We start from the raw sequence: 64,762 nt of genomic DNA on the forward strand, positions 1-64,762 counted from the left end.
CATAAATTGTTTGCTCACAAAATACCTATGCATAGGAAATGGGTTAGAATTAAATGTGTTATAAATATGCTTCATGATGCTCTCTTTATGTTTCAATTCTTATCTTTTATGTGAGCATCATTGAAATCATCATGCCTAGCTAGGGGCGTTAAACGGTAGCGCTTGTTGGGAGGCAACCCAACTTTATTTTTGTTCCTTGCTTTTTGTTCCTGTTTAGTAATAAATTAATCATCTAGACTCTGTTTAGATGTGGTTCTATGTGTTTAATTAGTGTCTGTGCCAAGTAGAACCTTTGGGAAGACTTGGGGAAAGTCTTTGCGATCATGCTGTAAAAAACAGAAACTTTAGTGCTCACGAGAATTGCTGCCATTTTTTATTGGAGAGTGCTATTTAGTTAATTATTTTTGCATATGATTAATAGATAAATTACTCACGTCCAGCAATTTATTTTAGAATTTTTGGGGTTCAAGAAGTTTGAGTTAGCTACAGATTACTTCAGACTATTCTGTTTTTGACAGATTCTGCTTTTCGTGTGTTGTTTGCTTATTTTAATGAATCTATGGCTAGTAAAATAGTTTATAAACCATATAGAGGTTGGAATAAAGTAGGTTTAACACCAATATAAATAAATAATGAGTTCATTACAGTACCTTGAAGTGGTGTTTTGTTTTCTTTTGCTAACAGCACTCACGAGATTTTCTATTTTGAGTTTTGTGTTGTGAAGTTTTCAAGTTTTGGGTTAAGTTTTGATGGATTATGGAACAAGGAGTGGCAAGAGCCTAAGCTTGGGGATGCCCAAGGCACCTCAAGGTAATATTCAAGTACAACCAAGAGCCTAAGCTTGGGGATTCCCCGGAAGGCATCCCCTCTTTCGTCTTCGTTCATCGGTAACTTTACTTGGAGCTATATTTTTATTTGCCACATGATATGTGTTTTGATTGGAGCATCATATTATTTTATTTTGTTTTGCTTGCTGTTTGAATAAAATACCAAGATCTTAAATTATTAATGTTAGAGAGTCTTCACATAGTTGCATAATTATTCGACTACTCATTGATCTTCACTTATATCTTTTGGAGTAGTTTGGTGTTTGCTCTGGTGCTTCACTTATATTATTTTGAGAGTCTTTAGAACAGCATGGTAGTTTGCTTTGGTTATGAACTTAGTCCTAATATGATGGATATCCAAGAGGGATATAATAAAAACTTTCATATAAGTGCATTGAATACTAAGAGAAGTTTGATACTTGATGATTGTTTTGAGATATGGAGATAGTGATATTAAAGTTGTGTTAGTTGAGTAGTTGTGAATTTGAGAAATACTTGTGTTGAAGTTTGCAAGTCCCGTAGCATGCACGTATGGTAAACGTAGTGTAACAAATTTGAAACATGAGGTGTTATTTGATTGTCTTCCTTATGAGTGGTGGTCGAGGACGAGCGATGGTCTTTTCCTACCAATCTATCCCCCTAGGAGCATGCGCGTAATGCTTGGTTTTTGATGACTTGTAGATTTTTGCAATAAGTATGTGAGTTCTTTATGACTAATGTTGAATCCATGGATTATACGCACTCTCACCCTTCCATCATTGCTAGCCTCTTCGGTACCGTGCATTGCCCTTTCTCACATTGAGAGTTGGTGCAAACTTCGCCGGTGCATCCAAACCCCGTGATATGATACGCTCTTTCACACATAAACCTCCTTATATCTTCCTCAAAACAGCCACCATACCTACCTATTATGGCATTTCCATAGCCATTCCGAGACATATTGCCATGCAACTTTCCACCGTTCTGTTTATTATGACACGCTTCATCATTGTCTTATTGCTTTGCATGATCATGTAGTTGACATTGTATTTGTGGCAAAGCCACTGTTCATAATTCTTTCATACATGTCACTCATACATCATTGCTATCTCGGTACACCGCCGGAGGCATTCATATAAAGTCATATTTTTTTCTAAGTATCGAGTTGTAATTCTTGAGTTGTAAATAAATAGAAGTGTGATGATCATCATTAATAGAGCATTGTCCCAAAAAAAGAAGGAAAGGCCAAATAAAAAAAGGGACGATGCTACTATCCTTTTTCCACACTTGTGCTTCAAAGTAGCACCATGATCTTCATGATAGAGAGTCTCTTGTTTTGTCACTCTCATATACTAGTGGGAAATTTTCATTATAGAACTTGGCTTGTATATTCCAACAATGGGCCTCCTCAAGTGCCCTAGGTCTTCGTGAGCAAGCAAGTTGGATGCACACCCACTTAGTTTCTTTTGTTGAGCTTTCATACATTTATAGCTCTAGTGCATCCATTGCATGCCAATCCCTACTCCTTGCATTGACATCAATTGATGGGCATCTCCATAGCCCATTGATTAGCCACGTCGATGTGAGACTTTCTCCTTTTTGTCTTCTCCACATAACCCCCTCATTATGTTCTATTCCACCCATAGTGCTATATCCATGGCTCACGCTCATGTATTGTGTGAAAGTTGAAAAAAGTTTGAGATTACTAAAGTATGAAACAATTGCTTGGCTTGTCATCGGGGTTGTGCATGATGAGAGCATTCTTGTGTGACGAAAATGGAGCATGACTAAACTATATGATTTTGTAGGGATGAACTTTCTTTGGCCATGTTATTTTGAGAAGACATGATTGCTTAGTTAGTATGCTTGAAGTATTATTATTTTTATGTCAATATTAAACTTTTGTCTTGAATCTTATGGATCTGAATATTCTTGCTACAATAAAGAGAAATACATGATGAATATGTTAGGTAGCATTCCACATCAAAAATTCTGTTTTTATCATTTACCTACTCGAGGACGAGCAGGAATTAAGCTTGGGGATGTTGATACGTCTCCAACGTATCTATAATTTTTTATTGTTCCATGCTATTATATTATCAACCTTGGATGTTTTATATGCATTTATATGCTATTTTATATGATTTTTGGGACTAACCTATTAACATAGAGCCTAGTGCCATTTTCTGTTTTTTCCTTGTTTTAGGGTTTCGAAGAAAAGGAATGTCAAACGGAGTCCAAACGGAATGAAACCTTCGGAAAAGTTATTTTTTGGAAGGAAAGCAACCCGGGAGACTTGGAGTCCACGTCAAGGAAGCAACGAGGAGAGCACAAGGCAGGCTGGTGCGCCCACCCCCCTGGGCGCGTCCTCCACCCTCGTGGGCCCCTCGTGGCTCCCCTGATGCACTTCTTCCTCCTATATATACCCATATACCCTAAAACGATCGGGGAGCACGATAGATCGGGAGTTTCGCCGCCAGAAGCCTCCGTAGCAACCGAAAGTCAATCTAGACCCGTTTCGGCACCCTGCCGGAGGGGGAATCCCTCTCCGGTGGCCATCTTCGTCATCCTGGTGCTCTCCATGAAGAGGAGGGAGTAGTTCTCCCTCGAGGCTGAGGGTATGTACCAGTAGCTATGTGTTTGATCTCTCTCTCTCTCTCGTGTTCTTGAGGTGATACGATCTTGATGTATCGCAAGCTTTGCTATTATAGTTGGATCTTATGATGTTTTCTCCCCCCTCTACTCTCTTTTAATGGATTGAGTTTTCCCTTTGAAGTTATCTTATCAGATTGAATCTTTAAAGATTTGAGAATACTTGATGTATGTCTTGCCGTGCGTATATGTGGTGACAATGGGATACCACGTGATTCACTTGATGTATGTTTTGGTGATCAACTTGCGGGTTCCGCCCATGAACCTATGCATAGGGGTTGGCACACGTTTTCGTCATGGTTCTCTGGTAGAAACTTTGAGGCACTCTTTGAGGTTCTATGTGTTGGTTGAATAGATGAATCTGAGATTGTGTGATGCACATCGTATAATCATACCCACGGATACTTGAGGTGACATTGGAGTATCTAGGTGACATTAGGGTGATTTGTGTCTTAAGGTGTTATTCTAGTACGAACTCTAGGGCTGTTTGTGACACTTATAGGAATAGCCCAATAGATTGATTGGAAAGAATAACTTTGAGGTGGTTTCATACCCTACCATAATCTCTTCGTTTGTTCTCCGCTATTAGTGACTTTGGAGTGACTCTTTGTTGCATGTTGAGGGATAGTTATGTGATCCAGTTATGTTATTATTGTTGAGGGAACTTGCACTAGTGAAAGTATGAACCCTAGGCCTTGTTTCAACGCATTGCAATATCGTTTACGCTCACTTTTATCATTAGTTACCTTGCTGTTTTTATATTTTCAGATTACAAAAACTATTATCTACTATCCATATTGCACTTGTATCACCATCTCTTCGCCGAACTAGTGCACCTATACAATTTACCATTGTATTGGGTGTGTTGGGGACACAAGAGACTCTTTGTTATTTGGTTGCAGGGTTGCTTGAGAGAGACCATCTTCATCCTACGCCTCCTACGGATTGATAAACCTTAGGTCATCCACTTGAGGGAAATTTGCTACTGTCCTACAAACCTCTGCACTTGTAACGCCCTCGATGCGGCTATATCTCCTACGTGTCGAAGCACGACTTAGAGGCATAACCGCATTGAAAGCAATGTCGCAAGTTAGGCAATCTTCACAACATCCCATGTAGTATAAATAATAAAAGAGGAAGGTACATAGTTGGCTTACACTCGCCACGTCAAACAAAGTACATAAATAGCATTACATCATCCAATCACTCATAGCCCGACTACGGTGCCAAAATAAAAGACCAACCCAACATGCGACACGGTCCCGATCGCCCCAACTGGGCACCACTACCGATCATCAGGGAAAGACACATAGTAACGGCGTGAGTCCTCGTCGAACTCCCACTTGAGCTCAAGCGCGTCATCTGGAACGGAGTCATCAGGCCCTGCATCTGGTTTGGAAGTAATCTGTGAGCCACAGGGACTCAGCAATCTCGCACCCTCGCGATCAAGACTATTTAAGCTTATAGGTAAGGCAAGGTAAAATATGTGGAGCTGCAGCAAGCGACTAGCAAGATATGGTGGCTAACCTATTCGCAAATGTGAGCAAGAAGAGAAGGCAAAGCGCGAACGCATAACTAGAGAACAACCTGCGGAAAGCATTACTCCAACACCGTGTTCACTTCCCGGACTCCGCCGAGAAGAGACCATCACGGTAACTCACACAGTTGATTCATTTTAAATAAGTTAAGGTTCAAGTTATCTACAACCGGACATTAACAAATTCCCATCTGCCCATAACTGCGGGCATGGCTTTCGAAAGTCCAAATCCCTGCAGGGGAGTCCCAACTTAGCCCATGACAAGCTCTCACGGTCAATGAAGGATATACCTTCTCCCGAGACATTCCGATCAGACTCGGTATCCCGGTTCTACAAGACACTTCGACAAGTTAAAACAAATCCAGCAACACCGCCCGAATGTGCCGACAAATCCCGATAGGAGCTGCACATATCTCGTTCTCAGGGCACAATCGAATAAGCAATCCGTACACCTAAAACCAGCCCTCGAGTTTCCCCGAGGTGGCGCTGCAAGGGGCTCTAGGTTGGACCAACACTCAGAGGAGCACTGTCCCGGGGGGGTTTAAATAAGATGACCCTCGGGCTCCGGAAACCCAAGGGAAAAAGAGGCTAGGTGGCAAATGGTAAAACCAAGGTTGGGCATTGCTAGAAGAGCTTTATTCAAGGCGAACTGTCAAGGGGTTCCCATTATCACCCAACCGCGTAAGGAACGCAAAATCCGGGAACATAACACCGATATGACGGAAACTAGGGCGGCAAGAGTGGAACAAAACACTAGGCGAGAGGCCGAGCCTTCCACCCTTTACCAAGTATATAGATGCATTAAGATAACAGGATAATATAATGATATCCCAACAAGAAAATAATGTTCCAACAAGGAACGGTCTCCGATCTTCACCTGCAACTAGCAACGCTATAAGAGGGGCTGAGCAAAGCGGTAACATAGCCAATCAACGGTTTGCTAGGACATGGTGGGTTAGAGGTTTGACATGGCAATTTGGTAGGCATGATAAGCAAGTGGTAGGCATCATAGCATAGGCATAGCAAAAGAGCGAGCATCTAGCAAAGCAAAGATAGAAGTGATTTCGAGGGTATGATCATCTTGCCTACAAAGTTGTCAGAGTTGACTGGATCCTCGAAAGCAAACTCAACGGGCTCCTCGTTAGCGAACTCGTCTCCCGGCTCTACCCAAACAAGACAAACAAGCAAAAAGGACACAATCAACCATGTGCAAAGCTCAAACAACATGATGCAAACATGGTATGCTATGTGGGATGCGATATGTGATGCATACGCAAGATTTGACAAGGAATGAAAGAACCTGGCCTCAACTTGGAAATCCAAGTGTGCCACTGGGAAGGTGAGGTGATCTCGCTTGAAAACGATATAAAGAACACCGGAGTCGGAGACACGGTTTGGAAATGGCAAGCATTTCAAATATGGCACCGGTCTGCGATATACAGCAAGTAGCCATCTAAATGCAACAAGATGATATACAGCAAGTAGCCATCTAAATGCAACAAGATAAACATGCTACTACACCCAAACATGGCAACAAAATACATGGCAGGGATCCATTCATGAAGCTTAACAAAAGATGAACACTGAGCTACGGCCAATTATTGGAACATGGAGATGTTGTTCCTTGTTGGAACATGTTTACTTGTTGGGATATCACCATATATCTTATTTAATTAATGCATCTATATACTTGGTAAAGGGTGGAAGGCTCGGCCTTATGCCTGGTGTTTTGTTCCAGTCTTGCCGCCCTAGTTTCCGTCATATCGGTGTTAAGTTCCCGGATTTTGCGTTCCTTACGCGGTTGGGTAATAATGGGAACCCCTTGACAGTTCGCCTTGAATAGAACTCCTCCAGCAATGCCCAACATTGGTTTTACCATTCGCCTCCTAGCCTTTTCTTTTCCCTTGGGGGTCGCGCGCCCAAGGGTCATCATTATTTTACCCCCCCCCCCGGGCCAGTGCTCCTCTAAGTGTTGGTCCAAACTAGAGCCCCTTGCAGCGCCACCTCAGGGAAACTCGAGGGCTGGTTTTAGTTGTACGGACTGCTCATCTGAGTGTGCCCTGAGAACGAGATATGTTCAGCTCCTATCGGGATTTGTCGGCACATTCGGGCAGTGTTGCTGGATTTGCTTTATCATTGTCGAAATGTCTTGTAACCGGGATTCCGAGTCTGATCGGGTCTTCCCGCTAGAAGGAATATCCTTCGTTGACCATGAGAGCTTGTGATGGGCTAAGTTGGGACACCCCTGCAGGGATTGAACTTTCGAAAGCCGTGCCCACGGTTATGGGCAGATGGGAATTTGTTAACATCCGGTTGTAGAAAACCTGAAGTTGACCTTAATTAAAATGCATCAACCGTGTGTGTAACCGTGATGGTCTCTTTCCGGTGGAGTCCGGGAAGTGAACACGGTGTTGGAGTTATGCTTGACGTAGGTTGTTCTAGGATCACTTCTTGATCATACTTTTATCGATCGTGCTTTGCCTTCTCTTCTCGCTCTCATTTGCGTATGTTAGCCACCATATATGCTAGTCGCTTGCTGCAGCTCCACCTCATACCTTTACCTTACCCATAAGCTTAAATAGTCTTGATCGCGAGGGTGCGAGATTGCTGAGTCCCCGTGACTCACAGATACTTCCAAAACCAGCTTGCAGGTGCCGATGAGTCCATGCAGATGACGCAACCAAGCTCAGGAGGAGCTCGATGAAGATCTTGCCCTTTGTGTTGTTTCATTCTAGTTGATCAGTAGTGGAGCCCAGTTGGGGTCGATCGGGGACCTTGTCGCATTCGAGGTCTTCTGTTATTTTGGTTCCGTAGTCGGACCTTGATTGTAGTTGGATGTTGTAATGCTTTATTTATGTAATTGTGTGAAGTGGCGATTCTAAGACAACTATGTATCTCTTTCCCTTATGTATTACATGGGTTGTGTGAAGATTACCTCACTTGCGACATTGCTTTCAATGCGGTTATGCCTCTAAGCCGTGCTTCGACACGTGGGAGATATAGCCGCATCGAGGGCATTACAAAGGCCCAACAACGTCTACAAGAAGAAGGTTGTGTAGTAGACATCAGTAGGATGACCCAGAAAGGTTATGTCCTCTTTGGTGAATACACCTATGTTTGAACAAGATAACCCCGTCAAGAGGGTAGTAACACTATGTTCTCTTTGGTGAATACACCTATGTTTGAACACGAAGCCCCCAAGTGACATATTCGGTTAAGAGGGTAGTAATGCTATGTTCTCTTTGGTGAATACACCTATGTTTGAACAGGAAGCCCCCAAGTGACTTATTTGTGAGTTGTGCTTGCCGGGTACCTATGTTTGAGTTGTGTTGTGCAACAAACTCTCTTTGGTCCTGGTACACCGGGTGTCAAGCCGCGGAAGTGATTATATAATGTGACAAGTCAATAAGGCAGGATACCCATGTTTGAACCACGCATCATGGCAGCAAATTCTCTTTGGCAACCTTTAATTTTTCCTGAGAACTCGAACTTGCGAGAGATGGATTCTTTTTGAACCGGATGTTTAACCGGATATCGAGAGCTTCAAAGCTTTATGGGAGAGAGATGTCTCTATTGGGGAACGCAGTAATTTCAAAATTTTCCTACGCACACGCAAGATCTATCATGGTGATGCATAGCAACGAGAGGGAAGAGTGTTGTCTACGTAGCCTCATACACCGTAAGCGGAAGCGTTATGACAACACGGTTGATGTAGTCGAACGTCTTCATGATCCGACCAATCCTAGCACCAAAGGTACGGCACCTCTATGATCTGCACACGTTCAGCTCGGTGACGTCCCGCGAACTTTAGATCTAGCTGAGTGTCGAGGGAGAGTTCCGTCAGCCCGACGACATAATGACGGTGATGATGAAGCTATTGGAACAGGGCTTTGCCTAAGCACCGCAACGATATGACTGAGGTGGCTTATGGTGGAGGGGGCACCGCACACGGCTAAGACAATTGTCAACTTGTGTCTATGGGGTGCCCCCTCCCCCATATATAAAGGAGTGGAGGAGGGGGAGGGGCCGGCCCTCTATGGATCCCCCCCTCTTCCCTAGTTGGATTAGGAGAGGAAGGAAGGGGGAGAGAGGGGGAAGGAAAGGGGGCCGGCCCCCACCCAATTCGGATTGGGCTTGGGAGGGGGTGCCCCCTCCTAGGCTCCCTTCTCCTCTCTCCCACTATGGCCCAATAAGGCCCATATACTTCCCGGGGGGTTCCGGTAACCTCCCGGTATTCTGGTATATGCCCGAACTCACCCGAAACCATTCCGATGTCCAAACATAGTCATCCAATATATCGATCTTTATGTCTCGACTATTTCGAGACTCCTCGTCATGTACATGATCATATCCGGGACTCCGAACAACCTTCGGTACATCAAAACACATAAACTCATAATATCGATCGTCACCGAATGTTAAGTGTGCGGACCCTACGGGTTCGAGAACTATGTAGACATGATCAAGACTCATCTCCGGTCAATAACCAATAGCGGAACGTGGATGCTCATATTGGTTCCTACATATTCTACGAAGATCTTTATCGGTCAAACCGCATAACAACATACGGTGTTCCCTTTGTCATCGGTATGTTACTTGCCCGAGATTCGATCGTCAGTATCTCAATACCTAGTTCAATCTCGTTATCGGCAAGTCTCTTTACTCATTTCGCAATGCGACATCCCGTAACTAACTCATTAGTCACATTGCTTGCAAGGCTTATAGTGATGTGCATTACCGAGAGGGCCCAGAGATACCTCTCCGATACACGGAGTGACAAATCCTAATCTCGATCTATGCCAACTCAACAAACACCATCGGAGACACTTGTAGAGAATCTTTATAGTCACCCAGTTACATTGTGACATTCGATAGTTGATACGTCTCCAACGTATCTAGAATTTTTGATTGCTCCATGCTATATTATCTACTGTTTTGGACATTATTGGGCTTTATTATACACTTTTATATTATTTTTTGGACTAACCTACTAATAGGAGGCCCAGCCCAGAATTGTTGTTTTTTGCCTATTTTAGGGTTTCGAAGAAAAGGAACATCAAGCGGAGTCCAAACAGAATGAAACCTTCGGGAACGTGATTTTTGGAACGAACAAGATCCAGGAGACTTGGACCCTACGTCAAGCAACCAACATGGAGGCCACGAGGTAGGGGGGCGCGCCTACCCCCCCCCCCCAGGCGCGCCCTCCACCATAGTGGGCCCCCTATTGCTCCACCGACGTACTCCTTCCTCCTATATATACCTACGTACCCCCAAACGATCAAATACGGAGCCAAACCCCTAATTCCACTGCCATAACTTTATGTATCCACGAGATCCCATGTTGGGGCCTGTTCCGGAGCTCCCCTGGAGGGGGCATCGATCATGGAGGGCTTCTACATCAACACCATAGCCCCTCCGATGAAGTGTGACTAGTTTACCTCAGACCTACGGGTCCATAGTTATTAGCTAGATGGCTTCTTCTCTCTTTTTGGATCTCAATACAAAGTTCTCCCCCTCTCTTGTGGAGATCTATTCGATGTAATCTTCTTTTGCGGTGTGTTTGTTGAGACCGATGAATTGTGGGTTTATGATCAAGTTTATCTATGAACAATATTTGAATCTTCTCTGAATTCTTTTATGTATGATTGGTTATCTTTGCAAGTCTCTTCAAATTATCAGTTTGGTTTGGCCTACTAGATTGATCTTTCTTGCAACGGGAGAAGTGCTTAGCTTTGGGTTCAATCTTGCGGTGTCCTTTCCCAGTGACAGTAGGGGCAGCAAGGCACGTATTGTATTGTTGCCATCGAGGATAACAAGATGGGGTTTGTATCATATTGCATGACTTTTTACCTCTACATCATGTCATCTTGCTTAAGGCGTTACTCTGTTCTTATGAACTTAATACTCTAGATGCATGCTGGATAGCGGTCGATGTGTGGAGTAATAGTAGTAGATGCAGGCAGGAGTCTGTCTACTTGTCTCGGACGTGATGCCTATATACATGATCATACCTAGATATTCTCATAACTATGCTCAATTCTGTCAATTGCTCAACAGTAATTTGTTCACCCACCATAAAATACATATGCTCTTGAGAGAAGCCACTAGTGAAACCTATGGCCCCCGGGTCTATCTTCATCATATTAATCTTCCAACACTTAGTTATTTTCATTGCCTTTTATTTTACTTTGCATCTTTATCATAAAAATACCAAAAATATTATCTTATCATATCTATCAGATCTCACTCTCGTAAGTGACCGTGTAGGGATTGACAACCCCTTATCGCGTTGGTTGCGAGGATTTATTTGTTTTGTGCAGGTACGAGGGACTCGCGCGTAGCCTCCTACTGGATTGATACCTTGGTTCTCAAAAATTGAGGGAAATACTTACGCTACTTTGTTGCATCACCCTTTCCTCTTCAAGGGAAAACCAACGCAGTGCTCAAGAGGTAGCAAGAAGGATTTCTGGCACCGTTGCCGGGGAGGTCTACGCAAAAGTCAAACATACCAAGTACCCATCACAAACCCTTATCTCCCGCATTACATTATTTGCCATTTGCCTCTCGTTTTCCTCTCCCCCACTTCACCCTTGCCGTTTTATTTGCTCTCTCTCGCTCTATCCTCCCTCTCTTTCCCGTTTGCCTCTTTTTGCCCATTTCTTGTTTGCTTGTGTGTTGGATTGCTTGCTTTCACGATGGCTCTTCCCCGATTTGGTGATCTTCACCTTAAAAGGTTAGAAGAAATCGAAAACAATGTTAGGAGTTTTATGGTCTTGCAATTTGAGCATAATAGTTTCTTTAGAAACGAGCTTAAGGAACAAAAAAGCTTTATGAGTTATATGAATAAAGAGCTCGATGATATGTCTAAAGAATTTGATGATTTGAGATCCCAAATTGCTTGTCTTGAGAAGTTAATAGCTGAAGTTTCGGATAAACAGGCTACCTTAGTTAATAAGATGGCCGCTAAGCCGGAAGACCATGATAATAAAGATGATGATCTAAAAGTTATTGATGTGTCCCCTATTAAATATTTGTTTTGCAATATGAATCTTGATAATTATGGGACTGAATATGATCCACCTTTACATAGAAGGCGTTCCAAAAATTCGGAGTTTTTAGATCTTGATGCTAAATTTGATAAAAGTGGGATTGAAGAGATCAAAACTCTAGATGTTAATGAACCTGCTATTTTGGATTTCAAGGAATTTAATTATAATAGCTGCTCTTTGATAGATTGTATTTCCTTGTTGCAATCTGTGCTAAATTCTCCTCATGCTTATAGCCAAAATAAAGCATTTACCAAACATATCATTGATGCTTTGATACAATCTTATGAAGAAAAACTTGAGTTGGAAGTTTCTATCCCTAGAAAAATTTATGATGAGTGGGAACCTACTATTAAAATTAAAATTAAAGATCATGAATGCTATGCTTTGTGTGATTTGGGTGCTAGTGCTTCCATGATTCCAAAGACTTTGTGTGATTTGTTAGGTTTCCGTGATTTTGATGATTGCTCTCTAAACTTGCACCTTGCGAATTCTACTATTAAGAAACCTATGGGAAGAATTAATTATGTTCTTATTGTTGCAAATAGGAATTATGTGCCCATAGATTTTATCGTTCTTGACATAGATTGCAATCTTTCATGTCCTATTATTCTTGGTAGACCTTTCCTTAGAACGATTGCTGCAATTATTGATATAAAGGAAGGAAATATTAGATTCCAATTTCCATTAAGGAAAGGCATGGAACACTTTCCTAGAAATAAAATTAAATTACCTTATGAATCTATTATGAGAGCCACTTATGGATTGCCTACCCAAGATGGCAATACCTAGATCTATCCTTGCTTTTTATGCCTAGCTAGGGGCGTTAAACGATAGCGCTTGTTGGGAGGCAACCCAGTTTTATTTTTATTCCTTGCTTTTTGCTCCTGTTTAGTAATAAATAATTTATCTAGCCTCTGTTTTGGTTGTGTTTTTGTGTTTAATTAGTGTTTGTGCCAAGTAGAACCGTTGGGAAGACTTGGGGAAAGTCTTGTAAATCTTGCTGTAAAAAACAGAAATTTTAGTGCTCACGAGAACTGCTGCCATTTTTATTTGGAAAGTGCTATTTAGTTAATTCTTTTTTAAGATGATTAATAGATAAATTCCTCACGTCCAGCAATTTATTTTAAAATTATTGGGGTTTCAGATCTTGCGCTAGCTACAGATTACTACAAACTGTTCTGTTTTTGACAGATTCTGTTTTCCGTGTGTTGTTTGCTTATTTTGATGAATCTATGGCTAGTAAAATAGTTTATAAACCATAGAGAAGTTGGAATAAATTAGGTTTAACACCAATATAAATAAATAATGAGTTAATTACAGTACCTTGAAGTGGTCTTTTGTTTTCTTTCGCTAACGGAGCTCACGAGATTTTCTACTTTAAGTTTTGTGTTGTGAAGTTTTCAAGTTTTGGGTAAAGATTTGATGGATTATGGAACAAGGAGTGGCAAGATCCTAAGCTTGGGGATACCCATGGCACCCCCAAGATAATCTAAGGACACCTAAAAGCCAAAGCTTGGGGACGCCCAGGAAGGCATCCCCTCTTTCGTCTACTTCCATCGGTAACTTTACTTGGAGCTATATTTTTATTCACCACATGATATGTGTTTTGCTTGGAGCGTCTTGTATGATTTGAGTCTTTTCTTTTTATTTTACCACAATCATATTTGATGTACACACCTTTTGAGAGAAACACACATGATTCGGAAATTATTAGAATACTCTATGTGCTTCACTTATATCTTTTGAGTTATATAGTTTTGCTCTAGTACTTCACTTATATCTTTTAGAGCACAGTGGTGGATTTGTTTTATAGAAACTATTGTTCTCTCATGCTTCACTTAGATTATTTGAGAGTCTTAAATAGCATGGTAATTTGCTTAAATAAACCTAATATGCTAGATATACAAGATTAATAATAAAATTCTCTGATGAGTGTGTTGAATACTAAGAGAAGTTCGATGCTTGATGATAGTTTTGAGATATGGAGGTAGTGATATTAAAGTTGTGCTAGTTGAGTAGTTATGAAATTTAGAAATACTTGTGTTGAAGTTTGCAAGTCCTGTAGCATGCACGTATGGTAAACTTTATGTAACAGATTTGAAACATGAGGTGTTCTTTGATTGTCCTCCTTATGAGTGGCAGTCGGGGACGAGCGGTGGTCTTTTCCTACCAATCTATCCCCCTAGGAGCATGCGCGTAGTGCTTGGTTTCTGATGACTTGTAGATTTTTGCAATAAGTATGTGAGTTCTTTATGACTAATGTTGAGTCCATGGCTTATAGCACTCTCACCCTTCCATCATTGCTAGCCTCTTCGGTACCGTGTATTGCCCTTTCTCACATTGAGAGTTGGTGCAAACTTCACCGGTGCATCCAAACACCGTGATATAATATGCTCTTTCACACATAAACCTCCTTATATCTTCCTCAAAACAGCCACCATACCTACCTATTATGGCATTTCCATAGCCATTCCGAGATATATTGCCATGCAACTTTCCACCATCTCGTTTATCATGACATGTTCATCATTGTCATATTGCTTTGCATGATCATGTAGTTGACATCGTATTTGTGGCAAAGACACCGTTCATAATTTTTCAGACATGTCACACTTGATTCATTGCATATCTCGGTACACCGCCGGAGGCATTCATATATAGTCATACCTTGTTCTAGTATCGAGTTGTAATCATTGAGTTGTAAATAAATAGAAGTGTGATGATCATCATTTAATAGAGCATTGTCCCAATAAAAAAAGAGAAAGGCCAAAAAAGAAGGCCCAAAAAAAGAAATAAAAAGGGGCAATGCTACTATCCTTTTTCCACACTTGTGCTTCAAAGTAGCACCATGATCTTCATGATAGATAGTCTCTTGTTTTGTCACTTTCATATACTAGTGGGAATTTTTCATTATAGAACTTGGCTTGTATATTCCAACAATGGGCCTCCTCAAGTGCCCTAGGTCTTCGTGAGCAAGCAAGTTGGATGCACACCCACTAGTTACTTTTGTTGAGCTTTCATACATTTATAGCTCTAGTGCATCCGTTGCATGGCAATCACTACTCCTTGCATTAACATCAGTCGATGGTCATCTCCATAGCTCATTGATTAGCCTCGTTGATGTGAGACTTTCTCCTTTTTGTCTTCTCCACATAACCCCCATCATTATACTCTATTCCACCCATAGTGCTATATCCATGGCTCACGCTCATGTATTGCATGAAGGTTTATAAAGTTTGAGATTACTAATGTATGAAACAATTGCTTGGCTTGTCATCGGGGTTGTGCATGATGAGAGCATTCTTGTGTGACGAAAATGGCGCATGACTAAACTATATGATTTTGTAGGGATGAACTTTCTTTGGCCATGTTATTTTGAGAAGACATAATTGCTTAGTTAGTATGCTTGAAGTATTATTATTTCTATGTCAATATTAAACTTTTATCTTGAATCTTTCGGATCTGAATATTCATGCCACAATTAAGTAGAATTACATTGAAATTATGCCTAGTAGCATTCCACAACAAAAATTCTATTTTTATCATTTACCTACTCGAGGACGAGCAGGAATTAAGCTTGGGGATGCTTGATACATCTCCAACGTATCTATAATTTTTGATTGCTCCATGCTATATTATCTACTGTTTTGGACATTACTGGGCTTTATTATACACTTTTATATTATTTTTGGGACTAACCTACTAACTGGAGGCCCAGCCCAGAATTGATGTATTTTTTGCCTATTTTAGGGTTTCGAAGAAAAGGAATATCAAACGGAGTCCAAACGAAATGAAACCTTCGAGAACGTGATTTTTGGAACGAACAAGATCCAGGAGACTTGGACCCTACGTCAAGCAACCAACAGGGAGGCCACGAGGTAGGGGGCGCTCCTGCCCCCCCCCCCCTAGGCGCGCCCTCCACCCTCGTGGGGCCCCTGTTGCTCCACCGACGTAATCCTTCCCCCTATATATACCTACATACCCCCAAACGATCAGATGCGAAGCCAAAACCCTGATTCCACCGCCATAACTTCCTGTATCCACGAGATCCCATCTTGAGGCCTGTTCCGGAGCTCCGCCGGAGGGGGCATCGATCACAGAGGGCTTCTACATCAACACCATAGCCCCTCCGATGAAGTGTGAGTAGTTTACCTCAAACCTACGGGTCCATAGTTATTAGCTAGATGGCTTCTTCTCTCTTTTTGGATCTCAATACAAAGTTCCCCCCCACTCTTGTGGAGATCTATTCGATGTAATCTTCTTTTGCGGTGTGTTTGTTGAGATCGATGAATTGTGGGTTTATGATCAAGTTTATCTATGAACAATATTTCAATCTTCTCTGAATTCTTTTATGTATGATTGGTTATCTTTGCAAGTCTCTTCGAATTATCAGTTTGGTTTGGCCTACTAGATTGATCTTTCTTGCAATGGGAGAAGTGCTTAGCTTTGGGTTCAATCTTGTGGTGTCCTTTCCCAGTGATAGTAGGGGCAGCAAGGCATGTATAGTATTGTTGCCATCGAGGATAACAAGATGGGGTTTTTATCATATTGCATGAATTTATCCATCTGCATCATGTCATCTTGCTTAAGGCGTTACTCTATTCTTATGAACTTAATACTCTAGATGCATGCTAGATAGCGGTCGATGTGTGGGTAATAGTAGTAGATGCAGGCAGGAGTCGGTCTACTTGTCTCGGACGTGATGCCTATATATATGATCATACCTAGATATTCTCATAAATATGCTCAATTCTGTCAATTGCTCAACAGTAATTTGTTCACCCACCGTAAAATACCTATGCTCTTGAGAGAAGCCACTAATGAAACCTATGGCCCCCGGGTCTATCTTCATCATATTAATCTTCCAACACTTAGTTATTTTCATTGCCTTTTATTTTACTTTGCATCTTTGTCATAAAAACACCAAAAATGTTATCTTATCATATCTCTCAGATCTCACTCTCTTAAGTGACCGTGTAGGGATTGAAAACCCCTTATCGCGTTGGTTGCGAGGATTTTTTTTTTTGTGCAGGTACGAGGGACTCACGCGTAGCCTCCTACTGGATTGATACCTTGGTTCTCAAAAACTGAGGGAAATACTTATGCTATCTTGCTGCATCACCCTTTCCTCTTCAAGGGAAAACCAACGCAGTGCTCAAGAGGTAGCAATAGCACACTAAGTGTTCCTCTGGTATTCGGGAGTTGCATAATCTCGTAGTTATAGGAACATGTATAAGTTATGAAGAAAGCAATAGCAATAAACTAAACAATCATTGTGCTAAGCTAACGGATGGGTCAAGTCAATCACATCATTCTCTAATGATGTGATCCCGTTTATCAAATGACAACTCTTTGTCCATGGCCAGGAAACTTAACCATCTTTGGTCAACGAGCTAGTCAAGTAGAGGCATACTAGTGACACTCTGTATGTCTATGTATTCACACATGTACTAAGTTTCTGGTTAATACAATTCTAGCATGAATAATAAACATTTATCATGATATAAGAAAATATAAATAACAACTTTATTATTGCCTCTAGGGCATATTTCCTTCAGTCTCCCACTTGCACTAGAGTCAATAATCTAGATTACATTGTAATGATTCTAACACCCATGGAGTCTTGGTGCTGATCATGTTTTGCTCGTGAGAGAGGCTTAGTCAATGGGTCTGCAACATTCAGATCCATATGTCTCTTGCAAATCTCTATGTCTCCCTCCTTGACTTGATCACGGATGGAATTGAAGCGTCTCTTGATGTGCTTGGTTCTCTTGTGAAATCTGGATTCCTTTGCCAAGGCAATTGCACCAGTATTGTCACAAAAGATTTTCATTGGACCTGATGCACTAGGTATTACACCTAGATCGAATATGAACTCCTTCATCCAGACTCTTTCATTTGTTGCTTCCGAAGCAGCTATCTACTCCGCTTCGCATGTAGATCCCGCCATGACGCTCTGCTTGGAACTACACCAACTGACAGCTCCACCATTTAATAAAAATACATATTCGGTTTGTGACTTAGAGTCATCCAGATCAGTGTCAAAGCTTGCATCGACGTAACCATTTACGACGAGCTCTTTGTAACCTCCATAAACGAGAAACATATCCTTAGTCCTTTTTAGGTATTTCAGGATGTTCTTGACCGTTGTCCAGTGATCCACTCCTGGATTACTTTGGTACCTCCTTGCTAAACTAATAGTAAGGCACACATCAGGTCTGGTACATAGCATTGCATGCATGATAGAACCTATGGCTGAAGCATAGGGAATGACTTTCATTTTTTCTCTATCTTCTGTAGTGGCCAGGCATTGAGTCTGACTCAACTTCACACCTTGTAACACAGGCAAGAACCCTTTCTTTGCTTGATCCATTTTGAACTTCTTCAAAACTTTATCATGGTATGTGCTTTGTGAATGTCCAATTAAGCGTCTTGATCTATCTCTATAGATCTTGATGCCCAATATATAGACAGCTTCACCGAGGTCTTTCATTGAAAAATTCTTATTCAAGTATCCTTTTATGCTATTCAGAAATTCAGTATCATTTCCAATCAACAATATGTCATCCACATATAATATCAGAAATGCTACAGAGCTCCCACTCACTTTCTTGTAAATACAGGCTTCTTTGTATAAAACCATATGCTTTGATCACACTATCAAAGCGTATATTCCAACTCTGAGAGGCTTGCGCCAGTCCATGAATGGATCCCTGGAGCTTGAACACTTTGTTAGCACCTTTTGGATCGACAAAACCTTATGGTTGCATCATATACAACTCTTCTTTTAGGTATCCATTAAGGAATGCAGTTTTGACATCCATTTGCCAAATTTCATAATCATAAAATGTGGCAATTGCTAACATGATTCAGACGGACTTAAGCATCGCTATGGGTGAGAAGGTCTCATCGTAGTCAACTCCTTGAACTTGTCGAAAACCTTTCACAACAAGTCGAGCTTTGTAGACAGTAACATTACCGTCAGCGTCAGTCTTCTTCTTGAAGATCCATTTATTCTCTATGGCCTGCTGATCAATGAGCAAGTCAACCAAAGTCCACACTTTCTTCTCATACATGGAGCCCATCTCAGATTTCATGGCCTCAAGCCATTTTGCGGAATCTGGGCTCATCATCGCTTCCTCATAGTTCGTAGGTTCGTCATTGTCAAGTAACATGACCTCCAGAACAGCATTACCATACCACTCTGGTGCGGATCTTACTCTGGTTGACCTACGAGGTTCGGTAGTAACTTGATCAGAAGTTTCATGATCATCATCATTAGCTTCCTCACTTACTGGTGTAGGAATCACTGGAACTGATTTTAGTGATGAATTACTTTCCAATAAGGGAGCAGGTACAATTACCTCATCAAGTTCTACTTTCCTCCCACTCACTTCTTTCGAGAGAAACTCCTTCTCTAGAAAGGATCCATTCTTAGCAACGAATATCTTGCCTTCGGATCTGTGATAGAAGGTGTACCCAACAGTCTCCTTTGGATATCCTATGAAGACACATTTCTCCGACTTGGATTCGAGCTTATCAGGTTGAAGTTTTTTCACATAAGCATCGCAGCTCCTAACTTTAAGAAACGACAACTTGGGCTTCTTGCCAAACCATAGTTCATAAGGTGACGTCTCAACGGATTTTGATGGTGCCCTATTTAATGTGAATGCAGCCGTCTCTAAAGCATAACCCCAAAATGATAGCGATAAATCAATGAGAGACATCATAAATCGCACAATATCTAATAAAGTGTGATTCCGACGTTCGGACACACCATTATGATGTGGTGTTCCAGGTGGCGTGAGTTGCGAAACTATTCTGCATTGTTTCAAATGAAGACCAAACTCATAAATCAAATATTCACCTCCACAATAGATCGTAGAAACTTAATTTTCTTGTTACAATGATTTTCCACTTCACTCTGAAATTCTTTGAACTTTTCAAATGTTTAAGACTTATGTTTCATCAAGTAGATATACCCATATGTCTGCTCAAATCATCTGTGAAGGTAAGGAAATAATGATACCCGTCGTGAGCATCAACACTCATCGGACTGCATACATCAGTATGTATTATTTCCAACAAGTCTGTTGCTCGCTCCATTGTTCCCGAGAACAGAGTTTTTGTCATCAAGTGATTCCAAAAGCCCATCTGCATGTATTATTTCCAGCAAGGCATGGTTCGCAAGCATCAAGTGATTCATAATCAAGTGATTCCAAAAGCCCATCTGTATGGAGTTTCTTCATGCGCTTTACACAAATATGACCTAAACGGCAGTGCCACAAATAAGTTGCACTATCATTATTAAACTTATATCTTTTGGGTTCAATACTATGAACATGTGTATCATTACTATCAAGATTTAGTAAAAAAATAGACCACTCATCAAGGGTGCACGACCATAAAAGATATTACTCATATAAATAGAATAACCATTATTCTCCGATTTAAATGAATAAACGTCTTGCATCAAACAAGATCCAGATATAATGTTCATGCTCAACACTGGCACCAAATAACAATTATTTAGGTCTAAAACTAATCCCGAAGGTAGATGTAGAGATAGTGTGCCGACAACGATCACATCGACTTTGGAACCATTTCCCACGTGCATCGTCACCTCATCCTTAGCCAATCTTCGCTTAATTCATAGCCCCTGTTTCGAGTTGCAAATATTAGCAACAGAACCAGTATCAAATACCCAGGCGCTACTGCGAGCATTAGTAAGGTACACATCAATAACATGTATATCAAATATACCTTTCACTTTGCCATCCTTCTTCTCCACCAAATACTTGGGGCAGTTCCGCTTCAAGTGACCAGTCCCTTTGAAGTAGAAGCACTCAGTCTTAGGCTTAGGTCCAGACTTGGGCTTCTTCACTTGAGAAGCAACTTGCTTGTCGTTCTTCTTTAAGTTCCCCTTCTTCCCTTTACCCTTTTTCTGGAAACTGGTGGTCTTGTTGACCATCAACACTTGATGCTCCTTCTTGATTTCTACCTCCGTAGCGTTTAGCATTGCATAGAGCTCGGGAATTGTCTTATCCATCACTTGCATATTATAGTTCATCACGAAGCTCTTGTAGCTTAGTGGCAGTGATTGAAAAACTCTATCAATGACACTATCATCAGGAAGATTAACTCCCAGCTGAGTCAAGTGGTTGTGGTACCTAGACATTCTTAGTATATGTTCACTGACAGAACTATTCTCCTCCACTTTGCAGTTGTTGAACTTATTGGAGACTTCATATCTCTCAAACCGGGAATTTGCTTGAAATATTAACTTCAACTCCTGGAACATCTCATATGCTCCATGACGTTCAAAATGTTGTTGAAGTCCCGGTGCTAAGCCGTAAAGCATGGCACACTGAACTATCGAGTAGTCATCAGCTTTGCTCTGCCAAGTGTTCACAACATCTGGCGTTGCTCCTGCAGCGGGTTTATCACCTAGCGGTGCTTCCAAGACGTAATTCTTCTATGCAGCAATGAGGATAATACTCAAGTTACGGACCCATTCCGTGTAATTTCTACCATCATCTTTCAACTTAGCTTTCTCTAGGAACGCATTAAAATTCAACGGAACAACAGCACGGGCCATCTATCTACAACAACATAGACATGCAAAATACTATCAGGTACTAAGTTCATGATAAATTATAGTCACCCAGTTACATTGTGACATTTGATAGCACACTAAGTGTTCCTCTGGTATTCAGGAGTTGCATAATCTCATAGTCATAGGAACATGTATAAGTTATGAAGAAAGTAATAGCAATAAACTAAACGATCATTGTGCTAAGCTAACGGATGGGTTAAGTCAACCACATCATTCTCTAATGATGTGATACCGTTTATCAAATGACAACTCTTTGTCCATGGCCGGGAAACTTAACCATCTTTGATCAACGAGCTAGTCAAGTAGAGGCATACTAGTGACACTCTGTTTGTCTATGTATTCACACATGTACTAAGTTTCCGGTTAATACAATTCTATCATGAATAATAAACATTTATCATGACATAAGGAAATATAAATAACAACTTTATTATTGCCTCTAGGGCATATTTCCTTTAGTCTCTTGAGCCGGAAATTCTCTGACGGCCTTTAAATTTTCATCAATATGGCAGCAACCTCCGGGACCGGGTTATCTTCCCCTTCAACGTCTTGGGGTTCTTGATTTTGCTGAAACTGGTAAGACTTTGCTGAATCATATCATTGTAGCCCCCGGGTCTTAAGATGACTCGAGGAGTTGGCTTGAGATTCTTCATACTCAGCTGTGATATAAACCGCCATATAGTTGATTAGCTGAACACTGGAATTATGTACACCAGAGGTTTGAGGTGAGTTTATGATCCTCTCGATATTTGTTGTATATCTCCGGCATATATTATGCAACAAACTCTGTGATAAGACGGTCATCATTGCAATAGACAAGTCCTCCATTTGAAGACCTTGCAAGAAAGAGTAATTGCCCTTAAATATTTTAACATGTACTAAAAGGTAGATGAAGCAGATACCACCTGGTACTTTCGTCAGATGAAGATGCACTAGTACTTGAAGCATTCGTTAGACGTCACTTTTTGTCGGGAGCATAGGCCCTGATAATTTTGACACGTAATTGAAGGGGCAGCCGTACCACAGCGATAGAGGCGACTGCTTAGAGTCACGCAGAGTCGGCTCGCGAGATGCGTGGAAGAGATGATGACTCGCGGGCGGCTCAAGACTGCAGGGGCAGCCTTGGCTCGGCAAGGCAGAAGCGGCTGCGGCAGCAGCTCGGCACACCAGCAAGGGCAACTCACATCGTGGACAACTTCTGACGAGGTGGAGGCTTGAAGGCGCGGTAGTGATAGGGCATGCCGGCGAGGCACAGCTGTGGCGGCCTCAGAGTCATCGGGAGGTCCGGCGCGGGCGGCCTGTGGGTTTGAGCGAGGGCGGCTCAGTGAGTCCGTGGTGGAAGGGTGAACCACAGCGAGGGAGAGGTGCTGGCGAAGCGGTGGTTCACGGTGGAAGAGTCCATGGAGGCGAAGTCCGGCGGGTTGAATCCGTGGCAGCGTCTTACAGCCGGCAGGTGTTGCAGTTGAAGAAACCCTCTCGGCGAAATTGGTGACGAGTGAAGGCACACCGGCTAGGGCATCCTCAGAGTGAGGTTGAAAGAAGGCGGCGCGAGCAGCTCGCGGGGCAGAGGCCAGTGGCAGCTTGTAGTAGGCGGACTGCCTCGACGAGGGCGGCTCCGTGAGGACAGCTCGCGGGCAGAGGCAGCTCAGTGAGGCCGCGCTGGCGAGGACGGTTCAGCGGCAGCGGACGAAACAAGCCACGACAGGTTGTGAAGCAGAAACGGCCGGCGACTCCAGGCACAGTGGTCGGGAGGCGTTATGCGACTCGATGCAGTCAGCGGCCCGAAACGCAATAGTAGTGCGGGTGGACAACGGTGTGGAGGAAGATGTGGCAGAAGTGTAACCCGGCGGGGTAGTGGCTGGAATAGCGACTCGAGGCTGAACTTGTGACAGCAACAGCGGCCCGCGGCAGCGGTGATAGTGGGCGGCTCGATGGTGGCGACTTGATGAATTTGACCTTCGTGGGAGCACTTTGCGGATTCATCGTCTTGCCGCTGTGGCAGGTCATGGAACGGCGACTCATAGGCAAAAAACAGCGACTCACACGCGGCGGCTCAGCAGCGAAGGCACACCGGCGGAGGTCGGCGACTTGAGGTCATGGCGGGTCTCAGCTACAGCGGCTCGGACGGTCGCGGAGGGGACAAGCTGGCCGGCTCAATGTGCAACCGCGGATGCAGCAGGGGTGGTTCATGGTCAAAACTATGGCCGCAGCGGTTGACACCGGTGACAGAGGAGAACCGGCCGTGGAAGTGGGTCACCACAAAGGCGAAGCTATAGCTACAGCTTGCTTGGGCGGTTTGACGAAGCGGTGATGGCACCCGAAGTGAGCCACAGCGAGTTACATCGGAGGCAGGTCGGCGACGACATGTCCGCTGCAGTGGAGTTTGGGCGCCGGCGTCTTGACACGGCCACGAGCCGTCTCGTCGTAAAAGGGGACGCCGGGCCACACCATGTGCAGAAGGAGCGACAGTGAGCCGACAAAGCGTGTAACAGCGGCGCTTGGTGTGGCGGGTCGAAGGCGAAGACGTGCTGGTCAGTGGTTCCGCGAGGCACGGACGCAGGAGAAATCCGAGTCGTGGACCATCCGTGTCTGTGGCGGGTCACTGGATCCGCGGCGGTGACTTGGCCTGGCCGCAACGAATTTGATCCGCGGCGAGGCGGCTCGGCAGCGGAGGCCGGCGACTCACCACGGGGCCCGTTTGAGGGCGGCTCACACCAAAAGTGGAACAACGACTCGGCAGGCGAGCGGCCCGGGCGATTCAACGGACAGAGGCTCAGGCAGCAGCTTGGCTTAGCGCAGGGACGGTTCAGATTAGTAGCAGCCATGAGACCTGACGGCTCGTAGGCAGCGCCTGGCTGGGGCGGCTCGGTGACAATGGCGGCGACTCAAAGGCTGCTTGAGACAGGCTAGGTTGACGAGCGGCGGAAAGGTCAGCGCTCGACGCAATGCCACGGGCGCGGAAGGTGAGCGGCTTGCGACAGGTCGGCTTGAGATGAAGGTGGAGGCGATCGACCGCGGCAGAGTAATCCAGCGAAGAGCTACTCGGAGGGATAGTTCAGAGACAAGGCCGGCGCAACGGCGGCTCGCAGCGGGACCGGGTGGTTCAATCGGACGGCGCCTCAAGCTGGGCTTGGGAGCGGAGACCAGTGGCGCCGAGGGCGGATCAACGCGAGGTCGATGACTTCAGCGGCTCGGGCAGTGCTGTTGCGGGTTGTACTCCTAACTCCCATCATAAGTTGTTTGAAAGACAGGGATTAGAGCCACACCGAGATCGTTAACACTTTGACTGAAACACCCAAACGTCGCCCTTGATGTTTTTGATAAATCTTGGATTTGTATATGTTTGGGTATGTGGAGGACGAATCTGATTTTCTGTCCGACCGCGATGATAATTCGGACTTCTGCGTCTGCGACTCTGGCTCTATCTCATGCGGTTTTGACCCGTGTGCTAGCTTTTTTGTATCCACTGATGGTTGATGCGGATCTGGCGTGTGTCATGAGTTTGCACTAATTTGCTGTGTCATCTGTTATAATACTAATAGTATACTGGAACACGGCGACTCAGGTGGATTGCGGCTTGCGGTCGCGGTAACCGCGGCCGGCTCATAAACGTACGGGCGGCTCAACATGATGGCAAAAACGACTCTTTTGGCAATTGACAGATCGGAGTCGGAGGCAGGAACAAGGCCAGTCAGGGGTCATCGCCGGTTTTCCGAGTAGTGGCAGTTTTGACTCGCCCACGTCCGGGTCTTTTTCCAAGTATTCTTGGTTTAGTTCGTCTGATGACGGCAGATCGATCCTGCTGATGAACGCGGCGGCTTGACGCTAAATCTTCAGGTTTTTCCCTGATGATCTTTGTCAATTGAACTGATGCCTATAAAAAAATCTTGATCTTGATCTAGCGAACTTAAAGCTGATGTAGATCCTTTCAAAACCAATCTTTCCTTCATCTCGAAAGTTGCAAACTTCTCGATCCCTTTTAGAGAAATCTCTCCAAGAACTCAACACCACCGTGCGCGAGCCCCACGGTGGGCGCCAACTATCGTGGATTTGTCACGACAGATGTCCTAGTGTGAGTACTTAGTCGTGAGGCCAATGCATCTATGTGGTATCTTGAGAGGGGTTGATCGGAATCGAGATACGCAACACAAGACAAGGGTTTAGACAACTTCGAGCCCCGAGAAACATCATCCGGTAACAACCCTACATGTTGTTTGTGGCTAGGTCTCATTATGCTCATGAGGGAGTCGCCGTAAACCGGCTCTCCTGGTTGTGTCTAACCTTAACGATTATTCCACCTCCCCTCTTGGGGTGCCCTGCCCCTCCTTATATAAGTTGAAGGGGCGGTTTACATGTAGAGTCCAACTCGGATTAAGACTTAAATTATTCTGACTTCTCTTCACGGGCTTCTTTCCATGGGCTTCTTAACATCTTGGGCTTCTTAACTACCGGCTTACTATCTGGCTTACAATCTGCCGGCTTACAATCTGGCTTACGATCTGGCTTACAATCTGGCTTACAATCTGCCAGCTTACAATCTGACTTACCATCTGCCGGCTTACAATCTGACTTACCAACTACCGGCTTACAATCTGACTTACAATCTGCTAGCTTACAATCTGGCTTACGATCTGCCGTCTTTCAAATTGTCGGGTCATCAATGAAATACCAAGTCCTAGCCGGGTCATACTTCCGGTCGGGTCATACCACGGGGTATATCCCCGACACCCTCCAAGTGTGAAAATATCCATCTTAGGGTTCCAACCTACAACACAGTATGTTGGTAACTCTAGTATGAGTAATCTAGTAACTTTTGCATGGGCGGTCTAATAACTTTAGCATGATCAGTCTGGTAACTATAACACCCTAGTACATAATTAGGCTCTGTAGGAGGTTTTCCTACATGTACTAGCAACGATTACGAAATTTGCCTCAAAGCATGTGTCGCTAATATTCGGCACAGTGGACATCGGTTTCTAAAACTGCCTCAAATGCTCGAACCGTCACAGGTGGTTTGTTATTTCCAACCGCATTGCAGCGATCCAGGATACCACTACATTGTAGTATACCAGTCTTTGATATAACTCTCATAAGACACCATGTTATGAACCTTATATCCCTCATAAGACAATTACCAGTTGTACCGCCACATTGAGCACCGAGGGTGGCGGTTGAGCTTGGTGTGGGTCGGGCGTGGGTTCATCTCGTTCATGACTGACGTAGAAACGAAGGAGAAGGGCAACTGCACTAGCTTCCATGCTACCAATGGCGCCCCTCCATATTTCTATGAGAAGCAACCGATCATGGTGGACCTACCGCCGGGAGCATCATACAACAGGTAGTCCACCAGCTGTTGTCATGGAGGCAAGATGTTGTCCGTCACTAGACCTGGCCATGGGAAACCCGGCCCGGACGGCCCGGCCCGGCCCGATCTAAAAAAGCCCGACCCGGCCCGGCCCGACCTTGCCCATGGGCCGGGCTTGGGCCTGATTTTTAGGCCCGATGGCCAGGTCGGGCCGGGCTCGGGCCTGCCATATTTGCCATTTAACGAAGAGGCCCGACCCGTGGCCCGAGGCCCTTCGGGCTTTTTGACTGATGGGCCGGGCTCGGGCCTGAAATCTAGGCCCGACGGCCGGGCCGGGCCGGGCTCGGGCCCAGGTTTTTTGCAACGGGCTTTGTTTGGCCCGGCCCAAAGCCCGGCCCGGCCCGACATTTGGCCAGGTATATCCGTCACACAGAACAACTGGATAATCAATTTCACCCTCGACGAGCACGACGGTCCCAAGATGTCGACCGCCTTCAGCATCGGCGTGCTGGGCTACACCTGCATCAACGCCACCAATGTGCCCGCGATGATGTCCAAGGTCGACGAGTAGCGGCACGAACAAGTTCTGCATAAGCATTTTATTCTTTCTTCTTACCAATGATCCACTGTCGTGTGACGCGTTGTGCATCGAGCCAGAGCGATGACTCTTTCTTGGCTTGGTGGCATGCAGTGACATGGCAGATCATCTGCACGGAGCACATGTACCCGATCTGGGTGCACTGGCACGTGAAGCAGAGCTACACTCAAGGATGAAGGTGACAGTCATGAACTATGATGCAGTCAACGGATGGAATCTGGTGGTGCAACAACCCAATCTCCGTAGGCTGACACAAGTCTTCAGTTTTAATTACCAGCCCCTCATCCAGTACGACACCATCAGTAAGCACACCAGTGGCGGAGCTTCACTAGAGCCTAGGGGCTATGACCCCCTACCCTAGAGAAATTATGTGAAATATCATTATTATCACCATTAGTAAGCACACCAGTGGCTGAGCTTCACTAGAACCTAGGGGGGCTATGGCCCCCTACCCTAGAGAAATTATGTGAAATATCATTAGTTATTAAACTAAAATTTTAACAATTATCATGGTTTAAGCATAATTTGTCCTTTTGCCCCCCCCCCCTAACCGACTAACTCTGCTTTGCCCCCTCAACAATCTCTGTCAAGCTCCGCCACTGAAGCACACAATCTTCGACAGGGTTAACTAGTAGTATAATACTATGAAGCAAGAGTGGGTAAGAATTGTGTGGTTTGTAGATGACTCAGGGATGTTCTAGGGGATCAGGAACTACAACGAGATACTACTAGAGGATGGGAACGTGTAGATGGAGATGATACTGGAGAAAGACCCAGGCAATTTCACCTCCTTGGGTGGCTGGGTGTTCCTGAGGAGGGTCTACTTTGACAGACACAAGTGCGTCATGCCACTACCATATCATCCCTTCGCTGCCCAACGCGTACTGGGGCGTGTGTGTCTCGGCCGTGCATGTCTGGCTGGTCATTGGCTCTCGCCTGATATCGCTATCTGTGCTCCTTCTCATGTAAAGGATAATTGACTAACCCTGAGTAGATGGGGTTTGAGTCTCAGTTTAATTCTCTCCCTGTAGTACAACTATAACTCTTCTTTAAGCGGCAGTAGATTAACCATTGCTCAGCAACACATGGTCCTGGCAAAGGAAATCATAGAAAACTTCATATTAGGGAAGAATGTCTTCTTCCCAGCTATTACATTGTCCTTTAATGCTAGCATGAAGTGTAAGCTCGGAGATGGCTTCTTTGTTGTGGGATCATTGGTACGACAATCAAATATTCAAAGATGCTATCCTTGCTCTGTTTGACTTTGTGCTGGACAACTTCTACTCAGCCTAATCTCAATTCAGTCAAGCAATTGGTCGCTAGCACCAAAACATGTCATACATGTAGCTGCATCGGCTGAACTGGTCAACCACCTCGACCTCCTATCAAGTTGTTAGCCACATAGTGAAGATGACTCTAGAGTAAGCTATGTGTCGGGTAAACCTACATGCTACTCACCTTCAGAAGGGCCAATTGGATTGTTGCACCTTAAATATGGCAGCCTAGCATTCCTAGAGCATCTCCAACAGATGAGAAAATAAAAGGACCTTAGCTATGAACCAACCATGGGGTTTTACAAACATAAACATTCAGTTTATGATCGTAAAATAGGATCGGATACCATCAACATCAAGACAACAGAAGAATGGAAAAATAAAAGCAACCAGGTGCAGTATGCTATAGTCAGTCGGCCCAAAACAACCTTTCATCCAAGCCGTCACATACTAAGATAACACGACAAACATCTAATCCAGGCATCCAACCAATTCTCCATGAAATGTCTAAGATCTCCTTGTACTCGCAACACTTCACTACTCTGAAGGCGTGCATAACCTCCTGTGAGAGGGGAGCTAGATCAAATTCCGTCCACATGATGTCGTGAACGTCCATATCCTTTTGATACTCCTTGAGGCATGCCAATACTCCTTGAGGCATGCCAGAGCCATCCGAGCCCTCTCGCGTGCAGCTGATCGCTGTCGGTGAATCATATAATTGCAAAAGTTGTTGAGCCCTACGCAAAGATCAAAGATACCCTCCTCAGGCTCAATCAACCCTCTATTGCTAGAAGGCATTAGCATTGTCATATGTTCATACGCTAGCGCTAAGAGTCTTACCAACCAGCTAACACAATCACCTGTACTAACGACATGATCTACGTCAACGCTTTTGGCAAACAAGACCCTAGGGGTAGAGCGTGTTGTAGCGTTGGATTGCTAAAAATACGACAAAGCCTGTCTAGCCTCCTTATCCAAGCATGGCAAGTAAACTAGAATCAAGTGACCGAAACAAGCAGTTAAATTATTTACTGATCCATGCAACTTAAGAAATACATTCACGTGCTACTTTACGAGTGCATAAGTTAACTTGAAAATTTTATAACTAATGCATACATTTAATTTTACAGCGAACTATCAGTCATTCAAGTCTGTCAAAAATTTATGTAGTATATCTATAAATCAATTAAAGTTTCAGAAATTAAGTTCGTAATGTAATTCTATTCTTGTATGTAATAATCATGTTAAATTTACTAACTTTTTTCGCGAACACAATTTTACATACATATCTAAGTGCATCTATTTTTATTTTCAATGTAATAATCCATATTCAATTTGTGTTATTGTACAAATATTGAATAACCGTGTGATCCACATTCTTCTAAGGGTACCAGAGAGTACATGTGTTGTAAGTTTCACTTTCTGTAACTAACATAATATCCTACGTTTTAGTGTATGTAATTGACGTACTTGCCCCAAAGTTTCTAAGTTTTAATTTTCGGTACTTACAATCACATCCTAGGTTCGTAAACTACATATGTACATCAGTATTTGTGTTCTAACATCCGAGCCCAAAATTTTCCTTACTAACAAGATTCGATAAGCCAAAGATCCGAGTTTCTGAAACAGGAGAAACTAGTAGTAGAAGCACCTAAAAGAAAAAAAAAGATTGAATACCAGCAACCATATTCATAACTTGTGCAAAGACGAAACCCGCAGAACATCAAAGATACAACGTCGACTAACCTGTTTAAGATAAGCTTCTGGAATACGTCTAGCGTCTGCTCCGGGCCCAGATGGCCTCTCGGTCAAGTTCTTCCAGACCTTCTGGAATGTCATCAAGCCAGAGGTGATGGCGCTTTTTGAGGAATTTTGCGTCGGCGCGATTTATCTAGCTCGGTTGAACTACGGGATCATCACTCTTATCCCTAAGGTGGCTGGGGCCTTGGACATTCGCCAGTTCCGCCATATAACGGTGATCAATGTGATCTTCGTATCATGGCGAAGGTGTATGCCAATAGGGTGACCCAGTTAGTAGACCACATCACCCATCCGAACCAATCAGCCTTTGTCCAAGGTCGATACATTCTGGATGGGGTGTTCGTTCTTCATGAAGTCCTTCACCAGGTTCGCGCTAGACAGCAGAAGGTGGTCTTCCTGAAGATTGAGTTCCATAAGGCCTATGACACTGTCCACTAGTCCTCCCTTCGGGAGGTCCTCCTCCGTAAGGGATTCGACAATAGATGGATCACTCGCGTGATGTAGATGGTGTCATGTGGACGTACCTTGGTGAAAATTAACAATGAGATCGGCCCCTTCTTCCCCACCCTGTGTGGGGTGAGACAGGGCGATCCATTCTCCCCATTCCATTTAACATGGTTGTTGATGCTCTTGCCGCCATCCTCGACAAGGCTAAGGCAGCGGGACACATCCACGGCCTTCTGCCTCACCTAGTTGGAGGGGATGGGTTTCCCTCATGCAGTACGCTGATGACACCATTATCATGGTGTCCAGCTCCACGGAGGACACCGCAAACTTGAAATTCCTCCTGCTGTGTTTCCAACAGATGTTGGGTCTCTCGATCAACTTTGATAAGAGTGCAGTGATGGTGACGGGATACTTGCCTGCTGAGGCCCAAGATATTGCCTATCGGCTCAATTGCCAATTGGGTACCTTCCCCACGTCCTATTTGGGGATCCACATCAATGACCCGCGCCTCTCCTCCACAGACCCCGCCTGACGGTGAGCAAGCTGCAAAGGTGCATCGAACCCTGGCAGGGCTGGTGGCTCTCTAAGGCGGCGAGGACGATGCTCATTAATTTCTCCTTCTCTGGCTGGCTCCTGTTCATCATGAGCTTCTACAGCCTTCGCGAGACCCTCCATCATGAGATTGCCAAATATAAGGCGAGGTTCTACTAGGCTGGGGAAGGAGATAAGCAAAAAAATCATATGGCGAGCTGGCCTGACATTTGCAAGCCTAGAGACCAGGGCAGACTTGGGATCATGTTTCCCAAACGCATGAACATCGCCCTTCTGACCTGCTGGCTATGGAGGATTGCAAATGGAGAGGGCAGCCTATGGCTCGACATTATCCGGAACAAATATCTCTACGGACAGCCGCCCGCCTTTTGTCAGCGGTCTGGTGGCTCACAGTTATGGCAGTCCATCATTCAGCTACTCCCAGTCCTTCGCATCGGGACCTCCATTACGGTGGGGTAGGGTTCCTCGACCCTATTCTGGTTCAACATGTGGACTAGGGATCACCCCTTTGCCGCCCGGTTGCCAGTGTTGTTCTCCATAGCGGTGGTTCCAAACGTGTTCGTCCAGACGGCCCTTATTGACTTAGGACGTCTTGCGTTCAGAAGGCCGTTTGGTCCAACAGAGTTAGCCGAGTGGCAGGACCTCCTGGATTGCATCGCTCTCCACCCCCGGTGGTGGTCAACCCTCCGACCATATCTCTTGGCTCTTAGATCACTCCAGGCGGTTCTTCACCATGTCCGTTTATCAGGCCATTGCGCCCTCACCAGCCCCCGCGGTCTTTACCCAGGTTTGGGAGAATAGATTCCCCCTATAAATTCGGATATTCCTATGGCAGTGGATCTGGGGCCGTATCCCCTCTGGCGCGGGGTGCTCAAGCGCAATGGCCCTGGAGACGGCTTATGCCCCCTATGTGGGACAGTTGAGGACTCGAATCACATCTTCTTCTCATGTGTGTCGACTCAATTCATGTGGAGCTGCTTCCATGATGCCGTGGGTGGGCATTGGTGCAACACCAACTTCCCCGACCTCCTCGAGGAAATCGAGGCAACCCCACCACGCTCGCCACATTAGGTGGCTGGGCATCGGGGTCCTCGTGTGGACGCTCTGGACCGTCTGCAGTCATCTAGTCATCCAGCGTGTTCCCCTCTGCCGTGCCACTGACGCGATTTTCAAATTCTATGGTTACTTGCAGCTTTGAAGGCCGCTTAGCCGCCCCCAAGACCGAGACGCCATCAACATCAAAATCAACATTGCAGATCTCCGCGCGATGGCTCTTCACTTGGCGCTGCCGCTTCCTCCACCACCCCCAGAGCCGGATTAGCCATTCGAGGATTTGGCTACCGCACTTGTTTTTTCTTCTTTTAGGGATTGCTGAGTTGTTGTGCCCTTAGCAGAACCCTCTTGTACTATGTGTTTGTGTGTCTGTATTGTGGTTGCGTGTGTGTGTTTGCGCGCGCGCGTGCGGTTTGAACATCGGTTGGACCTTGTGGCTGTGGTGGTTTCCTTTTACCTATAAAGTGGGGTGAAAGCCTTTTTCGATAATACATCTCGTACTGTTGTTTTGTCATTGTCGTCTCTGAGTGACTCGTAACAGAATAGCTTGGATCCTTCTCGTCTAGAAGACTGCTAAGAAGAGAAGGAGATGGTACTTCAAGAGTACCAAGAAGAGAAGCAGTTGGTACTTCAAGAGTTCTAAGAAGAGAAGCAGATGGTACTTCAAGAGCTCTAAGAAGAGATGCAGAGGGTACATCAAAAATATATTGGGAGAAGAACACATTGAACGGTTTAACACAAGGCTTCCATTTTACTAGACACTTGTTACGTACATTCGAAAATGGTCCCATGGAAACAGGTATACTACTTTTACTTTTAATTTACGATGCAAATACAGATATGTCCTTACTAATATAGAAGAGCAAATACACAACAATACACAGACAAAATTACAAATCATAGCACAGATCGACGGCCCACTATCTATGTGCCCCCACACCCGCGTGCCACAAATCCCATCCCATACAATGAGACTTTCCTTTATAGCCAATATCTCCGTTTCCAGCACATCATCCTAGAAAAACAAGTGCTGACATGAACCGAATATGATGCCCCCATCATGATCGCTAAGAACCATACCTGCTTGGGCTGAAACAAATACTCCATCCGTTCACAAATATAAGATGTTCTTGTCATCCTCAAAAAAAAAAAAGACGTTCTTGTCAACGGAGGGAGTAGGATTTAACAAAGACATGCTGGAAGAATATGTTGCTCGTTTTGCCAGGAGAATCGTGCGCCCTGCCGACTTCGCGACCACGACAGACCACACACACAGCACACATAGCTCCAAGCTGGCAAATCATGGGGCCCAGCGAGCAGCCCCCGAGCGGTGCAGCGCAGACGTGGCGCGCTTTTCTCCCCACCTCGCCGGAGCCGGATCCCCTGACGTCAGGTCCTCTTTATCACCACTCTGAACGGCGCGCGCACACTGGAATCCACGGGCGAAACCAGCAGAGTGGAGAAGGTTCTTCCATTCCATGGCTTCCACGGCCCTCGCGAGCGTGTGCCCCATCGCGTCCCTCTCCGGGCGCTCGTCGCCGGCGAGCTACCGGGCCGTGAGGTGCTGGGGCGCGAGGAGGGGGAGGCGGCGGAGGTCGGCGGGGCTGAGGGCGAGGTGCGCGGGCGGCCAGCCCTCCGCCGTGAAGCCCGGCCCGGAGAGCCCCGCGGACGACGGGTCGGTCGGGGACGAGGAGCAGCCGCACCCGCAGTTCGACCTCAACCTCGCCGTCGTGCTCGCCGGCTTCGCGTTCGAAGCCTACAGCACCCCACCCGTGAGCCCCCTGTCCCCCTTCTACCCATCATCCTTCAACTGCACTAGTATAGGAATAGGAATAGGAAAATCACGGGAAGTGAGATTGGCATGCATCTTAAATCCTATAGAGAAAGAGATGTCATTTGATGCATAGGATAAGGCCTCCTTTGGTTTAGAGGAATTTCATAGGAATTCTAGAGGATAAGATTCTTATAGAATTTTTGCCTTTAGAGCTCTTTGGTTCATAGGAATGGATTCCTATTCCTACATAGGATTGGTTCCTATCCTCCACATTTCATAGGAAAATAAAAAAGAGCCTAGACTCAATGGAAAAATTCCTTTGGTGTCAACCAAATGACCTCTTGTTTCCTATTCCTACTCATAGGATTTGAGATACATGTCATCTCATTTCCTACAAGATTCCTATTCCTATGATAATCCTATCCTATGAACCAAAAGAAGCCTAAGAATTTTTCCATTGAGTCTAGGCTAATGTTTTTTTTCTTTTGAAATGTGAAGGATTGATTCCTATTCTACATAGGAATAGGAATCCATTCCTACAAACCAAAGGGCTCCAAAGGAATTTTTCCTACAAAGTTCCTATCCTTTGCAATTCCTACAATATTCCTATGAACCAAAGGAGGCTCTAACCAATACTCCCTCCGTCCTTCGAAGAGTGTACTTCCAACTTTCTTGGGAAGTCAAACTTTATGCTTGACTGTATTTATACAATAATACACCAATAGTTATGCCGTCAAATTAGTAGCATTCGATTCATGATATAATATATTTTCATCATATACCTATTTGGTTTCACAAACATTGATATATTTTTTCACAAACTCGGTCAAACTTTCAAATAGTTTGACTCTCCAACAAAGTTGGAAGTATACTCTTTCAAGGATGGAGGGAGAACAACCAAAAGACCGATCTGATGGAAGAGACTAGGCAATATATTTATACGTCAACAAATCCTGTGTGTGTTCCTGGGAGCTGATGGAGGCAAGCGTTCTGTTCGTCTGGTTTGGCAGGCAGATGCGGGCTGGCGCGAGACGGACGCGGCCGAGTGTCAGACGGTGTTCCTATCCGAGTAAGTTGTGGCCGTATCCTTTCCCCACAGAGACCGGATCGTAATGTTTGTGAATTGCGCTGCAACCTGCAAGTATTTGTGGTTCTGACCAACTAGGGCAATGCAATTCTGAAAGCTGTCGTCACTCTAAATGCTGTGAATGGTGCGGTGGATATTGCAGTGTGTTTCTCCATGAAGTATACGATGGCCAACTAGTTGTGAGGCTCAAGAAAGGCAACAGTCTTCCTGCAATGGATCCATGGGTATGGTGATGAATATGTTAGTGAGTAGTTACTGTTTGTTTCTTCAGTATATATATGCTGCATATGTTATTTGTTCATGGCGCTTCAGTTATTTCGTTGCGGAGAATACTGAATAATGGATGGGTATAGTAAAAAATATACTGTCGGTTGCTGAATATAGTTATCTAAGATATCTGGGACAATCTATGGATACTATTCTCAGTTTTAATATAAGTGGCCCAAGAAGTTTGAGAGCTCCCATATTTACTGAATGAATCAGTAGTTTACACATTTTAACTACCATTACATGAAGCTACATGAAGCTCTTTTCTTCTACTTCATCAACAACTTCCTTCTCCTTCCATTTCAGGGTACAAGTGATCCTTATGTAGTTCTACAACTTAACGGTCAAACTGCAAAGAGCCAAATTAAATGGGGGTGAGTAACTCTTTCTTTTTGAGTTGGAAATTTCCTCTTTATATTATGAAAATAATGTATGTGATATATATCACGCCTAATGGGGTTGGTTTCTTGATAAAATGTTTGATACACTTGAGATCGCTATTTTTTTCCATCGTCGCTGGAGTTTCTGATTCCAGCAGTTGATTAATGTAGGACGAAGGAGCCAACCTGGAATCAAGATTTCACATTTAACATTAGGACGTCTCTAGAAAATCTACTCCAGGTATGAAGAAGTAATGTGAGCTCATAGTGATATTGGACTCACTTTAAGCTGTGTACTAGATAATATCTTTGTTGTTGTATAGTTCTGCATCTTGGAAATCAGCGAATACTGTTCAGGTCTACGATAATCCCGAATCTGGTTCTTTAGAGTGAACCAGTGAGGTTTCCATGGTTGCTAAGTTTAATAACACACTAAAATACAAATCTCAGCTCTCTGTTGTGGGGTTAACTCAGAATCAGAGGTATCAGATGACTGGAGTACATGGTGCAAATTCGAAATTTCTTCTATTTAATCAACAAGTAGATGAGCAAACTATACATTACATTGTATAGCAAGTGACATAGCCATATCAACCAATTGTATGCATCTTGTAATTTTCCTTCTAATCACCTACTTCATTATATTCTGGTATCACCACAGATAATATTTGTGCCTTTCTTTTTTTGCATCTGGTGCCATTTTTTTCAATAGGTTGAGGCTTGGGATGCAAACCTTATCACCCCACACAAACGAATGGGAAATGCTGGGTTGTATCTTGAAACACTTTGTGATGGTAACTCTCTGTATTGACCCAAAAAATGACAGTTTGTTCTTTGATACTTCTTTTCGTGATTATAAGGTATTTCAATATGGGGCCATGGATGCTGTTTTACTCATTCTGAGTGGAACTTGTGTCGTGTGTACAGACCCCAATCCAAAATCCATACAGGAATTGAGCTGACCATTTTCCGATCTATGAAGAAATTTGAGACGTACAGAGTTTCCATCTGTTGTGTGTGTGTGTGTGCTTATGGAGTATTGACTCTTAATCGGATAGAAAAATGCTACATTTTGTAACCAGACCAACTTGGGAGCAGATTTTAATAAACCTGTCTCAGTTGAAAAATCAGAGTAACTTACTAATACCACCCATTTGAAAACGTCCAAGATGCAATCTACCAACTGTGTTAGAACTCCTTGGATCAGATACAGTTACTGTTATTGGAACTGTGGTGACGACTGCACATGTTGCTCAATTGCATTCAGCGTTGCTGATCTATACCACTGTATGGCTGTATGCAACTCCTAGAGGAACTATGTCACTCTAACTACTTTATCAGTTATAGCAGTTTGACCAAATGAAAATATGTATAGATCTAGGATGGTAACTTCTTGCCGTGCTAGTTCATTTTTCACAGTGCAAGTGCATGTGATAACATTGCTTTTAGTGCAATCAGACATTATGTTCTCCAATAATATTTAATATGATTATATGAATTCATTTGGAGACTTTTGGGATAACCTTGTTCTTTTTAGGAAATAAACATGACATCACTGTCGAATTAGAAGGCCTTGGTGCTGATGGTGGTGGAACTATTGATTTGGAGGTAAGAATAAGATTTCTACAAGAAAAAAATTAGTCTGGTCATCGCTGTACTCCCTTGGAATGTGTATGCCATAGTGAACTGATCCTTGTTTCCCAGAGGGATACAAAGTACCTTCCTAAAGAAAAATCTCCATTTTTTCTTTCATCCTTCTAAAAGCAAAACCAGCAGAATAATTTTCACAGTTGGCTACTCATTGGTAAAATGGTCTTTCTAATGATGTATAGTCGTATACCGAGGAGTACATAGGCAAATTTCGCTGGTAGTTTACTGCATTTTATATTTATCAGGGATCCCCATCTATTATGCATTGCTGCTGTTCTCCTAGCACAAACAGGTAAGATGGTATACGGACAGCCTACACGTTATCTTCTGTATATCAATAGTTCAGTCCTTAAACAATGCCAGACTTGATTTCAGGTTTATCTTAATTCTTATTATTAACACACTAGGTCAAATACAAGAGTTATGATGACATTGAGCGTGATAAACAATGGTGGAGAACACCTTTTGTGTCTGACTTTCTTGAAGAGAGCAGCCTAGGATCTGCTCTTAGGACGGTCCTTGGATCTGAAACTGTAAATGCAAGCCAGTTCGTGCAATCTGCATTTGGGCAACTGAGTTCTTTAACTGACACAAACCTTCTAAAGTCATCGTCTTCTGATAGTGAAGCTGAGGTTTCTGAAAGGCCTGACGAATCCATGGATAACTCTATTAGTTCAGATGAACTGCAACAGCAGAAGATTGATTCGATAGCTTTTGGAGAGAACTCAGATTCCCTGAGTGAACCTGTAGACACTGCTGCCGTTGTTAACAGTGAGGGAAACACATCAACCGATATGAAGGAACCTGATGAGTACTTCTGGAGTGCTTTCACCAAAACACTCAACCAAAATGTTCTTAAGAACTTTGGATATTCTCTTCCAGAGGCTAAGCAATTGGATGGATTTGACCTGCTAAGTTCACTTGGATCAAAATCACGTGAAATGGCTGAACAGCTATATTTAGAATCTGGACTGGCGACAGCAGATACATCAACCAGTGATGGCAGCGAAACAACTCCTGAACATACAGTCAGTGTTGACAATGAAGATAGCACAAAGCCTGCTAAAGAAGCAGTGCAGGCTTCCTTTCCAGACATTAATGAAGTATCTCGTGATGTATTGTCTCAAACAGAGAATGTACTAGGAGCTTTGGTGATTCTTTCTAAGAACTTCTCATCCCAAGGCAAGGATTCAGTAGACGAAGCAAACCAGAAAGATAATTCGAACGCAGAAGAACAAGGTGCTGCAGATTCTGTTGATGAGGATGGTGCTGCTGTTGCATCCACCGAAGTGTCCATAAATACACAGAAAACAGATGATACACGTCAACTGTTTGCAAGTGCCGAGACTGCTGTGGAGGCATGGGCTATGCTTGCCACTTCAATGGGGCGTTCCAGTTTTATAAAATCAGACTTTGAGAAGATATGTTTTCTGGATAATGTTTCAACGGACACACAGGTGAGTAACGTTAGCTATTGTGGCATCAGTGAGTTTTGCTGTCTCCTTGCCTTTGTGTTGTGTTGCATATGTTAACAAACCTCTGCAGGTTGCCATTTGGCGTGATTCTTCACGAAGAAGACTGGTTGTTGCCTTTCGAGGGACTGAGCAAGTATGCAATAATAACATGAAGGACCCACTTCTATTCTCTGAATGAAATATGTACTAATTAACTTCTCCATCTACCATCTTATTTACTTTGGTTTCTGTGTGTCCTCTCAGACAAGGTGGAAGGATTTGATAACGGACTTGATGCTTGTCCCTGCTGGGTAAGAGTTAACACATCACAGTTTTTTCCCCATTAGTTTCTGCGTTTTCATTTTAAGAATTGCTACCATTAAAATGTACTCCCTCCGTTTCTAAATATAAGTCTTTCTAGAGATTTCAATACAAACTACATACAGATGTATATAGACATATTTTAGAGTGTAGATCCACTCATTTTGCTCCGTATGTAGTCTCTTATTGGAATCTCTAAAAAGACTTACATTTAAGAATGGAGGGAGTATTTTACTTTCTTGTATGTTTACTTAACACAGCATATTTTGAAGTTGATTCCAGACTAAACCCTGAGAGGCTGGGTGGTGACTTCAAACAAGAAGTTCAAGTTAGTAATATATTCTCTGCATTCACTTGTTTATCTGTTTGCTGTCAGTGTAAGCTTACCAGCTTAATGTCATATTATGTTTTAGGTTCACAGTGGATTCTTAAGCGCATATGACTCTGTTAGGAATAGGATCATGGCTCTTGTCAGACACGCCATTGAATATATGTGAGTATTTTATTACTCCCTCCGTCCCAAAATAAGTGACTCAAGTTTGTACTAACTTTGTACTGAGTCACTTATTTTGGGACTGAGGGAGTACAAAATAAGCATCTCTTGTATTGTAAACTAAAGTAGCAGTTAGTCCGAAATGATGCAGCAGGAAAAACTCAAGTTGTACCTTTTGTGCTATCAATCCTTTTTTTCAATTAGTTCTCGCTAACCTTATTCATAGAGCATCTTATTTCTCCACTGTAGGGATGAAGAAGATGCAGAAACCATACCTACGTGGCACGTCTACATAACTGGACATAGTTTAGGTGGAGCACTGGCAACCCTTCTCGCTCTTGAACTTTCATCAAGTCAAATGGCTAAGTAAGCTTGACTTGATTTTGATCCATAACCTTGTTGTTTCATATAGACAATATGATTCCATTCAGTCCAGGGTTTACGTGGAAAGAAGATTCAGTCAAACATCTAACACACGAGACAATCTTAGTTAAGTGATACCAAATACTTGGCTAAAATGCTTTGACGAAGTTTTAACTGTCCCACCCTAGAATTACAAAACCTTAGCCCGTGTAACAAAGAAAGAGAGCATCGTCAGGATGCTCTTTCATTTTATTTTAAGTTTTGCTAAACACGTAATGCTTAATAGAATTTACAGTGCACAACTAACACCTGGCTTCCAACTTATTTTTGCTTCTGTTATAAACGTGTCAACATAGTACACCAAAGATATGTATGTATGCTATTTACCTCTTGTCCTGCAGTTTGCAAAATTTATATTCGGTGGATGCTCATATTTTTTTCATGTCCCCTTGTATAGGAATGGTGTTATATTCGTGACAGTGTACAATTTTGGCTCTCCTAGAGTTGGAAATAGAAGGTTTGCTGATGTCTACAATGCGGTAACTGAATTTTGCAACTCTATTCATAGACCATTTACTAAATAGAAACATGCTAAAATTCAACTGCGAATCATGGAGGGCTGTTTTCATGTATTGAATCATGTGTAAATGTATCATTATATGAATTAAGTTGGTAGTGCAGATTGTGATCACAGCCTGTTTTTTGAATTTGAACTTTTTTTGGATAAATATATGCAGAAAGTAAAAGATAGCTGGAGAGTTGTCAATCATCGAGATATCATTCCAACAGTGCCACGTCTTATGGGCTATTGCCATGTGGAAACACCAGTTTATCTTAAATGTGGAAATCTAACAGATGCACTGGTAAAATTGTTTTGTATAACCTTTTAGTCTCAATCCACCTTTTTTTCTAATAGTATATTTGGTTAAGTATTGTCAACATTTCCTGCTTTAATCCTTCATATCTTCAAGTTTTCACACGAACTTAGAACTGCATTTGTATTCTGACACAGGCAAAGGAAATTTTGGATGAAGACCAAGGTGATGAGATAGGCGAGTACACCCCTGACGTGCTTGTTAGTGAATTTGTGAGTGTCTTTTTCTCCTTACCATAGTGACATTGCTTGCAGATTACCAACCACAAGCTGATATGTTTACCTGTATAGGAAATGCCACAAGAAGATTTGTATTCTAGTTTTTAGCAATATGGGTGCGTTTGATTTTAGCCCAAGCTAGCCCTACCAAGATTTGGCTAGCCAATATTTTTGGTCAATGTTAGCAAAAAAAATGTAACTATAGTTGGCTGGAGGGCATATGTATGCCAAAGTATTGGCAACCATCCAAACAAGAGCCAAATTTTTGGCTATTGCGAAAAAACTGGCATGGCTGATTTTGGTCACCATCCAAACATACCCTATAAATAGTCATATGTTATTTTAAGCATGAAACATTAGGAAGAGAAAAAATAATGCATAGCTAAATAAAATTGATGTTACTCAAATTGTATTTGACTAGTTGGGCATATTAAACTCTTTCCAGATGAAAGGAGAGACACAGCTTGTGGAAAAACTACTCCAGACGGAGATAAATCTACTTCGCTCAATCAGGGATGGCTCAGCTCTTATGCAGCACATGGAAGACTTTTACTACGTCACACTTCTAGAGGTTTCTTGCATCATTTAGTCTGCCTTCTGCTTAAGAACTACTCTCCATTCCAAAATAGATGACTCAACTTTGTACTAAAGTTAGTACAAAGTTGAGTCATCTATTTTGGAACGGAGGGAGTATCTCTGCTATTTTTACTCCGCAACTCATGCCAAAAGCTTCTCCAAGAGAACATAATAACAAAAACAATTGAATTGATGCAGACTGTGAGATCAAGGTACCAATTGGTTGATGATGCAAGCCAAGAATAGCACCAAATTGACTGCGTGGTCCTATTAAAGTTGTGAGCTGGAACTTCCCAGACCTGACTCGCACTGGAAGGAACAGGATATTAAGGTACCCTTGAATCAAAGCATGCACATATTGCATAATTTATGCTCTTTTTCGAGTGCATGTATTGCGCTTTAGTCATTCATATTCAGACTAGTCTTCGATTGCACAGTTAGCTAGTGACCGGTGTTTTTTGTTTCCTTCATTTTTACCGCAACAAAAAGTATTTGTTCTTACTATGTTGTCTGATCCTGCATTTGAGCTTGCAGGGTTACTAAGTGCTCAGCTTCGTTCAACAGATACGTATATTAATGGAGCATTTGCAACCAAAGGAAATCTGATGTAGAAGACAATCTTGTCGGCAAATTGTTGCCTGCCTAATCATATGCCAACATATTTCTGGCTGGTGAGTGTAACCAATTGGGAGGTCTGCTCCGAAGACGTGTATTCGCCATTTACAGGCCACAAGGTGTGTGTATAACAAAGCCTCGACTAAGCCGGACAGCTATCAGATGGATCTAGTCTACACATTACGAATGTGAATGTGCTTGGCCTATCCTCATCGGCGTTCATGCTTCTCAGCTGTGATTTGTCTGCCAGAACATTCATGTGAAAAGCCATGTAAACAATGCCCTTTCGCTCCCAAGTGCTTTGAATCATAACAATAGAAACTCAAATTTCTCGGTTAAGGGACCCCTGATGTATCTCCCAGAAGTAAGTAGTTGTTATGATGAAAAGCGGTCGGATAACAGACCTCTATTATCCTGACTGAAACGTTTATCTTGGATATGAAGTTGGGTACAAATATGGATGTTGGTAAATACTAACTTCAGAGTATCCAGAACATGAGCAAGAGAAGAATACTGGTAAGATCGCCCTTTTCCCTGAACAATAGCGTGCAATACAAGTGAAGCTACGTGGCATAGAGGCTCAAAAAAGGACCCTGTTAAGCCAAACACTAACAGTCTGTGGGACACTTAAGCAATGTAACTAGCGCCTCGGCTACTCCAGCTACTAGATCGCAGCAGCAAATTCCCACAGCTATATTAACTAGAGCTGCCTCATTACCATTTTGTGATGTGAAAACTAAATTCATGCGGCCAATATGCTTTGCTGCTTCAGGTAAGAAAAATATGCTTCACTTGTTATCTGGGAGGCACTGTCCTAGGCCCTGGATTCAAGATCCAACGATCTGATGGTTCTTTCCTGTACCTACTTAAGGATCGAGCGGGAAATCCATCATCTCTGCAGACCCAGTATTTGGCGGGAAATCCATCATCTCTGTCCATGAGATTCAACAGGCCGGTACAGCATGCTGCGAAATACTCCCTCCGTCCACTAGTGTCAAAAAAACGTCTTACATTACTGGGACGGAGGGAGTATTTGACAAAGATTCAAGCAGGGTGAAACAGAAAAACCCCGAAGGTGTAGACCATTCTGGGAAGACTATCTTTCATGATAAAACGAGTGCTGACCCTTTCACAACAAGTCACCAACTCAATGTGTGTTGTTGCCTTCTAGCCTTTCTACTGTTGGGTGTGAAAACAATGCGTACTCAGATGATAAAAGAAAGAACTGGAGGAGAACACATAAATCTCTCCAATAGTAGACCTAAAAGGCAAATCATAGGAGTAGGACCTAAAACGATGAGTACTCTGGTAGCAAGTTGGCGCGTCGACCAAGAACATGTTGAAGCCTCCGACTAATCCTGGGACCAAAATGTATTTATGTTTTTTTTTATAAACTTCTTCTTCTTTATTCATTCATAAGTAAAGTAGCATCGTTTACAAGTAAAGGGATAACCTCATTAGAGGCGTTATCCATCCAAACACTCGAAGAAGAAAACCTAGCTAACCTTGCTAGTTCATGAGCTACTCGATTATATTCCCTATTACAATGATCATAAATGACATGGAAAAAACCTAATGACATGAAATAATAGTCGTCTATAATGGATGAAGCGACTGAAGAAGAGTAGCCTTGGCTCAACGCATTCACCACCTCCACGCTATCCGAAGTCACTTCAATCTTACTACATCCAACGGTATTAGCAAGATTCAAACCAAACCTCACTGCAATTGCTTCTGCTGTGAACAAGTCAAAGCAAAGGTCCATCTTTTTATTAGCAGCCGCTATAAATTTCCTCCCATGGTCCTGGATAACTGCTCCAAATGTTGCTGCGAGTGTGTCACTATCAAATCCCGCGTCAACATTTAATTTCACGTAACCATACTTTGGTTTCAACCAAGCATCTGAACGGACGTGAGCCTTTGGGCTATAAGAGATGGTATAATTTGCTACTAAGCCTCTCACTGACATATTGATTTGATATGCACTTTGAGTTTCTTCGTCATGTGTCAATTTTCGCCTTTCATACCACAGATACCAAGCCGTCGTTGCCATCGTTTCTCTGAACTTCGGCAAGCCCAACACTTGAATTTGTTGTTCTGGATGGCACAAAAGATGTGCCAACACAAGCTCACCTGCCTTGTCAACTTTCAGTGCCTGTTTGATAACAAGCTCAAGACCGAGCATCTTCCACACGTCCATTGCCAATTTGCATTCGAACAACATATGTCTTATGTCATCAGGCCCCTGGTTACAGGCTAGGCAACTCGGATGTATTTATGTTTCTATTTCAACCATACAAACCTAAATTTGCAGTTGTGATAATCAGAGAGTTTAACTTGGTAAATGAATATCAACTTACAAAAAAAACTACTGTCTTTGTTCCCATGGTTGATAAGGAAAGTCAAAGTACAACAAACAAATGGACAAAAATATACATTCCCACACGTACATCAACAGTTCATATAGTGTCCACAGCCATTGCTGATTGTATAATTGCTGGTAACCCAAATAGGATAGATGGCGCGCAAGGATACAGAACCTCAAACTCAGGTAGGAAATCATGCTTCATGCTTTATCTGGGAGAAACTAGAGAGGATGGCTGATCTTGCATTAGCTAACTCCACAATTAGTTCAAGTGCTACATGAAACAAAAATATCAGTTAGATCAACATAAAGATTAAAGCAGAGTTTGTTCTTTGTTAGAAACAGAACCTGTTTCAAAGGAAACTTGGGCCGTTCGCAGTTTTGGAGACACCAATGCTCCAAAGACTGATAATGCTTTTGATCTCGCCTTTTGAACCTTAGGTACAAAGCAAAAGAAGAATCAATAGAATTTAAGCATTTACAAATTATACAACTTTCTTATTTATGGGCCAATATGTAGCTGTGTTGTGCGGCTCAGTTTCTGGCCCCTGACTGAATCTGCTGTTTTTCATCATTTTCAGATACGATTGCCAAATTCTGAGTTTACTAGCACAAATGTCAAACTTGGGTACAGTTCACAAGCCAGGCTTGTTGGTATTGATCTAGGCCCAATGGGCTGAAGGATAACTTAACGTTAAGGGGAGGTGGTCACAAACCAACGTTCGTACCCCTTTGACCCTAAGTCCCCAACTAACGCGCCCTGATCGCCAGCACCATATATATATAAAGAGGAGTGACAGCCGGCCACACACGATCTGACTTGTTCACGTTCATCTATCTACTCTGCCTCCTACATCCCAAAACCCCTAATCTGATCTGGGGGAGCGTTGTGCGACAGGAAGACCTCCGACCTTTGCTCCCGTAGCAGGGCAGTGCCGCTGGCGCTCGGAGGGACGCTGCAATCCGCTGCAATCGACCACACCGAGCCTGCATCATGCCTACATCAAGCAGGCACGAGACATCACATCATCAACACCAATGTCTGCTCCCATTGGCGGTAAGATCCTAAACCACCCTTGCTTCATTGCACAATTATTACGTGATCTGATGCTAGGATTACGATCCTATAATATCATGCCCAATGAATTATATCCAACAATGGTATCAGAGCTACTTATGCCTAGATTAGATTCCTAATGACGGTATGTTCATGTTAATGATCATGATTAACTACTAAAGATTATTGTTTAAGTCTAATGGTTAATGCATATTGATTAATGGCCTATGTTAAAGTAAAATGATTAATGTATAGGCTTAATAGGTTTGGGTCAAGGCCTAAATAGCTATGGGTTAGTGCTAATTAGGTAATTATTGTTAAGCTTCATGTACTAGCCACCGCAACCAAAAGTACGAACTAATGGAAAGGGCTAGGCAACCCACATATACACTTCAACACCCCCTCTCGTGTATAAATTAAATGCCAGAGGGTGATTCGATCCCAAGATCAACAATTCAGCAGCTTCACGTGCTAGCCACAAAACCAAGCTACTATTATGTGCAATAGAAAGAGACTAAATATATTTTATCCATTAACGGTATAGTGCCCCAGCCTCCGCACAAAGGCTGCTTCTCTCGCCGCTTCAGCTGCTTCGTACAGCCCAAGGCCCAGGCAGGGCAACATAGCAACAATCCTATAATCTGCATTTTTTCATGTTTGTTCACTTGTTAAATAGTCCCACCTTGCTTTTTTACGTTGAATCCCATCAATTTATATGCATCCCCGAGTTACCTTGGGTATCAACAAGCTGTCTTGGAAATTGATAAGCAGAGGGTGAGACGCTGATATGATTTATCCCTTGGGAAACAGAAGAGAGGCTGCGGAAGCGAGATTAAATTGCTTGGATCAATGATGGTAAAGGCCCCATTAAATTGGAAGCATTAATTGCGGGAGTTCAATTGAAATTTAGGTCTCCATGCTGCCGGGTGGCACCGCCCAGATGTTGCCGTGCCGCATTGGTGAGCGTTTTTGGTGGATGAGGCGAGTAGAGTTTTCTTCACATTGCAGCATGAGGCATTCTACTTGCACACACAGGTTTCACTAAATTCAAGTATTTATCAATTCTGCAAAGCACAGGCATATGTGCTAGTAGCAATAAGAACAAGACGAATTGGCAAAATCAAGAAACCCCCAAATTTTCCCTAATTCGACTGAAACCCGAACCCTAATTAAGACAATCCCCCATCAAAGCCCAAATGTTGAAATTGAGAAAAGAAGAAGATTTGGGGCTCACCAAATGAGTTCGCGTCGTGCTCTTTGACGTCAGCGACACCGCCTTCGCTCGGGGCCAGGCACGAAAAGAAGCAGAAGAGACTGTTGCGCTCATGGACACTAGCTGTCCGCGCCTTGCACGCCGGCGTCGCCTACAAAGATTGCACCGGCAGTCGCCGGTACAAGCGTCCCCAATGACGCCACTGATGGGCCATGTGTGTGTGTTGCCAATAGCCACACTCGGCATAGGAGCGCGCGGGACTCGGTTCACTGCACGCTGCTTCGTCGAGCACAGCCAGCGCGCCGACATGGTCAACGAACTTGGGTCGCCGCTCCGAAAATCAAGGGAGACATGGGAAATGAAGCTAGGGTTTTGATCCGGAGCCGTTTTGTTCCGCCTCATATTGATCCCAATCGTTGATTCGATCATACGATTGAAACTGACGCGCAAGTGGGCTTTTGGGTCTTGGCAGACCAATTATGGTCATGGGCCGAGGCCTAGGTTGTGTTGGCCCGACGGGGTTATATTTTTCCTTGAAGATTCTTTCTTGCTGGGCGAATAAATAACATGCAGCAACGGGTTATTGAGCCTAAACTGATGTTCTGCACATTTTTCTTTTTATTTACTGCATTTATGTATTATGATTAATCTCAAAATCAGTATGTTTTTGCACTGTTGTAAATTGAAAATAGGCAGAAAATATGTTGTAAATTATGATTTACTATTCTGAATAGAATGGAACCAAAAGAAATATGCAGTTAACCTCTATGTCATCATTATGGCATAATTATGAGGTCTCTTGGTAATATCAATAAATGATGTGTTAATAATGTTAAAAAAATTGATTTTAGCTTTGAGATTAATCTGATCATCATTGCAATTCCGACCGATGTTGTTTTGCAATGTTTCAATCGCCCTCCATTAATTTCTTACTTATTTCTACCCAACGGTGATATAATTTGGAATTAATTTTGCATGCAAATTGATCAAACCAACTTAGGGTTATTTTTCATGCAATTTTATTCAATTATTATGTTCTTTGCCTTTACTTACGAATATTGTAAAGTTGTGACAACTCCCAATCCTCGTGGTTTCAAGAACAACAATTTCCAGACATGAAAAGACTCTGTTGCACTTAGGCCGGCAAGGAGTGAACCTCACTTTGAGCAAAAGTAAGTCATAGGAGCCTAAAAAGGATGTCAGTGGGTATGCTGACCTTAAAAAGGCCTATGATGTTAAAATTGAGAAATGGGACTCCTCATTATGAATTTCTAATAAAACTCTATCGCCGTGAACGAGAATGTTGCTGAATATTTAAAATCAATGAAGGAACAGTTTAAGGGCTTAGAAAAAGTATATGCCGATGAGCTCTTACATAAGATGCTTGCCAAATATGATGGGCACGGAAATGTGAGGGAACATATCTTAAGTATGAGCAATGCTTCGGCAAAGCTCCTTTGACATGAGCTATGCGCCACTTTTATTATTTTGAGCTTTGCTGAAGGATTGCTCATACTTAAGATATGTTCCTTCACATTTCCGTGCCCATCATATGTGGCCAGAAGCTTATGTAAGAGCTTTTTCTGAGCCCTTAAATTGCTCCTCCACTGATTTAAATATTCGGCATTCTCTTTCATGGGAATAGCCCCTTTTATATCAATTGAGATAGAGAAATTCATAACAAGGAGTCTCATTTCTGAACTTTAATATCATAAGCATTTGTAAGGTCAGCATACCCAGTGGCACCATTTTAGGTTCCTCTAGTTTACTTTCCCTCAAATCAAGGTCATGTCAACCTAAGTGCAACAACAACGAGTCTTTCCATGCCTGGAAATTATTTCCAGTAAGCGGCTCGATGTTCTTGAAACCATGAGGATCAAAAGTTGTCATAATTTCAAAATATTCATAAGGAGAAGAACATAACTGAATAAAATTGCACAAAAATTACCCCTACGTTGGTTTGATCAATTTGCATGCAAAATTAATAAAATTGCAAAACAACATTGGTCGGAATTACAATGATGTTAATATCACTTTTCAACATTATTAAGACATCAATTATTGATATTACCGAGACCTCGTAATTATGCCATAAAAATGGCAGCCATTAATTGCATAAATTTTGCTGAAAATGGAATTGTTGTCCAATATTCAATGCCAGGTGAACCTCAGAAAAATGGAGCAGCTGAGCGTCGCAACCACACCCTTATGGATATGATGCGGAGCATGCTTATTCATGCAAGTTTACCAGTAAGTCTATGGAGTATGGATGGAGGCATTGAAAATAGTTGCACACATCCTGAATCTTGCTCCAACTAAGTCAGCACCAAGCACAACTTAAGAGAAGTGGACGGGAAAGAAACCGAGCTTGAATTACTAACGTCAGTGGGGCTGCCCTGCTGAAGGTAAAGTATTCAATCCACAAATTAAGAAGTTGGACCAAAAGACAGTTGATTTTTTTTTCATTGGGTACCCTCACACACCCAAAGTGGTCGGACCCTTCCCCGAACCCTGCGCAAGTGGGAGCTATGTGCACCATACTCATAGAGGAAAAGGATGTCATTTTTATTGCTAGGGTCATACCACCAAGTTTGTGGAGACCAGACAAGCGGTGTTTTTTGAAGATAATGAAGTCACTAAGGTTAGGGCAATTGATCTTGAAGAGAAGCAGGTGTATGTTCCATCCCCGATTATCCAAAAGAACTTTACCCCTACGCCCAATATGCACGGGGCACCTACTGGTGATCCTGAATCTGATGTGGATCCTCAGCATAATTAGGATTCTTAACCCAATGATGATCCTCACCCCGATGTTAATCCTCACCCTTCCGGTGCAAGAAGAAATGTACTCCTTCCATCCCCCATAATGTAAGACGTTTTTTTACACTAGTAGTGTCAAAAAACGTCTTACATTATGGGACGGAGGAAGTATAAATTAATGAGCATGTGAGAAGACCACACAATTGGAAAGAAAACGAACCACCCTGAGCGACTTTGTCACTTACATGAGCAAGGATGTAAGTGACATGGGGAAGGTAGAAGATCGGACCTCAAATAAGGAAGCCACTAAAAATGAAAATTTGTCCAAATTGTTACCCGCCATGGAAGACGAATTGAAGTCCATGAGCTCAAACGATGTTTCAGACTTAGTAGAAGTTCCAGATGGAGCCAAAATGACAGGCTGCAAGCGGGTCTAGGAAACCAAATATGATTCCAAAGGGAACGTCGAAAGGTTCAAGCGACACTTGTAGCAAAAGGTTTCACACATAGGGAAGGGATCAATTGGATGATTATGATTTAGAACTACATCAAATGGATGTTAAGACGACATTCTTGAATGGCAACTTGAACAAAGATGTTTACATGACTCAACCGGAAGGTTTTGCTGTGAAAGGAAAAGAACGCATGGCATGTCGTTTAAAGAAGTCCATATATGGCTTGAAGCAAGCTTCAAGGCAATGGTACCTCACCTCAAGTTCGATGAGGTTATAAGAACTTTTCATTTTAAAGAAAATGAAATGGAAAACTGAATATATGTTAAATTTAAAGGTAGTATGTTCACAATCCTAGTCCTATATGTGGATGACATTCTGTTGGCTTGCAGCGATAAGGATATGATGCATGAGACCAAGAGATTTGTCTTCAAATTATGATATGAAGGATCTCGGTAAAGTCTTGTATGTCCTTGGCATTGAGATTCATCGAGATGGGTCCAAATGAACATTGGGACTATCTCAAAAGGCATACTTTGAGAGAGTGCTAAAGAAATACAATAGGCATAAGTGCTCTTCCTCGCCTGCCCCTATAGTCAAGGGTGATAAGTTTGGGACATTCCAATGTCCAAGGAACCAAAATGAAACTGATAGATGAAATCGGTTCCTTACGCTTAAGTTGTTGAAAGCATCATGTATGCTCAAGTATGTACACGCCCAGACCTAGCTTTGGTAACTGGATGCTTGGTAGATTCCAATCTAATCCAGGACCAGACCACCTGGAAGGCCACAAAGAAAGTGGTGTTACATGGAAGGCACTAAGAATTTCATGCTTACATATAGGAAGTCTGATAACCTAGAAGTTATTGGTTATTCAGACTCTGATCTTGCCAGGTGTGTGGATAGTAAAATCCATGTCAGATTATATATTCACACTCACTGGAGGAGATATCATGGAAAAGCTCCAAGCAAACGATAAATGCCTCATTTACGATGCATGCGGAATTAATAGCATCCTATGAGGCCACCGGGCAGGCTGTATGGCTGAAGAATTTCATTCCCGGACTTAAAGTGGTACAGAACATTTTCAAACCACTAACATTGTACTGTGATAATGAACTCGCAGTTTTCTATGTGAGTAACAACATGTCAAGTGTTCCTACCAAGCACATTGACATAAGGTATCATGTTGTGAAAGATAGAATCCCATATCAAACTATTAATGTTAAGCATATCAATACGACAATGCTTGCAAATCCACTTACTAAAGGCTTACCACAAAGTATTTTTTGAGCATCTCGCCGGCATGGGTTTAATGGAAGTCTTTTGATCTTGGAAATATGGGACCACTAATATGAACCACTAGTATGATCCCTCGCAAACCTCGCCATCGGCTCCTCGTCGCTTTCCTTGATGTTGTCCGGCTCCTTAACAACAATGCAGGGGCCAGCTTGACCTGGCTGGACTCAATAGTCACCGGCGGCCCGAAAAGCTCCTTCGCCTGCCGAGACTCAATCTCCGAAAAGTTGAGCCTCTCGCGCGCCAAGGGGCTCCACGCGGCGATGTCGACCATCGGCAAGGTGCCAAGCCAGTACCATCGGCCACCATGCTATAACTCGTTGCCGAACCAATCGGACGGCTGAAGCCCCACCCCTCCCTGAAGCCGGCTTTGCCCTTACCGTTTGGCAGCATGGCGGCTGCGGCGGGTCAGCCGGGGAAGGAGGCAGAGATGACGAGAGGTGAGGAGGATCAGGCGGCGGCGCGACAGATGTGGTGAATTTCGACTGTGGATGCGGCGGATTTCAGCAGATTACGGCAACAATGGCGCGATTTTGTCGGTTTGACGGCTGGGGATGAAGAGAGACGAGTGGATTCGGCGGTCGCGGATCTGGAGGCGGCGGCGGCGTGGGCGGTCAGGCGCAGCTGTGGTTGGAGGTCGCGGGGGCTGGCTGCAGGCCATTTTGGTTTTGCAGCAGCTGCCCGCATGTACATTTGCAGCACTGGCTGCCGCATTTTAGGGCTGCCCAAAAAAAGTTTTGCAAAATTTTTGTGATGGGGCAGCTATGGAGGACGTTTGTTTGGTCCCAAGTGCCCTAAAAAGAGCTAGTGCCCTAAAATAGGGCAGCTACTGGAGATGCTCTAATCTGATCTAGGGGAGAGTTGCGCGACGGGAAGACCTCCTCCAACCTCTGCTCTGGTACCAGGGCAGTGCCGCTAGTGCCCAAAGGAACGCCGCTATCCGTTGCGATCGAGTACGCCAAGCTTGCATCAAGCAGGCATGGGACATCGCATCATCAACACCAATGGCTGCTCCCATTTGTGATAAGATCTTAACCCACCCTCTGCTCATTATGCAATTAGGTGATCTGATGCTAGGCTTACGATCCTATAATGTCATGCCTAATGAACTATATTCAACAAGACTAACTTCAGAAAAACATGTCAAACCTGAGTGTCGCTTTTATACTACAATATTTGCATGCCTTGAAACTTCATTTTGATGTACAAACAGGTCTGGCCTGTGGCATATTAGTGTGAGGCTTGACCAAATTAACCGCTCAAACACATAAAACTTTGTTTCATTGACTTACACCGATTCATCACAACTGGTGCTCTATTTATGTTGCTTTTAAGAAGATTCACCGGAAATTTCTCTCTATCTTTACCTAGAGTTGGCACATTCACTTTGATAAAACAACACTAGTCCAATTTATACGATTTGCATATGTTGCCTTTACCTGCCAAATTTTCAAAAGATAACAGGCTTTTATATTGCACTTTACCTGACTGTTAACGTCAACACCAGTAGAAGACTTTGCAGTAGTTGCATCTGATTCATTACTACTATCTATCTAACAAAAAAAGATTTGAATGTGAGAAAGGGAAATTAATTAACACATATGAACACTAAAAAAAAGTAGAAATAGTGCACCTGGGGTAGCAGCTGATCCTCTGTACCTTAGTTTTGCTGTAGCGCTATCCTGCGCACAGACAATATCACTGGAGTTTGATTCTTCTTGCAAGCACCACTTTGATAGAGAAAAATGTGGGTTTGATTCTGAAACATGATTAAAGAAAAGCTCATGACTTGCACATTGAACTATAACTCTAGTAGTTTGGAGAAGATACAAAGATTAGACTCCATAAGAAAACAAGGATGATTGCCATAGCAGCTCTGAGTTGTCGATAACGATTGTCAACTGAAATAATACACAGGTGGTTACCTGATGGTTGCAAGTCTGCAGGATAAACTACTTGCAGCTTAGTGGCTGCAGATTGCTCTTTATGATCAAACAGCATACTTGAAACACGTGATGCGCCCATCGAGTGGCGAGCACTTGCCAGATCAAGCCAACCCTAAGAAAATAAAGAACATCATTCACGTTTATTTCTGAACCGCAACAGTACAGTACTGCATTAGGCAAACAGTTCTCCAGTAAATTCTCACAAAAGCACTGTCGCATAGCAACTTTCGAACTAGATGCAAAAAACCTAGATCCGGATGGTAGGTAGCAATACAACATGGATAAAATCATCAGAGCAAACTACTGCTCAGCAACCTTCTTTCTACTCTGAAGGTTGAAATTGCATAACAGCTTTTTTTCTGTACCTGGCGAAGAGCGGAGGAGAGCGAATCCATCAGGAGGAGGTAGCCGTCCGCCGAGTCCATGAATCGCAGGATCTCTTCGTCGTCTCCCCCGAGTTCCTCCGCCGCCGCCGCCGTATTATTGGTCTCTTCCACTCGAGGGACCGGTCCCATGTGCTGCAGCACCTCCCCTGCCGCCGCCGTCGCCGTGGCCATCGATCCAATCCTGACACGCCCAAACCCTTTTGGTGAGAAAAATTGATCGGTTTGGGGATCTGCCAGCGAATTGGCCGAGGCGAGGTCCAAGGAGACTCGGTGTTGCTTAAAGATCCGTGCCAAGACGGTGATATTGACCGTACCTATAGCACGACCTCAAAATTCAAGGTTTTTTTTTCCTTACAATTACAAATCCTCTATTTCCTAAATAAATACTCGCAACTTCGGGCTTTTCTTATGTGATGATCTTCGAATATGTTCCTCTATAATTTAATATTGGGCAGTGCGACGCGTTCGCCGGCTGATAAACTGGTTAGATCAACCGCCTCGGTAGCCATCAGATCTACCGCCCCAGTCAACCAAGAACCTTTGCAACAACTAGCTTATTGCGCTTAGGGGCTTTGAAAGAAGGGCCTTGTTGCAAAGGTCCACCGAAACAAAGCGGCTGCCCCGCTGATACGTCTTCAATGTATCTATAATTTTTGATTGCTCCATGCTATATTATCTATTGTTTTGAACATTATTGGGCTTTATTATCCACTTTTATATTATTTTTGGGACTAACCTATTAACCGGAGGCCCAGCCCAGAATTGCTGTTTTTTTCCTGTTTTAGGGTTTCGAAGAAAAGAAATATCAAACTAAGTCCAAACGGAATGAAACCTTCGGAAACGTGATTTTCTCATCAGATAAGACCCAGGAGACTTGAACCTCCGTCAAGAAAGTCACGAGGCGGTCACGAGGGTGGAGGGCGCGTCCCCCTGCCTCGTGGGCCCCTCGAAGCTCCACCGACGTACTTCTTCCTCCCATATATATCCGCCCAAACGATCAGATACGGAGCCAAAAACCTAATTCCACCGTCGCAAGTTTCTGTATCCATAAGATCCCATCTTGGGACCTGTTCCGGAGCTCCGCCAGAGGGGGCATCGGTCACGGAGGGCTTCTACATCATCATCCAAGCCTCTTCGATGAAGTGTGAGTAGTTTATTTCAGACCTACGGGTCCATAGCTAGTAGCTAGATGGCTTCTTCTCTCTTTTTGGATCTCATCTCCCCCTCTCTCGTGGAGATATATTCGATGTAATCTTCTTTTTGTGGTGTGTTTGTTGAGATTGATGAATTGTGGGTTTATGATCAAGTCTATCTATGAATAATATTTGAATCTCCTCTGAATTCTTTTATGTATGATTGGTTATCTTTGCAAGTCTCTTCGATTTATCAGTTTGGTTTGGCCTACTAGATTGGTTGTTCTTGCCATGGGAGAAGTGCTTAGCTTTGGGTTCGATCTTGCGGTGTCCTTTGCCAGTGACAGAAGGGGCAGCAAGTCACGTATTGTATCGTTACCATCGAGGATAACAAGATGGGGTTTTATCATATTGCATGAAACTATCCCTCTACATCATGTCATCTTGCTTAAAGGCGTTACTCTGTTTTTAACTTAATACTCTAGATGCATGCTGGATAGCGGTCGATGAATGGAGTAATAGTAGTAGATGCAGACAGGAGTCGGTCTACTTGTCTTGGACGTGATGCCTATATACATGATCATACCTAGATATTCTCATAAATATGCTCAATTCTGTCAATTGCTCAACAGTAATTTGTTCACCCATTGTAGAATACTTATGCTCTTGAGAAAAGTGTTGGGGAACGTTGCAAAAAACAAAAAATTTCCTACGGTTTCACCAAGATCCATCTAGAAGTTCATCTAGCAACGAGTGATTGGATTGCATCTACATACCTTTGTAGATCACGCGCGAAAGCGTTCAAAGAACGGGGATGAGGAAGGCGTACTCGACGTGATCCAAATCACCGGAGATCCTAGCGCCGAACGGACGGCACCTCCGCGTTCAACACACGTACGGTCAGCGTAACGTCTCCTCCTTCTTGATCCAGTAAGGGGAAAGGAGAGGTTGAGGGAGATGGCTCCAACAGCAGCACGACGGCGTGGTGGTGATGGAGCTGCAATACTCCGGCAGGGCTTCGCTAAGCACTATGGAGGAGGAGGATGTGTTGGAGAGGGAGAGGGAGGCACCAAAGGCGTGGTTGAGAGGCCCTCCTTCCCCCACTATATATAGGGAGCCCGGGGGGGGCGCCGGCCTAGGAGATCCAATCTCCTAGGGGGCGGCGGCCAAGGGAGGACTCCCTCCTCCCCAAGGCACCTAGGAGGTGCCTTCCCCCTTTGGGGCTCTTCCCTTCTAGAACCCTAGGCGCATGGGCCTCTTGGGGCTGGTGCCCTTGGCCCATATAGGCCAAGGCGCACCCCCTACAGCCCATGTGGCCCCCCGGGGCAGGTGGCCCCATCCGGTGGACCCCCGGGATCCTTCCGGTAGTCCCGGTACAATACCGGTGACCCCGAAACTTGTCCCGATGCCCGAAATAGCACTTCCTATATATAATTCTTTACCTCCGGACCATTCCGGAACTCCTCGTGACGTCCGGGATCTCATCCGGGACTCCGAACAACATTCGGGTTACTGCATATACATATCCCTACAACCCTAGCGTCACCGAACCTTAAGTGTGTAGACCCTACGGGTTCGGGAGACATGTAGACATGACCGAGATCGCTCTCCGGTCAATAACCAACAGCGGGATCTGGATACCCATGTTGGCTCCCACATGTTCCTCGATGATCTCACCGGATGAACCACGATGTCGAGGATTCAAGCAACCCCGTATACAATCCCTTTGTCAATCGGTACATTACTTGCCCGAGATTTGATCGTCGGTATCCCAATACCTCGTTCAATCTCGTTACCGGCAAGTCACTTTACTCGTACCGTAATGCATGATTCCGTGACCAGACACTTGGTCACTTTGAACTCATTATGATGATGCATTACCGAGTGGGCCCAGTGATACCTCTCCGTCATACGGAGTGACAAATCCCAGTCTTGATTCGTGTTAACCCAACAGACATTTTCGGAGATACCCGTAGTATACCTTTATAGTCACCCAGTTACGTTGTGACGTTTGGTACACCCAAAGCACTCCTACGGTATCCGGGAGTTACACGATCTCATGGTCTAAGGAAAAGATACTTGACATTGGAAAACTCTAGCAAACGAACTATACGATCTTGTGCTATGTTTAGGATTGGGTCTTGTCCATCACATCATTCTCCTAACGATGTGATCTCGTTATCAATGACATCCAATGTCCATAGTCAGGAAACCATGACTATCTGTTGATCAACGAGCTAGGCAACTAGAGGCTTACTAGGGACATGTTGGTGTCTATTATTCACACATGTATTACGATTTCCGGATAACACAATTATAGCATGAATAAAGACAATTATCATGAACAAGGAAATATAATAATAATGCTTTTATTATTGCCTCTAGGGCATATTTCCAACAGTCTCCCACTTGCACTAGAGTCAATAATCTAGTTACATTGTGATGAATCGAACACCCATGGAATTCTAGTGTTGATCATGTTTTGCTCTAGGGAGAGGTTTAGTCAACGGATCTGCTACATTCAGGTCCGTGTGTACTTTACAAATATCTATGTCTCCATCTTGAACATTTTCACGAATGGAGTTGAAGCGACGCTTGATGTGCCTTGTCTTCTTGTGAAACCTGGGCTCCTTGGCAAGAGCAATAGCTCCAGTGTTGTCACAGAAGAGCTTGATCGGCCCCGATGCATTGGGTATGACTCCTAGGTCGGTGATGAACTCCTTCACCAAAATTGCTTCATGCGCTGCCTCCGAGGCTGCCATGTACTCCGCTTCACATGTAGATTCCTCCACGACTCTTTGCTTGCAACTGCACCAGCTTACTGCCCCACCATTCAAAATATACACGTATTCGGTTTGTGACTTAGAGTCATCCAGATCTGTGTCGAAGCTAGCGTCGATGTAACCCTTTACGACGAGCTCTTCGTTGCCTCCATAAACGAGAAACATTTCCTTAGTCCTTTTTAGGTACTTCAGGATATTCTTGACCGCTGTCCAGTGTTCCTTGCCGGGATTACTTTGGTACCTTCCTACCAAACTTACGGCAAGGTTTACATCAGGTCTGGTACACAGCATGGCATACATAATAGAACCTATGGCTGAGGCATAGGGGATGACACTCATCTCTTCTATATCTTCTGCCGTGGTCGGACATTAAGCTGAGCTCAATTTCACACCTTGCAACACAGGCAAGAACCCCTTCTTAGACTGATCCATATTGAACTTCTTCAATATATTATCAAGGTATGTGCTTTGTGAAAGACCTATGAGGCGTCTTGATCTATCTCTGTAGATCTTGATGCCTAATATATAAGCAGCTTCTCCAAGGTCCTTCATTGAAAAACTCTTATTCAAGTAGGCCTTAATGCTATCCAAGAGTTCTATATCATTTCCCATCAAAAGTATGTCATCTACATATAATATGAGAAATGCTACAGAGCTCCCACTCACTTTCTTGTAAACGCATGCTTCTCCATAAGTCTGCGTAAACTCAAACGCTTTGATCATCTCATCAAAGCGAATGTTCCAACTCCGAGATGCTTGCACCAGCCCATAAATCGAGCGTTGGAGCTTGCACACTTTGTCAGCATTCTTAGGATCAACAAAACCTTCCGGTTGCATCATATACAATTCTTCCTTAAGGAAACCATTAAGGAATGCCGTTTTGACGTCCATTTGCCATATTTCATAATCATAGAATGCGGCAATAGCTAACATGATTCGGACGGACTTCAGCTTCGCTACCGGTGAGAAAGTCTCATCGTAGTCAACCCCTTGAACTTGTCGATAACCCTTAGCGACAAGGCGAGCTTTATAGATGGTCACATTACCATCCACGTCTGTCTTCTTCTTAAAGATCCATTTATTTTCTATGGCTCGCCGCTCAACGGGCAAGTCAGTCAAAGTCCATACTTCGTTTTCATACATGGATCCTATCTCGGATTTCATGGCTTCTAGCCATTTGTCGGAATTCGGGCCCGCCATCGCTTCTTCATAGTTCGAAGGTTCACCGTTGTCCAACAACATGATTTCCAAGACAGGATTGCTCTACCACTCTGGTGCGGAACGTGTCCTTGTGGACCTATGAATTTCAGTAGGAGCTTGATCAGAAGTATCTTGATCATTATCATTAACTTCCTCTCTAGTCGGTGCAGGCACCTCAGGAACATTTTCTTGAGTTGCGCCATTTTCCGGTTCAAGAGGCAATACTTCATCAAGCTCTACTTTCCTCCCACTTACTTCTTTCGAGAGAAACTCTTTCTCTAGAAAGGACCCATTCTTGGCAACAAAGATCTTGCCTTCGGATCTGAGGTAGAAGGTATACCCAATAGTTTCTTTAGGGTATCCTATGAAGACGCATTTTTCCGATTTGGGTTCGAGCTTTTCAGGTTGAAGTTTCTTGACATAAGCATCGCATCTCCAAACTTTTAGAAACGACAGCTTAGGTTTCTTCCCAAACCATAATTCAAACGGTGTCGTCTCAACGAATTTCGACGGAGCCCTATTTAAAGTGAATGCGGCAGTCTCTAAAGCATAGCCCCAAAAAGATAGCGGTAAATCGGCAAGAGACATCATAGATCGCACCATATCTAATAAAGTGCGATTACGACGTTCGGACACACCATTACGCTGAGGTGTTCCAGGCGGCGTGAGCTGTGAAACTATTCCACATTTTCTTAAGTGTGTGCCAAACCCGTGACTCAAGTATTCTCCTCCACGATCTGATCGTAGGAACTTGATTTTTCTGTCACGTTGATTCTCAACCTCACTCTGAAATTCCTTGAACTTTTCAAAGGTCTCAGACTTGTGTTTCATTAAGTAGACATACACATATCTACTCAAGTCATCAGTGAGGGTGAGAACATAACGATAGCCACCGCGAGCCTCAACACTCATTGGACCGCACACATCAGTATGTATGATTTCCAATAAGTCGGTTGCTCGCTCCATTGTTCCTGAGAATGGAGTCTTGGTCATTTTACCCATGAGGCATGGTTCGCACGTGTCAAATGATTCGTAATCAAGAGACTCTAAAAGTCCATCAGTATGGAGCTTCTTCATGCGTTTGACACCTATGTGACCAAGGCGGCAGTGCCACAAGTATGTGGGACTATCATTATCAATCTTACATCTTTTGGTATTCACACTATGAATATGTGTAGCATTACGCTCGAGATTCATTAAGAATAAACTATTCACCATCAGAGCATGACCATAAAACATATCTCTCATATAAATAGAACAACCATTATTCTCGAATTTAAATGAGTAGCCATCTCGAATTAAACGAGATCCCGATACAATGTTCATGCTCAAACTTGGCACTAAATAACAATTATTGAGGTTCAAAACTAATCCCCTAGGTAAATGTAGAGGTAGCGTGCCGACGGCGATCACATCGACCTTGGAACCATTCCCGACGCGCATCGTCACCTCGTCCTTCGCCAGTCTCCGCTTATTCCGCAGCTCCTGCTTTGAGTTACAAATGTGTGCAACTACACCGGTATCAAATACCCAGGAGCTACTACGAGTACTGGTAAGGTACACATCAATTACATGTATATCACATATACCTTTCGTTTTGCCGGCCTTCTTGTCCGCTAAGTATTTGGGGCAGTTCCGCTTCCAGTGACCACTTTCCTTGCAATAAAAGCACTCAGTCTCGGGCTTGGTTCTATTCTTTGGCTTCTTCCTGGCAGCTTGCTTGCCGGGCGCGGCAACTCCCTTGGCGTCTTTCTTGAAGGTTTTCTTACCCTTGCCTTTCTTGAACTTAGTGGTTTTATTCACCATCAACACTTGATGTTCCTTTTTGACTTCTACCTCTGCTGATTTCAGCATTGCAAATACTTCAGGAATGGTCTTTTCCATCCCCTGCATATTGAAGTTCATCACAAAGCTCTTGTAGCTCGGTGGAAGCGACTGAAGGATTCTGTCAATGACCGCATCATCCGGGAGATTAACTCCCAGCTGAGTCAAGCGGTTATGTAACTCAGATATTGTGAGTATGTGCTCACTGACAGAACTATTTTCCTCCATCTTACAGCTGAAGAATTTGTCGGAGACTTCATATCTCTCGACCCGGGCATGAGCTTGGAAAACCATTTTCAGCTCTTCGAACATCTCATATGCTCCGTGTCTCTCAAAACGCTTTTGGAGCCCCGGCTCTAAGCTGTAAAACATGTCGCACTGAACGAGGGAGTAGTCATCGGTACGTGCCTGCCAAGCGTTCATAACGTCTTGTTCTGCAGGGAGAACTGGTGCATCACCTAGCGGTGCTTGTAGGACATAATCTTTCTTGGCAGCTATGAGGATGATCCTCAGGTTCCGGACCCAGTCCGTGTAGTTACTGCCATCGTCTTTCAGCTTGGTTTTCTCTAGGAATGCGTTGAAGTTGAGGGCTACGTTGGCCATTTGATCTACAAGACATATTGTAAAGATTTTAGACTAAGTTCATGATAATTAAGTTCATCTAATCAAATTATTCAATGAACTCCCACTTAGATAAACATCCCTCCTGTAATCTAAGTATAACATGATCGGAGTTAACTAGGCCGTGTCCGATCATCACGTGAGACGGACTAGCCAACATCGGTGAACATCTTCATGTTGATCGTATCTTCTATACGACTCATGCCCGACCTTTCGGTCTTCTGTGTTCCGAGGCCATGTCTGTACATGCTAGGCTCGTCAAGTCAACCTAAGTGTTATGCATGTGTAGATATGTCTTACACCCGTTGTATGTGAACGTTAGAATCTATCACACCCGATCATCACGTGGTGCTTCGAAACAACGAACTGTCGGAACGGTGCACAGTTAGGGGGAACACTTTCTTGAAATTATTATGAGGGATAATCTTATTTACTACCGTCGTTCTAAGTAAACAAGATGCAAAAACATGATAAACATCACATGCAATCAAATAATAATAGTGACATGATATGGCCAATATCACATAGCTCCTTTGATCTCCATCTTGGGGCTCCATGATCATCTTGTCACCGCATGACACCATGATCTCCATCATCGTGTCTCCATGAAGTTGCTCGCCGACTATTACTTCTACTACTATGGCTAACGCGTTTAGCAATAAAGTAAAGTATTTACATGGCGTTTCTCAATGACACGCAGGTCATACAAAAAATATAGACAACTCCTATGGCTCTTGCCGGTTGTCATACTCATCGACATGCAAGTCGTGATTCCTATTACAATAGCATGAACATCTCATACATCACATATAGATCATTCATCATTCATCACAACTTTGGCCATATCATATCACAAAGTACTTGCTGCAAAAACAAGTTAGACGTCCTCTAATTGTTGTTGCAAGTTTTACGTGGCTGAAGTAGGGTTCTAGCAAGAACGTTTTCTTACCTACGTGAAAGCCACAACGTGATTTGTCAACTTCTATTTACCCTTCATAAGGACCCTTTTCATTGAATCCGCTCTAACTAAAGTGGGAGAGACAGACACCCGCCAGCCACCTTATGCAACTTGTGCATGTTAGTCGGTGGAACCGGTCTCACGTAAGCGTACGTGTAAGGTTGGTCCGGGCCGCTTCATCCCACAATACCGTTGAAGCAAGATAAGACTAGTAGCGGCAAGAAAGTTGACAACATCAACGCCCACAACAAATTGTGTTCTACTCGTGCAAGAGAACTACGCATAGACCTAGCTCATGATGCCACTGTTGGGGAACGTTGCAGAAAACAAAAAAATTTCTACGGTTTCACCAAGATCCATCTAGGAGTTCATCTAGCAACGAGTGATTGGATTGCATCTACATACCTTTATAGATCACGCGCGGAAGCGTTCAAAGAACGGGGATGAGGAAGGCGTACTCGAAGTGATCCAAATCACCGGAGATCCTAGCGCCGAACGGACGGCACCTCCGCGTTCAACACACGTACAGTCAGCGTAACGTCTCCTCCTTCTTGATCCAGCAAGGGGAAAGGAGAGGTTGAGAGAGATGGCTCCAGCAGCAGCACGACGGCGTGGTGGTGATGGAGCTGCAATACTCCGGCAGGGCTTCGCTAAGCACTATGGAGGAGGAGGATGTGTTGGAGAGGGAGAGGGAGGCACCAAAGGCGTGGTTGAGAGGCCCTCCTTCCCCCACTATATATAGGGAGCCCGGGGGGGGGGGGGGGGGCGCCGGCCTAGGAGATCCAATCTCCTAGGGGGCGGCGGCCAAGGGAGGACTCCCTCCTCCCCAAGGCACCTAGGAGGTGCCTTCCCCCTTTGGGGCTCTTCCCTTCTAGAACCCTAGGCGCATGGGCCTCTTGGGGCTGGTGCCCTTGGCCCATATAGGCCAAGGCGCACCCCCTACAGCCCATGTGGCCCCCCGGGGCAGGTGGCCCCATCCGGTGGACCCCCGGGACCCTTCCGGTAGTCCCGGTACAATACCGGTGACCCCGAAACTTGTCCCGATGCCCGAAATAGCACTTCCTATATATAATTCTTTACCTCCGGACCATTCCGGAACTCCTCGTGACGTCCGGGATCTCATCCGGGACTCCGAACAACATTCGGGTTACTGCATATACATATCCCTACAACCCTAGCGTCACCGAACCTTAAGTGTGTAGACCCTACGGGTTCGGGAGACATGTAGACATGACCAAGATCGCTCTCCGGTCAATAACCAACAGCGGGATCTGGATACCTATGTTGGCTCCCACATGTTCCTCGATGATCTCATCGGATGAACCACGATGTCGAGGATTCAAGCAACCCCGTATACAATTCCCTTTGTCAATCGGTATGTTACTTGCCCGAGATTCGATCGTCGGTATCCCAATACCTCGTTCAATCTCGTTACCGGCAAGTCACTTTACTCGTACCGTAATGCATGATCCCGTGACCAGACACTTGGTCACTTTGAGCTTATTATGATGATGCATTACCGAGTGGGCCCAGTGATACCTCTTCGTCATACGGAGTGACAAATCCCAGTCTTGATCCGTGTCAACCCAACAGACACTTTCGGAGATACCCGTAGTATACCTTTATAGTCACCCAGTTACGTTGTGACGTTTGGTACACCCAAAGCACTCCTACGGTATCCGGGAGTTACACGATCTCATGGTCTAAGGAAACGATACTTGACATTGGAAAACTCTAGCAAACGAACTATACGATCTTGTGCTATGTTTAGGATTGGGTCTTGTCCATCACATCATTCTCCTAACGATGTGATCTCGTTATCAATGACATCCAATGTCCATAGTCAGGAAACCATGACTATCTGTTGATCAACGAGCTAGTCAACTAGAGGCTTACTAAGGACATGTTGGTGTCTATTATTCACACATGTATTACGATTTCTGGATAACACAATTATAGCATGAATAAAGACAATTATCATGAACAAGAAAATATAATAATAATGCTTTTATTATTGCCTCTAGGGCATATTTCCAACAAAA

The 64,762-nt window shown here is 43.8% G+C and overlaps 2 protein-coding genes across 6 annotated transcripts; one reads left to right on the forward strand and one right to left on the reverse strand.

Annotated features, from left to right (window-relative positions):
* The first annotated feature begins 34,020 nt into the window (after window positions 1-34,020).
* Window positions 34,021-43,162, forward strand: LOC123189744 (uncharacterized). 5 transcript variants are annotated; one of them, XM_044602225.1, is made up of 19 exons: window positions 34,026-34,422; window positions 35,435-35,493; window positions 35,654-35,735; window positions 36,085-36,152; window positions 36,330-36,399; window positions 36,871-36,952; window positions 37,696-37,766; window positions 38,216-39,265; window positions 39,354-39,416; window positions 39,527-39,573; window positions 39,866-39,911; window positions 39,997-40,076; window positions 40,326-40,442; window positions 40,897-40,978; window positions 41,177-41,302; window positions 41,452-41,526; window positions 41,978-42,103; window positions 42,307-42,439; window positions 42,673-43,162. In XM_044602225.1, the coding sequence occupies exons 1-18, from the start codon at window positions 34,129-34,131 to the stop codon at window positions 42,352-42,354; spliced, it is 2,586 nt and encodes an 861-aa protein (XP_044458160.1). In that variant the 5' UTR covers window positions 34,026-34,128; the 3' UTR covers window positions 42,355-42,439; window positions 42,673-43,162. The 5 variants fall into 5 exon arrangements, with proteins under 5 accessions (XP_044458162.1, XP_044458163.1, XP_044458160.1 ...); XM_044602223.1 differs by having other exon boundaries at window positions 34,027-34,422; window positions 42,643-43,162; XM_044602226.1 differs by having other exon boundaries at window positions 34,133-34,422; window positions 35,267-35,493; window positions 42,643-43,162.
* Window positions 43,163-45,043: 1,881 nt separating this feature from the next.
* Window positions 45,044-54,491, reverse strand: LOC123189745 (coiled-coil domain-containing protein 115). Its single transcript, XM_044602229.1, has 6 exons — window positions 54,181-54,491; window positions 53,795-53,927; window positions 53,503-53,628; window positions 53,354-53,418; window positions 45,437-45,524; window positions 45,044-45,362 (listed from the first exon to the last, which is right to left on the reverse strand). Exons 1-6 carry the CDS (start codon window positions 54,370-54,372, stop codon window positions 45,283-45,285), a joined length of 684 nt encoding a protein of 227 aa, XP_044458164.1. The 5' UTR covers window positions 54,373-54,491; the 3' UTR covers window positions 45,044-45,282.
* Between the last annotated feature and the right edge of the window lie 10,271 nt (window positions 54,492-64,762).

Source organism: Triticum aestivum, chromosome 2A (assembly GCF_018294505.1).
Source record: "Triticum aestivum cultivar Chinese Spring chromosome 2A, IWGSC CS RefSeq v2.1, whole genome shotgun sequence".
Taxonomy (NCBI): Eukaryota; Viridiplantae; Streptophyta; class Magnoliopsida; order Poales; family Poaceae; genus Triticum; species Triticum aestivum.

Coding starts and splice junctions, on each gene's coding strand:
- LOC123189745 (XM_044602229.1), bottom strand. CDS start 54,372: ATGGCCACGGCGACGGCGGCGGCAGGGGAGGTGCTGCAGCACATGGGA. Junction 53,629..53,794: donor TGCAGACTTGCAACCATCAG/GTAACCACCTGT, acceptor ATCATGTTTCAG/AATCAAACCCACATTTTTCT. Junction 45,363..45,436: donor CCAAGTTTCCTTTGAAACAG/GTTCTGTTTCTA, acceptor TGTTTCATGTAG/CACTTGAACTAATTGTGGAG.
- LOC123189744 (XM_044602225.1), top strand. CDS start 34,129: ATGGCTTCCACGGCCCTCGCGAGCGTGTGCCCCATCGCGTCCCTCTCC. Junction 36,153..36,329: donor AAGAGCCAAATTAAATGGGG/GTGAGTAACTCT, acceptor TGATTAATGTAG/GACGAAGGAGCCAACCTGGA. Junction 40,979..41,176: donor TTGCTGATGTCTACAATGCG/GTAACTGAATTT, acceptor AAATATATGCAG/AAAGTAAAAGATAGCTGGAG.